Below are 72,089 nucleotides of genomic sequence, written 5' to 3' on the forward strand. Positions count from 1 at the left end.
TACATGTCTATTCTGGGCGTGTCAAGGCAGCCGCGGTGGCATCACATGGATCCTCGTGAATTAATGTTCACATTTGGACCTGAATATGATCAAATATGTATTTTCAGTCACCGCCAATAAGGAGCCTGTGTAGGCTACCTCCCTGCTACCATGCCCGTGTTTGTGTATGTGTGGTCTTCTCCGAGATGGATGCTGACTTCAAACCGAACTTTCCCTCAAGGCGGAGGGCCAGCAGCAGCAAAATGCTGCTGTCGGGTAAATACATGTATCTGCAAAAAAACAAGTTCCTCTGGAATGACGAATGGAGGGCTCATTTTCTCATTGACAACCATGTATTTCTGAAATCGCGTGTTGGCGGTTGACCAGGTTTCAAGGGCCCGAGGGTCATGAAATTCACTCAACTCATAAATGATCATGTCAGCGTTCAAACAGAGGAAGAAAAGGGAAGACGAGGAAAATTGCAGTTACATGGTTTCCATCTGACTGCAGCTGCTAAATCCACGGCAGCATTGTGGCCCATCTCTAGGGCCCGCAGAGGCAGAAAGACAGTTCCTATTACTGTCAGTCCAATTACCAGCCACAGAACAGCCACCGCTGTCAACACCAGACAGGTCATGGTATGTATCGGCATCTTTTCTCTCATGTACAGCCATATTTTTTAGTTAGGGGAACTTGCATATTATGCGGCACAGCTTTGAGTTCTAAGAAAACTGGTTATCAACATTAATCTGCTCTTAAAAATTAGCCATTATGCAGGGTCAAGAGTTGAATATGACTGTAACATCATTCAGGAATTTATTGGAATCAACTGATCTTTTCTTTTTTTCTTTTTAACACTGCTGCTAAGGGTTTTTCTCACAATACCAATGGATGTAATTTTATGATGTTGTCAAGTAATGTGGGATCATAGGTTTTGTGTTCTTCACTTTTAAACAGCCACCATAGTTGATGACTCATGTTCATGGATGAGGTAACATTGAGGTGTTATTCACCTTACAGTTAGCCATGTCTGGTAGGAGCCCATAAGAACCTGACTTGGGAACCAGAGGGTAGCCAGTTCAAGTCCTGCTCAGATCACAATACGGAAAATGGACTGGCAACACAGAGAGGTCAGTGTTTCCTCTAGGATTTTTTTCAGCAGCGGGGGCAGGCGTTCCGTTTCTCTTCTTAGAGAAATATTTCAATAAACTCATCTGAAAAATGCAGTCAGTTGTTACATAATGGCGTGTAGATATTAACGTTAGCCTAATACTATCAATTAGTTTACTCATGTTAGCAGTTGGCTCCGGGCCAAATTAACTTAAACTACCGATAAGTTACGTAACGTTAGCTGGTCATCAACATATTGTGAACATCTGTTTAACTTGTAAAATCTATGTCGAGTTATCTCAAGCTAATAACTTACGTCTACCTCTTCTCCGGCCGGTAATTCGCTGCTTTATTGTTTATTTGTAATTCAGGAATTCGCTCCTCTGACTCTGCCCTGTCACCTAGGTGCTTGACGTGCTTGACGACCGCGCCCCCCAAACAACGCTAGCATCATGCAAATGAGCACACGCAAGTATATTTCCATACTGAGCAAGATAGTTATCTGCAGTTTACCTTAGTGCTCACAAGTACCCGACAGGAGAGATGCGGCGGTGGTGTATTTGCGTCAACAGTAAAAAAAAAAAAAAAAAAGAAAAAAAAAAAGAAATTTGAAGGAGTGGCTAGCGGTAGCTAGCGGGCCGCCACTCCTAAATGAATGTAGAGGAAAACCGGAGGTGCTGTCTCCTGGGCACTGCCAGAGTGCACTTGAGCAAGGCAGTCACTTCACTTTAGCACCTCTCCTTTGTAAATGCATGTGTGTAATCAGGCCTACCTGTATGTAACAATGAACAATTAAGTGAAAAAGGGGGGATTAATAAAGTACAGCCTCTTTTTCTTTCCACACTCTGATATATCTGCAGCATCCCGTGGAGCAAATAGCTAACAATGGCTGGTAGAAAATGCACCGTTACCTTGAATAAATCAAATTCTCTGCGGTTGCACATTGTTGGAAACATTTGAGATCATATAAGTAACATCCCAACAAAATATATAACATATATCTGCCATTTTTAGCCATTTTAATGCAGAAATGTTACAGCTTTAATGTAAATATGCAAGTTTTTTTAATTCAAGTTAATTAAAATGTACATTTCTAGTATTTACCCTTGAAACACTTAAGAATGTATAAACGTTGGTTCCTCTAACATGAAGTCTTAAAATGATGAGTTGAATGAATGTACTTTACAGAGTTCCCAGCATGCATTGTGTGAGAGCTAAAACTCTCCTGAGACCGCTATTTGCTGTTTGAAGCAAACATATATGATGAAAACTTGCCCCCAGAAAACTTAAATAAGTCTAAATTTAAGCAAGCATGACTTAGTTTAGGTCACGGTTGCTTAAACAATAATGAAAACACTGCAAACCATGATGACAGTTAGTATTTAATGCAGTCTACCCTTTCATTTAATTCTTTCTTTCCTTTTTAATTCTTTCTACTCCCTTTATACTGAAAGTATAACAAATTCACTGGGAGCAGTTTCCCATGTTGCTTAAGTGCCACTGCTGGAAAAAAAAAAAATAGTCCCAACAGGAGCAACTGCAGCTGTAAATTCTTTATGAAATAAAGAACTGACTTTTCAAACTGAGAGATCAAATTTGTTTGCAGTCTTTGTCAGAGTGAAGAGTTGTTGCTTCAACTTAATATCTTAAGGCTTATTGAACATGTTTTCTCAAGTACAACTGAATTAATATCAGCTTGATTTGAAAGTTGTTGTTTTTTAATCATTACAAAAACATTCAACTTGTCTTTTCAAATTCAGTCAGCTTACAATTTTAAGGCAGCCTGGACACAGACTTTCAACTTAAAAAAATGTTTTTGTTTTTTTTAAACAGTGTTGACTATAAAGTGATCAAAGAGCTTGCTTAGCCTACTATGAGATGAGAATGACATCTACAACCATGTGTATATGAATAATAGCTAGTTTTAAGGACACATACTGAAAACGAGTAAAGATTTTTCAAGGAAATGACAACAAAACACAGAACTGGCTGCAATATTTCCCCCATGGTTTTCTGTGTCCTTGTGGCAATCCACCACACATATACACATATACACCCAGAAGTGGGGAATGTGATGAGAAGTGGTCTAAATATTGAAACACTCTCCATTACAGAAGACAGTGTTCTGTGTTGAGCGTGTCTGCTGAGCTGCCTCTAGTGTTGCACCACACGGAGACAGAAAAGGCCCAGCCCCATCTGGTCTTGGTTCAGTCTGGTTTACTGCAAAGTGGTGCCAATACAAATAGCTGTGCTTGATGTTTGTTTGCATAAATTGTTTTGAAAGGCTTCACCAAGAGTTTTTTGGGTGGATTACGGTGGGGAAGTTAGGGAGCCAACCGTGGTGGAATAATCCTCGCTGAGCTGACAGTTAGATTTGCTCTTCTTTAAAAATAAAAAAAAGATTGTTTTGGATTTTTCTTCTCGGTTCCTGGCAGTGAGTTTGGACTGTGAACTTTTCAGTGGGTTGTGCGTGTGTAAAAGTGTGTGTGTACGTGTGTGTGCGTGTGCATATAATGTGGGCGCATGATGATGGAGAATGCTGAGCTGCTCTCTCTTCTCTCGTAGCATAGCAGTGTCAATTTCAATAACATCAGTGTAGCGCTTAACACATGCTAAAAGTTCAGTTGAAAGTTCAGAGGCCCAATGTGATGTAGGGAAAATGTCTGTCTTCCTAAAGCCCTCGCATTTCCACTTTGATTCTTCTCACATAGGTCAAGGCTAAGGAAGGAAAAAGCAAAGTTGTGTAGTGAGGTGAATTAGGATTGTGTTACACCTATGAAGAAAAGTAAGTGAAAATTTATCTTCCATTACAAGAGGCACATTTTGTTGTTTTTATTGGACATCCTGGTAAAAAAAAAATGACATGGTGACCAATTGGTAGTCATCATCATTTAGCTCTGGTTTTGCTACAGGTATAAGATAATTGACCTGATTGATTTCATGTCCAGGTAAGTGTGCTAGCTCAGCACTAACTGCTACCAGACATGTTTTTGTGTAAGCTGCATGGATACCCAGGCCCCCGAGTCTCAGCCAGTGCCCCCGATAGGATGGAAATCGCAGTTCTACCAATGACAGTTCAATCGTTCGGACCCTCTGTTCCTCATTTGCTGCTTAGCCAGTGGAGGTCCCTCCATGGTCGACTCCCAACTAGATCCAGATGCAGCTAAAAATATTTTTTGCTGCAACATTTGTCTTTGTCTTCAGCTCCTCTGCAGCCACATTGTGTCAGGCTGAGGAGCTAATGATTGTACTTTTTCTTGTCCGTGGACAAAAAACTGACATTTCTGCGCTATCCTAACCATTTATGGGTTTGGTCTCAACACACACTACACTGAGGTTTGAAAAGCTCAGCATCCAGAGTGATACAATATGACAAGATTTACTTCTCTTATCTCAAGACTGTTATCTAAACAATGACTACAAATGCAATAACTAAATTCTCTTTTTTCACTCATATTCTGCCGTCGAAAAAGAATATTTATTGTGTGTTTCAATCTTGATGGCACAATCTATAATATATTTACAGTAATGAATCAGAAAATGACCATGATATCTCATCAGAGATTAAGGAAACATGCTATGCTACAGCTGCAGTGTCCTCCTTTGACATTTCTATTTTGGACTATGACTTGTGTTATACTTTGCCCGTTTCACATCAGTTAGAATTTAAATTAATAGCAAATTTTTACCAAGTAACCAAGTGTTTAAACAGTTAAACTGAGCAATATGTTAATGGACTTTGATAGACAGTAAGGCAGGGAGTCACTGAACTCCAATTCCAGAGAGTGCATTTGGAGAACAGTGGGCTTTTGTTTTCATGATAACATGATCAACTTACAGTGTAGGACTTGTTAATTATCAAATTACAACGTTGCACTCGTCTTGAGCTCCTGCAGTGTTCCTGCAGCCTGCCTGAGTTTCCTTGAGTCTGGGGAGGAGGTGGCAGGGGGAAACAACTTGCTTCAACCATAGACTGTATAATAGATAGGATTTCAAACTATTTAATACACCATCTATGGCTTCTACTCACTATTTTAACTGCTCACTTTTGGATGCACAATTGAAACACACACTGATAAAATCCAGAGGCAACCAGCATGATGTTTTTTTGCTTCCTAAAATGTCTGCCTCATCAGTTGGATTTCCACTCGGATATGGTTATTTCATTCCGTTTCATCCCCCCTTTTCCAAATTCAAGCTCTATCAGCAAGCCTGAGTTTTTTCCATATTTTTCCTTAGCTCAATGTGGATCCACCTTAAGAGCAAAAAAAAAAAAAAGAGAGAGAGAGAGAGGGAGAGAGAGAGAGAGAGAGAGAGAATGGGGCTCCCTCGATCCATATAACTTAAAAGCAGATGTTACATGGTTGCCAACATCAAAAGGTCCTGTTAACTGTAGAGAAGGTGAAATCATATACCTTTGATTAGCCTTTTCACTGGTTAATGTAAACAAGCTCAGTACATGGTTGCTGAGTGAACCCTGACCTTGGCCTCATGGCCAATACATCATCAGATTACAGAAAAAAACATACACTTTTGTTTCAACTTTGCCTTGTTAAGGCTAATTTCTGATTTGCAGATTGTCAAGCTTACTTTGGAGAGAGCAAGAGGACTGGATCACATCTCCTTAAGGCCCCCTGCTCTGCTGGGGTAACACGGACGCCTCTAAATAAGAGGGCAGTATCCTTGAAACACTATAACTTGGCACGTTTGAGGATCCTCTTTCCATGCTCGACTCAAGATGTTTTCCATTTGAGGTTGAGATATCTAGAATGTAGACGTGCCTTCTATTTATCTCAAGGATATTCATTCTGAGAACGATAAGGAGTAAAATATGAGGAGAAAAGTGGTGCAAAGGAGGGAGGGTGGGGGGCTAACAGCATTCCTTTTAAATATATGGTGAATGAGGGTCCTTCAACAAGTGTTGTGTTTACTTTGGTTGTGGGAAAACAAATCGACACAGGCGGCGTCTGAGGGGGCTGTAAAACAGCTCTTTAGTACGGAGCACGGCTTAAATTCCATCGGCAAGCACAGCAGTGTCACCCCAAGGTGTTGAGAGTAAATATACGGTGTTACCTTTAGGCTAAATGGGGGACAAAAACACACAGAGATTGAAGTGCACTTCACTGACAAAGTAGAGTGAGTGTTTTACCTAGGAGCAGCAAAGATAAGAACAAATAATAACACTCATAATTTCTGTTTATTTTAGTGTTTTCTATAATAAAGTGCACACATTAGGTATGTAACAAAAGGAAACACCTCAGTGTGCTTGCACCTCAGCAGAGAATAAAAAGGACACCTGTACACCTACTGATTGCTACAAACTAATATTAAAAGTACTGCCCTTCATCTGACTTAACAAATACAGTATTTTATCAGTATTTTGCTTGAAGCCAGCTTCAAAGAACTTGAAAATTCACCTGCATGTAAAACACCATGCCAGTTTATTGTAGTTCATATTAAGTTTGCCATTATTCTAATCATTACATTCAAAGTGGCATTAAATTTATATTTAGTGATGACTGCTACATAGTTTTCCACTTGTGGTCTCCTGTTGCTGCACAGAAGTGAATTATTGGAGATCTGGATTAAGATTATTAAAGGAGCACTATGTAAGACCCTAGTGTACAAAAATAAGTGCTGCAGTTTAAAAATGAGTGCAAGTTGGAGCCATAAATGGTAAATAGATTGAAGCCCTGTTTAAAGCAACTAAAAAAAAAACTTCTTCTACCATAATAACCACAAAACACAAAGTCACAAATTAAATTATCTATATAAAGTATCCCACATGTTTTTTCATACTACTCACTATAAACACAGGTTTGTTGCATCTGATTTCAAGGAGAATCGACCCTGTGGCAGGCATTAAGAATAACTATACAGAAATACTCTTCTTGGGGATAGTCTAATTAAGTAGGTCATACTTAATGAGACTTTCTTTTCCAGACTCTGTTAACATATTGCTAAATTTAACTATTAGATCATACACACTGACACTAGCTTGTGATGCATGCTTACAGATAGCGGCCAATAGTTTCATTCAGTAGATTAGCTAACTCAGCAATTATATGTTGATACAACTTAGAAACGTTTAAAAAGGGTAGCCTGCGAGTAGCATTGTCACTTGGGTGCTATGATGTTGTAGTGATGGAACATTTTATGTTTTAAAGGGCTCAGTGTCAAAGAGATTCATAATCTGAAAGAGGTCAGATTTTGTGCCCTGACAAAAAAGAAATGATATCATGAGCAAAGTACATACACTTCTTTTTACAGTTACAGAGGCGGAAAGTAGCTTTTAGTATGATGATTCATCCTGTCTGCACATCACCTTGTGTTCCTTCTGATCAAACTATGAGCTTTCCTACCAGGCTCAAATTGATGTTGTTGTTAGCCCCATTCACTTTGTCTCTGTCTTCTAAGTTTGTACTGTACGTCTGTGTTTTTGTGTGTGTGTGTGTGTGTGTGTGTGTACACTGCAGACTTTGTGGATGTAGTGAGTGCTTGACCTTTGCCAGTAGGAGACCAGATGCAGTGGAAGAGTCATACCACTGTGCGGTCCTCTAATCTGCTCACTTAGCCCTGGCTTTGGGGCTCACTTCGCTCCGCTTCATCTGAAGCTCCCTCATCACAGACTGCTGGCAGTATTCTCACAGACTGGAGCTCAACTGCTCTGCTCTGCCTCTGTCCCTCCATTCCTCATTCTCCATCTTTCTATCACTCTACACTTTTTTCTTTTTTTTTCTGCTCTGCTCTTTTGGCCCTCAGTTTCACCTTTCATCTTGTCTAAGTTTAATCTTGGGAAGCACTATAGCATCCTACTATTATACTCTAGATGAAGTGCATATCCGTGGGATGAGCCTGACTGCATTTACATCCAGCGCTCCCTCTTCCTGTCTCCCTCAGCTCTCTGTGCTCAGCCTGTCTTGATCTTTGCATACTTACAATCTGTAGAAACACTACAGCAGTTTAAAGAAAGTGTATATTTTGTGATGGGCGCCTTTCCTGACTCTCATAAAGGTAACTGGTGGACTACAATATATTCTCTTTCCTGTGTCAGCACTGTTGTAATCCATATGGCACAAAGATCCCCAGAGGTCTGACATACAGTGATTTCTGTGATTTCAGAGTTCCTGGTAAAATGTATACATACTGTGGTGTGGCTGTTGTCACAAGCTAGCTCAAGGATGGACAAAGTTGGGGTGACAACACATGGGTTTTGATTAAATATATATTTTTTATACTGAACTTAAGAAGACACACTAAATACAACAAAAACCCTACTTCAACCTACTTTGTCCCGCTGGACAAAGTCGGGGATTTATAAGAGAAAAAAATAATAATAATAATAAATAAATACAAGAAATGCGAGTGAGATGGGAGGGTGTTGTTACATCTCAATGGCACAACACTGACTTGTACAATTTTCTAATTTTTATGCTTAGTTGAATTGATTGTGATGTGCTGAGGTATAATGGGTGGTGTAAGAGTAAAGAAGAGGAAGATTTACTCTTAACGTTTCTTTTAATTACAGTAATATCAAGAGTATTTCATTCCTTTGTGAATAGTTCCTCATATCCAGAAAATCAACATCTATGGATATAACAAGTAACATCTACCATTTATATAAACTAATTTGCTATGCACTTTCCTTTTCATTTATTTAGTATTTTTAGAAGCAAGGAATGACACTATTTTGACCTATTTTTTATCACATTTGATTAGGCTTTGATCACATTTTCATAAGGAACATTTTATTACAAGAGATGTTCCTCCATGTACTAACATCTTGCAAGCACAGAATGTTATAATTAATACATTAGTATGGTAGCAAACAAAATCATATATTGTGCACATAATGTATTTAAAAAACACTAAAACAAGTCACATGCAAATTTAAACTTGCCAAGTGTAATTCAGTATAATTTGATTCACTTGATGTCCCAAAATATTTCACCAGAATATTATTTTTTTGAAGCCTTCTTTTTTTAAAATTGAACAGTAGCTTATATTCAGTACACTTTAGTCAGATAGAATAAACAAGTGTTGTCTACAGGCTTGGCAGTGAGATGGCTGGGCAGGTCATCAGGGACAGTGGTAGGACTGAGCACTGAGGCTGAAGTCTTGTAGCCCCCAGTCCTCCCCGAGGGTGTGGGGGTCCTTGCCAGGGGCTTATCGCTTCACACACATTGTCATTTCCTACAGTCTTTCCCCTATTCATCTCATCCTCTTCCTTCCACCTCCCTGCAACCCTTCCTCTCCTCTCTCTCCGTAGCACCTCCTCAAGCTGTCGGCACGCTGGTTCGGAAGGTTTCCTTCAGGAAGGAGAGGTCCATGTTCTGACCACAGGCTGATATAGGGAGCCTGATAACCTCCAAGCCGAGTGCTACACTGCCAGCTGACATGAAGCAGATGTCCTCCTGACCCCTTTCTCTTTGGGAACAGGACACCCAAACCCAAATACTGGGGGGCTTGAGTGCCAGCAAAGCCCCTGTGTTACTGAGAAGGTGTGATGTGAGGCTTCAGACTTTATGAGCTGCAGAAATTGTTACATACATACACACAACACTAGGTTACAATAACAGTGTCCAATAAAATCCCTGCGGCAAAATGTCAGAGACATCAGACTTTAGATAGGGTTCCAAAATTTTATAGAATTTTTTAATGCAATATAGATGTGAGGTGCTCTGCTAGCACTCAGTCAAACTCAGACCCTTTAGTTAAGTAAAAGTAGTTATACCACAACATAAAAATCTCTGTTACAAGCAAAAATCCTGAAGTGAAAATGTTGCTTGACTGAAAGTATGTCAGAATATTCAGGAAAATGTTCTTAAAGTATTAAATATGAAAGTTCTCAATGCAGAAAATATCCCCTGTGACTGTTATACTATTATATGTTAGATTAATGTAAAAGCAGGATTTTATTGTATTTGGTTGGTTAGTTGGCTGAGGTGGAGCTTATTTTAAATTTTTATTTTTGTCTTTTTTTTTTTTTTAGTTTTTTTTATGGGATTGCAAATAATGATTGTTATTATTAATAATTTAAAAATTATTTGAGCTGCATTGGAAGAACTGTTGGGTAATTTTATTTAGAAGAAAACTGCATTATAAACTTGTTGTAATACATAATACAGTACAAGTAAGTAACTAAATACTTCAGTAAAGAACAAGTACCTTAAAATTGTACTTAAGTACAATGTTGACTAAATGTACTGTACAGCCCCTGATCATTTTAGAGCTTTAACAAAATCAGCAAACAAACAAACAAGTAAAATATAAGACACTGGATGAGAAACCTTACTTCAGTCTACACATGCAGACACTGACAGTATCCCTATTAATGACCAATGAAAACCATACATCTCCAGATTTTCAGTATGCAGTATTCCTGTAAAGGTTGAGAAAATTTACTAAAGAAAATTAAAACCTATTGAATCATGTGAAAAAGAAATGCATTGTGACCAAGCTGACACCAGATCTGTTTTTCTGAGCTCATGACAAGCCGGTGTTTTTGATATACACAGTTCTCTCAGGACACAGTAAGACAACAGTCTTTAGTAAGTACAGTCATGAGGATGTTGTCTGACCGAGGTTCTTATCAGTAATGATAAACCCAGACAAATTCAGCAGCACTGACATTTAATGTCACATGCAGTTTTAGTATTGCAGAGAGCATAGGAAGTTATGTAATGTATGTCCTTAAGCCTAGGTTATCTCACACACACATGGACAGACACAGACACACAGACACACACACACACACACACCGGTCAGCCTCTTGGGGAGAAAGGTGGAGTTGAGCGTGCACAGAGACCTTACAGCCCTGTGACCTCATTACTATTCAGAAGCAGCGGTGAGAAGACGAGTGCTGCTGCGTTCCCAGTACAGCTCACCCCCAGTACGACTAGATGATGTGCACGGATGGGTGGGGGGGTGGGGGGGGGTGTTGTAAGGTGGGCAGCAGCTTCCCCTGAACTCCCCCCTACACACACACACACACCAACACTGCTACGCATACACACACAGACTCACTTCCTCCTGGGAGATAGGCGGCCTCTGCTTTCTGTCAGGGTGTCCTCAGCCGCAGACCCCTGGGGCCTCTTGCTTGGTGGGAATCTGGTCTTCTCACTCCACAGATGCCCCCCTCCCTACAGATGAGAAGGAAAACAAGACCTGAGGAAGACACCGCCGCTCATCCTCTCGGTCTCCCATATTTTCTTTGCTGTGTCTCTCTCCTACACCCACATTCTCTTCTCTTCTTCTCTTTCTTCTGCTCAGGCGGTCGATAGCGTTAATTGGCTCACTCACTCACCGGTGCATTGATTGCGGTCACTAATAAAAGGGCTATTGATTGGCACTTTGTTTAACACTGGCCCATGCAGTGAGAGCTGCCCTCTAATACTATGACAGCAACCTTTTCCTGTTTGCCAGTCTCTTAATGTCATAAATTATGTCAGTCGATTAAGCAGATATTTCTCCTCTTACGTTTGGCCCCATCAGTGTAAGGACATTTTTAGATTGTGGCTCCTGAAGAGAGAAGTGAAGTGTGGCACCTGAGAGATGAGAGCAACAACCAGGCATCCTGGGTATGAGGCTTGTTTGCTGTCAAACCCACAGTCAAATGAAAAGATTGAATAATTGATAAACTTTACATATCCAGTACGAAGATATATTCAGTTATTAAAAAGTTGGATTTGTAGCACCTTGTGCGTTTATTTAACTCAGACAGTGAATATTATGGAGCTATTTCATATATATTTATTTTTATATATTAGGTGATTGTCCAACAATGAGCTATGGTATCATCTGTGTGACATTAGTTTTCATAATGACTGGGTTGATCAAACAGGGTTTTACAGCTGAGCTGTAAAATAAATGCAACACTTACTCAAGCAGAGTTGGTTGGCCAAGAAATATTGTTGTTTGTTATTATAGCTGCTTCTAAAACTACAGTAGACCATTTTCATGACAGCCATTTTGACATGACATGGTAGGATAAACACAGGTGTTACAAATGATACTAATCAACCATCAATCAGTGACCTGCTGTTGTTTATGTTGGCTCACTGGAAAGGCTCTGCTACACTAAATGGAACAGGACCTTAATTAGTATCATTGCTAACACCTGTGTTTTCCCTACTATTTCATTTTAATATGGCAGCCATGAAAAAAGGTCTATGCACAATAGAAAATAGAACTAAAGGAGCAGTACATTTTCACATGTACACTGTTACATCACACAGATACCTCAACTGGCACAGAGTGGGCCCTTGGGAGACCACATGTTCTCAATATTTATTGTGTGTGTAATGTTTTACACTTTTGTACAAGACTGTACCATTGATTTGGATAATTAAAGGCACAAATGGCACAAATGGTCATATACTGTACCTGTATAGTAACGGTAACAAGCTAGTCTGTATATTTGAAATTCAGCTCTGTTTTACATAACAGGATCTAATTTTATTTCAGAATCAGAATCAGTTTTATAGCCGAGTGGGTTTTCACTTGAAAGGAATTTGCTGTGGTTTGTTGGTGCTTAACATGGTATGAAAAATATACATGAAGATTAAGGCAAGTACTATGAGTCAAACAGCATAAATCTAAACCAAAAAAAATGACAGTAACACATGAAAAACAAAAAATGTATTACAAAGACGGTTGAAACCATGTGACTGTTATTTAAAACTGTGGTAGGCAACAACTTTGAATTGAAGACCAATAACTCCACAATAACCTTTCGGCATATTGTAAATCAGATAGTCTGAGAGAGAACTAGACCTCTGCACCTCCAGTTGGCTCTGTTAGGCTTTAGTAAGTCTGGCCCGTGACTGTAGACTTAAACCAATCACAGGTCATCTCTGAGACTAGGTGTTTCTATTGGCTGTGCACTGTGAAGGAGCTGTACAGGTTTATGCAGCAATGTGCAAAATGTTGGACAAAGGATGTGCAAATTCACAGTATAGATTATATAATATTTGCAATATGTAACACAGAGTCAGGTGTCTGGACTTGTTGTTAATGTAAGGTATAGAGGTGGGGTCCTGGACCTTGTTGGCTAGTTTGTTTCATGTGGTAAATAAATAAGATATAACAGTGATTCCCAACACTGAGTAAGTAGAAAAATCAACATGTTGTATTTTGAATTTTAAATTGTGAGGCTTATGTTTTAGTATATATTTTGGCACAGTAATTTATAAACTGCCAGCCACTTTAAGATGACTGCACAGTTTCACATCAACCTGAGTCAGTAGTAGCTGTAACACCTGAAGACCATGTGTGTCAAACCTAGTCAGCATGTGAGCAGAGAGGTCAAAATTGACAGCTAAAAACAATTTTGGGATTGTAGCAGATGCAATGATTGGTGAAGATACAATGCTGTCAATGTTTTAAAGAACAGACAAACTGCTTTCCACTTCCTTAGTCATTCCATGTATCTCTCATGTGTGCTTTATTTCTTTCTCACTCAGCCACCAAGGAACTGAAGCAACACATCATTTAGATCCAAATCGTATCATTCTCAGCACATTAATTCTCTGAAATGTTACATAAGGCGGGAACATTTTACAACATTTGCTGATAATTGGCTACCTCAATTAGAACAGTACAAGGTGATTTTCGCTTCACATTTCAGGTAGACATGTCTCTTCCCCTGCGAGGAACACACAGGTTGACAGGAAACAGCCTGTGCAATATTCTCAACATGAGCTCAATATCTAGTTTTATTGCAATTAGCTGTGCTGCTATTCTTCAGCGAGCAGTCCAGGAGCTCCAGCGAGTCAAAGGCAGGTCTCCTGAGTAAGACGATGAAAACTGGAAATGGGGTGTAAGTACCTCCATGAGAGATTTAATTATCGCCATTAAATATTCAATGATCAATAGAATTTGTTTTAGCCGATCAATAGGTGGCCAAGCCTGAGAAGGACAATGTGCATAAGTTACTATTTGCATTTCAAAGCAGATGTCACGTGGCCCCATTGGAAATCCATACCATTTTGTTAGGCTGTATTTCATATTTAGCTGCTTTATCCCCTTATCACTGACTGCTATTGATTCCCTTCCCTTTATTTACTGCCTGCAAACTGCCTTAGGTTTAAAATGTCAAAATGTTTTTAGGGAATCCGATATACCTCCATCTGCCTTCCTCATCTCATATCTCGCTCTTTATTTCTCTCCCCCCTCTGTCTCTCTTTAATTCCCTTGTCTCTCTTTCCTCTTTCTCCCCCCCCCCTCCCTCGCTCTCACTACCCCTCTCAGTAGAGTTGGAAATTAAACCCTGTCATCTTCCCACCCACCGTACAGATCTCTGCTCACTCGGGTGTGAATCTGCACATTATTCAAATAAATATCTCAGAAGTGTCAGGGGAATACTCCGAGCCACTTCAAAGACGCCCACACCCCCACACCCCAAACCCTTCAATGTTGCTTGTTCTCGCCGGAGTCCTATTTTGTTTACCTGAACCCGCTCTAATGGCTTGTTTTTTTGCAGCACCCATCACACGTTCAAGAGCAACATTTAGCCAAGTTCAAGTGCACGCGTGCTCAGGTCTCACCCAGGCTTTGATTGTTTTCCAACACTGAATGTGATGTTTAGTTTTGGCCGAAAAACATTGTTTTCCTCTGTTTTCCTTGCTGTCTTTCATCTGTCTCTTAACCCTATGTTTCATTCCCCTTCACTAGCGTTGTTCCCTCTGTCTTATCCCTGACTGTTGTTTCTCTGCCTCCTTTCTCCTCCACTTTTAGTAATACACTTAATGGGTTTCCCTGGGTGGGATATTGTGTACAGAGGCCTAGCATACAGAAGAAAACACTGCTGACTGAAGGCCAAACACAACCCAAAACTACATGATATACTTGGTCTACAAGTACACTTAAATTATACGCTTATTTCAGTTATGCAGTTTTATGTTTATTATGCAATTATATAAAGGACAGATGCAGTAGCATTCCCATGATGGCTCTTGCCTGTGTGTACACTAAAATGGAACATAAAAATAAAATTTGAATATATTACAACACTTAAAAAATATTCCTAAAGGTAAATATACTGTATGTAACAATGTTGTGTACAATTATGGAGCTGTAAATTGAAATTTTGTACATCAGAAGAAAAATATCATCAACAACACATATACAGAAACACACATATACTATATATCATGTAAGTGAGACTGGGGACGGCTGCAACAATTTTTTGCATTTCTCCCAATTAGTCAGAGATCATTTGGACTCAACCAACCAAATCTTTATATATTGTAGTTACCCATGTCTGCCAAGAAAAACATGATCACATATGACATAATGTATGATTGAATTGAACAAATCAGAAGTCTGGACCCAAACCTTGCGACAGTTACAACAGAATCAGGGGACAGTTGTGAAATATTAAGAATACATGAAATTTCACAAGTTAAATTTTGTTCTTTGTCTCAGAAAGCATGGTATTCTGAAAGAAATGCACTGTTTTAAAATAATACCATGATATTATTATACATGCTAAACATGTCACAAAGAAGTCAACAATACAAGAGTTCAAACCAAGCAATTGATTAATTAATTGAAAAGGTCCAGACAGTATAACAAAAATACAACTCATGTAAAAAATACAATACATTCAGACGTCCAAACTGCAATAAATGCAGTAGCACATATTGATTGTGGAGAGAGTGTCTAACTGATCATGTGCAGTGTAAGAATCTCTCATGACTAGCATGATGCTCTAGGCATTGAGCTAAACAGGAGCTGCAAATATAGCCATATAGGACTTTCTGAAATGTATATAGACAGATGGGTTATACTGGTTTGTGCATTCTCTGTTGGTGTGTACAGAACAGCCTCTCTGTGTGGGAGCAGGTCTATCTATCAGAGCATCCCTCAGCCAGGAGACCACAGAGGTCAGGGAGTTAACCTTCAGAGGGCCGAGGGCTGCATGAAGCATCATCAGTGCCATCAGGATACATGGCCTCAGCACTGCCGCGCAGCTGGGGGAAGGAAAATCTGGATGCGCTGAATGGGTGTGGGTGTGTGTGCATTTATTTGCTTGCACATCTGTAGGTCCCTGCGTGCGTCTGTGTCGGTAGTGTAGATATGAGGGTCGTGAATGATGGTTAAAATGTTGGGAGCAATAACCTCAAAGGCACAAGGAGACACAAGCTCTCTAGAGTATAGATAAATAATAATGGAAATAAATCAGATTAATTATTCTTCTTAATCTTCTTCTACTTTATCATTATTATTATTATTATTATTATTATTATTATTATTATTATAGTAGTATTGATTGATATGATAGATGCATGTAGGCTGCAGTGTTTTTTCTTCTTAGCAATGTGTTTTTTTGTTATCCTTTACTCGCAATTCTGAAATTTATGTGCTATCATTCTGAGCTGGTATGTTTTTGTCTGCTGTGATGTAGTGACCACTGGTCCGTCCGCCAGTAGGTGTCAGTGATGCGGCGTAACGTCTGTTGCTGCCTGCTTTTAATTAGTGAAGTTTCACACACGAGGGAGGAGACATGTCCTACGATGGCGTGCGCAAAGTTTGTTGTTGCTGTTGAAGTTTTTGTGTAAAAGGAGGCCTGTGGGACTAACAGTAAGACACAGTTTTACCATTATAATTTCATCGTTTCAGCTGGCATTTTCATGGTGACATTGTTTACGTAGCTAGCCTACGTCACCGACAAAAGTGGCTAACGCTACCTCATCTAATTACTTGCTAGCCAAACAGGTGTTTTTAGCCGGCAAGCTAGCCTGCACGTTTGTTAGCACTAATACTAACTGGAAATATTGGCCATGTAATATAACTAACTAACTAACCAAATTTTTTTGATGAATGGGTGAACAAGCTAGCTTATTGAATGTCCCAAACAATGTCAAGTTAATTAAAGAATTTAGTGCCTGCATGCTGCCATAAAAAGACAATTTCCTCACTAACCGTAACGATATGAATTAAATAAAGGGTAAACGCAGGTGTTACTAATGACATTACTTAAGATCTCCTTACATTTAGGTTGTAACAGCAGCTTGACTGATTGGAACCAGTGTATACCCTGCTTTTCCTTCTTGATATGGCTATCTATCTATCTATCTATCTATCTATCTATCTATCTATCTATCTATCTATCTATAAGGACTGAACAATTATTTTAAATTGCCATTGCAGAATCTACAAATTTTTGACAAAGGTAAAATGCATGACAACAAAAGCATTATAATGTAGGACTGTACTGCTGCAGAGATTCCCTGGCATGCAAATTGTGTTCTCCAGATGGTACAGACTCCAACAAATGTCAATCATCATGATTTAAATGTTTTGTTCAGTGACAATTGTCATGCAAAATGATAATTCCACTAATAAAATTAATATTACAATTGCATAAAATCTCTATCTATCCATCTATCTATCTATCATTTAAATTTCCATGATCTGCACTCTTGCTCGTCCACAATGCACAATCTCTGTGTGATTATACATGGTGAGAGACATCACTCACGATTGGGCTGGGACACTTCAGCTTGTATGTTTAAATTGCTCCCAGTAGTATCCTTAATCTGGGTGGAAATCAATATGGCTTTTACTGTCACATTGGAGGGGCGGGGACCATGTATTGATGTTCAGATGTCATTTCAGGGGGATTTGATGTTTCTGTCCTCTCTTCAGTGAGGAGATGGCATGATAGATCAACTGATGGTGTCTGCTTGCTTTCTCCAGGGTTTTACTGGAGCCTGCTGTTGTTTTGGAGGGAAATAGCAGATGTAAAGTTGAGTCCGAACGTGCTGGGATTACCAAGAAAAATGAGAAGGAAAGGTTTAGGAAAAGATGTTATTGATTATTTTCTTTGTCAGGAAAGCTGGTTGAATTAGAGCCTGATATCTTAATGGGGTTATCATCGTAAGCTCCAAACCCAGGATGAGGGCTCTGAGCAGACATTATCACAAACAGATGACAGCACAGACACACACACACACACACACACACACACACACACACACACACACACACACACACACACACACTTAATTTTATCTCACTATTCAGTATACATATTGGAAAGTCAGACTTTGTTTTGGTCTTATTCTGTTGTAGTAATAATGTTTCATATATTTATTCACTGTTTTCTAAAGTTATGGGGGTGATGGGATGGCAATGACAGGTTGAAATAGATTAGGGGTGTAGTTGTACAGTAGGTAGGGATTGACATAGATTGGTGATGTTATAAATACACAGAGAGGAATAGGTAAGGTAATAATGTTGATGTTTAGACCACAGTGCATAAGATGGATTTGGGGTAAAGGGGGGATGCATAAACCAGCAGTAACAATATAAAAAAAAAATTTGAGCGACTAGTGGTAGAATCTTATTCATTTTAAAGACCCATTTTGTCCCACTAAATTGAGTTTACAAAGTTTGTGAAATTCTGTTTTTCCATGTTTAGGATTGGAAGATTGGTAAAAGATGAAGGAGCCACAATGCACTGGTTGGATGAGGAGGTGACGGGTGCTGACTTCAGTTTGGGTGGACTCAAACTTGAAACATGGTAAGATAAGCAACATCTCTTACTGTCTCATTCCTATCCTTCCTGCTGGGCTCCCATTAGTGCTGACTGATAAATTGTATTTTCAGTGTCAACATGATGTGAACATGCATGATAAACACATCACAAAAGAAAAAAATAATAATTTACATATGGTGCACATTCACAATCAGCATGTGAACATTTGACCTATCAGATGGTGCTGTCCATGCTTTTGCACCATTTGGCCAATCAGATGAAGGCCTGGCTAGCTGTCAGCTACAATCAGATAAATTGGTGTCAATTTTGTGGTGATTGTGCAGTTAGCCAGCAAGATGGAGAGAAGGAGAGAAGAGTGAGGAAAATGTGGCTGACAAAGACCTTGTTGTGAAAATGAGCAGTATTTCTGCTATTTGTAATTTTTTTGGGTTAAGGAGAGATAGTGTGTTACAAACACAAGTACTGTGTAAAACTTGCCAAACAATTGTGGCAGCTTTCAGAGAAAACAAGCTAATATACACACTTCAATATTTGTTTATTTATTGGAAGTCATATCTTCATCACAATATTAAACAGTGTTATCACACATCACAGATTTTTCTCATATCCTGCAGGCCTAATCCCCATCACAGATTCTGTTCATGGCTGCTTGTGGTGCGCATGGCACACTAATAAACACACACAAGTACACAACTGATATCATTCTACTTGTGCACTGTTGGTTGATTTATCTTACCTAGCAACAGGTGACAGGAAGACTATCTTCGCCTATTGAATTGTATGCAACATTACAATTTAACATAGTACTAAAACACTTTTCACAATTTGCAGTTGTCTCCCTTGAATCTTTTCTATTGTGCATGCATGGTTTTGGATGGTTTGTTAAGTTCTTATGCCTGTTCCATTAACCTAGATACAGAGTTTACTCTATGTTGCTGTGATTATCTGCCTCACCTTTCTTTCCAGCTCTCTTTTACCTTGATATTTATAGATTTAGCTTTTCTCCTAACTGTCAGTCCCCATCCCTCTCTGTCCCACTGTTTCTCTCTGAGGAGTCTTGCCTCCTCCCTGACAGCCCGTGAGCCCTAGAGTCACATTTCAGGCCTGGCTGCTACTTAAAGGCCCATAATCTGCTCGGCGAATGGCTACAGTGTGGCGGCCTGAGCGGAAGCAAATTATTCGCTTTAAGGACTCCTGCTGCTGTGGGACCCGGGGCTAGTGGCTGGTGCCGTTAACGTTAACACACACACAGTGTGCAAGCCATCATTATTTATTTAACCCGTTAAGTGTTTAAAGTGGAAGGGGTCCGCTGGGACACAGCTTGGTTGATGAAATTATTCCACATATATACAGTATATGGTTAAATCCTACAGGGAGAGGTGCAAGGGAACATAGAAAGATGAAGCCTTCCCTAGATTTTTAGATGTAAGATCTAATCACATGGTAACAGACTGAGGGTGGTAGTATGTTTGGCTGACATGGCAGTATTACACACCTCACAATGTTGTCAGGAATTCACTGCGATGTATCTAATGCGTGAGTGTTTGCTGGGCTGTGTGTATGAGAAATAGGGAGACAGTGTATGCCTGTGTGTATCAGACAAGAATAATATGCATAAGTGTTTGTTTTTGTGTCTGACACGTTGTTACCAATTGGCAGTTCCAAATCATGCTACTACTCCTAACCTGAGTTGTTTAGCAAGCCCCAGCTGAAGATAAATATCGATATCCTCCTTGCATTCACAATGTCCCCGGCAACCCTGATTCACCTTGAGGCATGCGTGTGTGGTTTTTTTTTTGTGCCGCTGTGTTTCTGTGTCCATGTGCATCTGTTTGATCACTGTAATAGACAGAGGGGATAGCATATTTGTTTTTTGTATGTGTGTGTGGAATAAGGAGCCCCAACATTAATAAGTAATCACTGGATGTTGGCCCTCCCATAACATGTTGGGCCAGCAGCACTTGCCCCCAGTAATGACACCATTACAGGACTGAAGTAGCCAGTTCTGAGTTTACCTCTGGGAATCTCTTCTCTGTCTCTGGGGCTGGGATGTGGTATGTTGCACCTGGATTTGGAGGGCAACAACACAAATGCTGCTTTTTTGTGCACCTGTGCTCGCTATAATAACCATTAGAGATACACAAACAAACACACACATACACGATATGTTGTGGTCATTCGGTACGATGCATGAATACACACATACTTATATGTGTGGTTCAAAATATAATTTGCTAATACCAGAGCTGGAAAAAAAGAACGTCATAGTACAAAAGAATGTAGAACCATATGCATTTTTTATGCTAAATCATTGTATGTATCAAGACGACTGTTTTTGAGAAGCAATACTGTATCACAAAACATAATATTACCATACTCAAGTGTATTGATATTTTCTTGCGCTCCTATATTTTCTAGGTTCTTCAGCCATCTATTACAGCAAACTGAAAATCTTTGGGTTGTGGACAAAACAAGATATTTGAGGTAGTCACCTTGGGCACCCATGGAGATGAGCATTTTTTCTGACATTTTATGGACCAAAAAACTAATCGAATACTCAAGAAAATGGTTGATAGATTAATCATTAATGAAAATAAGTGTTAGTTACAGCCGCAGTTAATACAAATCCAACTGTTAAATCTAATCCATGCGCTTTTATTTGAATGCCTTTTAGAGGAATGTTAAGTGAATTTGTAATTTGTTAAAATAAAGACAAGACACAGGGAGGAAAAAGAGAGAAACCAAACTACTATTTATTAGATAATATAAACTATGGTGATAGCAAGTAGAGACAGAGAGAGAGATGGAGAGAGTAAGGGGGACTGAACAGATTGAATGGCTAATGAAATGGGTACCTCCAGGCCTGAATAAATTCTCTGGTCTGGCGATCCCCCAGGATGCTGGCCTCCCAGGGAGATTAATGACCACTGGGCCATGGTATAATGAAGTAGTTTGCCTTGGCAATGTGCTTGTGAATTCATCACAGTGTCCACAAGTGGGCTGGCCGAGCACAACATCTTTATAAATCCCCCTCACTCTTCTCTCCCGCTGCTGCTGATTTATGGTTCCGCCACCCCCAAATGGTTTGGCCCCTCTCACCAGACCCCGCCCTGGCTGACCATCACTATCCTACCGAAATCCAGGTCACTGCACTGATGGGGAAGAAATGGGAGGCTAATCAGATAATGGGAGGTGAAAATGGGCGAGAGTGAGTCAGAATCTTCAATCTCTCTACTGCCGTTCGGCCTGTCCCTGTTTCTTTGTGTCTGTCTCACTTGCATGCACATTGTCGTGTAAAAGGTGATTCATTCTACACTCATATAGTCTACTATATTTGGTATTTATCTGATACAGCAGTACAGTATGTGTAAACTGAGGACTGGCCATGACCTGAGAGGTAATTAGGTCAATACTGATTTATCCATTTACATCATTAATGATACACATTAATGAAAGCATATCATTTTTGAAAATTATACATGAAATGTCGTTTTTCCTTCAGTGATAAGGTTTGATTTTGTTATATATAAAGAAATATGGGCCACTATGGTATGAAAGGGGGGGACAACATTAATAATAGTAATAATAATTAGAAGAATAAGAATAACTATTTTTATAGCACTTCTCTAATCAAGTGCTTAACAAAACCCATGAAAATAAACAAAAAATAAATTCATACAAATAGAGAGTAAAAAGGTTAGTTATACAAATATAGTTACGGTATAAGTTACAGTAAAATAAATATAAAATATTTAAAAAAAAACATGCACATTACAATCATGCATTTGTAAAGACTTTCTCTGAAAAATATGCTTTAAGCAATGATTTAAAGAAAGGTAGTGAGCTAACTTAATGTGTTTGGACAGAGGATACCATAGCCCAGGGGCCCTAATGGCAAAAGCTTGGTCACCGTTTATCACCAGTCTTGACCTAGGTACAACCAATGAGAGTATCGTGGAAGACCTCAGGTCACAACATGGACCAAAGGGAGAAAAAAGCTCTGTAATACAACAGAGTGCCATAGCATGAAGGGCCTTAAAAGTTATTAGAAGGCTCTTACAATCAATCCTAAATCTAACTGGCAGCCGGTGAAGGGAGGCAAGAGATGGGGTGATATGAGACCTGGTTTTGGTTAAAAATATGAGTAGCTGAATTTTGCATTAGTTGAAGCTGAGATACTGCTGAACACTGCAGAGGATCCAGGTTCAGTTTGTGGAGGTGATGCTTTATGGCTTGACTGTGTGCCCATGAACAGTATTTGCAAGTGGCTGTGGGATCATGTCCAAGTTACTGCATCAGAGACTCCACCTGGTTCAATGAGGCACCTGTGCAGAAAGGGTTAGGATCTGCAGGAAGGATGCAGTTTGAACCTCCACATGAGTTATGCCTGCCATGGCCAAAAAATAAAAAATAATAAAATTTGCAAGCGTGTCTTTGGTATGCATATTTAAAAATTATACTTTTATTGCGAACAGCAATGGTCCATCAGTACCAGATGATTCAGTATACAATGAATATATGGACATCCAATTTAATGATCATATTCACCACAGTCAGACAGGGTAGAATAGGTGGGAGAGACTGGATAAAGCAGTATCCTCATGCTGCTCAGTCAAAGCAAATTCAAATAAAGTACTCAAATGAATTAGATTTAGCTTGTCTGAACAAACCAGACAAGTTCACCAAATTCAGAAAACTTTTTTTGTTTTTTAAACTGGATTAAATGCTTCCAGTTATCATTTGGTTAGTAAAAAAATACATATCACTTATGTGTTGTACCTATTTGAAAGGAATTCCACATATGGGAATATCTTGAAATTCCATTCAGATTGTAACTGCAGGTACGTGCAGGTAATTGTAATTTGTATAGTGAACTGCAACAACTGGCATAATCCTTCTTGTCTTAACAAGAGAAACCTCACAATAATCCTCATATTAAAACTTAATATTACCCAACTCCCATTTCAGCATGTGACGGATACTGACTACACCTAATTGTTGATAATTGTTGCATATCTCCAGTGAATAATCCTAAATGCATTCCCACCAAAAGCCAGGCATTTGTTATAGGCCTGTGCCCCCTGCTGCTGAGACATTGCCAGCCTGTTAATGGCTGAGGACTGATGATCCCAAGTGTTACACAACTCTGACAGGCTCATAAAGCCTGTCTGCTTGATAACTGGAGCTCCATATGGAATAGTGGCAAGGAAATTAAAGGAGAACAATAAAGCATATTGAGGGATATTTAGATTAAAATGCATTTAATTGGGTTCTTGCCTAACGCAGTTGAGATGTGTTCTCACATAGCCGTCCGTTCTGTGGGTGCCCTTTTACTAAAGCTAAATGATGCTGCTGTCATGGTGTTTGTTGCCTAACCTGGTAAAGATTATTAATGAGTGCAATAAATCCAAATTGCATAATAGGAAGTTATGAAAAAAGGAATGTCAGAGTTAAGTTTAATGAGTATTTAGTTTGTTTACCAAGAGCAATCGTCACCCTGTGCCATGTGTACTTAGTAATTGTCAAAGGCTTTACTTCCCCATTCTTTCTCAAGACGGCTTATCTTAATCTACAGTGTCTTATTTTTCTTGGAAAGGGATGGATGAGTCGAGTAATTGTACAGTTGACATCGGCTTAGACAACATCATCCCCTTAGTCCCCAGCTAATCCTACAGAGTGATAACAATAATGGGAAAAAAGAATGGAGATATTTTTTTTTTTTTACAAAAGAAGATATGGAGTTTAATTTGTAATTAGCTGCAGAGGTCAAAGACTTGATCCTCCATCTGAAGGTTATCCTCCCTTATTTTTCTTTTTTTCCCTCCTTCTTTTTCCCTTTCCCTCTCGGTAGTCAACCTCTGAATCAGATTATGACCTTGTTGTGAAGAAGTCAAGTGTTAATTGTCTGCTTGTGTGTGTTTGTGTGTGCGCTTAAAGGAACATCAGTGAATAAAAATGGGGATATTTCCCTCATGATTGCTTGACAGTTTGAAAAAGAGAGGTGTGTATTTGTGAGCACCCATGTTTGTGTGTGTGTGCTCGCTTACGAGTGGAAGTGTAATTTATTTTGGGTGGGGAGGGGGTGTGACCCTGGATCCCCATCCACCCCCACCCCATCTGCCCCGCGTCAGACAGCTCTGTGTAGCCCCTTGGGGGCCCTGAAGTAACGGAGTTGCCCTCTGCCCATATGTGTTTGTGTAAGTCTATGTGTGGAAAATCAGACCTTTTTGCTTGCGTGTGTATATGTGTGTGTTAACGTGGGCGTGTGTGCACCTCTGCTAGTATTGATCCCCCCCTCCTTTCTTATAATGAAGTGGAACTACAGCTCCATTACGAGCTGCTCTGCCATTGGCTGGAGGTAATATGAAATTAGCTAGCGTGCCGTGAGCCTGTCAGTATTGATTTCACTACCCAGATTACTTGTTACAAAAGAATAGAGCTGTCTGTGGCATAATTGAACAAGTTAACTCCTTGTCTCATAAAATGTAGGCCTGTATTGATTGTTACAGGGGAGGGCTCGGTGATATGCAGAGAGAAAGTAACTTGTATGGGTGTTAACTGTGGAGAGGTGCTGATGCTTTCTTTTCTTCCCTGCCAGTGTCACCCTGACACGTGGATCAAGGCGTTTTCTTGCTGAATTGCAGGATGGCGGACGGCAAATGAGTTGTGTTCCATCAGCTTCGCATTACAACACACATTTCTCCTTTTTCCTCCCTCTGTCATTTTTCATTTCATTTGCCTCAAGATTTGCCTCAGTCCCATTTTCAATTTATTACCATATGTAAAAGGTGTCAGAGCTTGACATTGTCAGAGCAGATTTACTTTGGTTTATCGTGAGTGACCTGTTTGTAAGTAGAGCAGCCATTGCTTGAGTTGTAATGAGGAATGATGATGATGGTCGCAGAAGCCTCTCTATCTCACTCTTTTGCTCCGCTGATGAACTGGAGCACGCTGGCCCTGTCTAATCACACTTGGCAGATTTGTGCCATGGAAAGTAAGGTGTTTAACAAGCGTCCTGGTCCATTAATTAAGGGTCTCCTTAAGAAAAAAGGGGAGAAAGTGTATTCAATAATTTACATGAGCTAAAGGCAACTGGAACAGCCCTTGCCCACAGAGAGAGAGGCTAAAGATACAGTGGTTTCTGGGCTGTATACATAGGTGAAGACAAATGGATTCACAAACACCTATATGCACACACAGATACACACTCATCCCCAGCTGCCGTGTAATGAGCCTTTAGCCTGTTAACCCTAGCCAGCTAATTCTGAAGCAAGGTGTTTCATGATGCGTCTGTTGAGGGCATATTCTACATACTTATCTCGGGTAATTAGAAAATGGGGCTCAGTCAACAATAAAAATGGTTTGTTCCGACAAATTTCCCATGATTGTTCATTGAAGAGCTCAGGAAACTGACGGCTTTTTGGTCCAGGTATGGGGCAAAGGAGGGGGTGATAAATTGTTTGATGTGCGAATGATGCTGTTGTCCCTAAAACAGACATGGAAGGTACAGCGTTTCCCCCCTCTGACAGGGTGAGGGATTAATGAAATGCTCTTCCACGCGCCGATTTCCTGCACTCCACTGCTGAGTGATAAGTGGCTAACCAACGAAGCCTGTAATTACAATCTTACAGAAACCGGCCTGATCTGTATATAAATCTCACCATCCAATTACAAGATGTAATAATTCTGCACTCAGGCTGGTAATGAGGTCTAATACTGGTGCATGTGATAATCCCCTCTGGATGCGGGCTTGATCAGATGTTGGCTTTGTAATTAGACTGGCAGAAAATCATTATTTCGTGTTCGGAAAAAAATGAGGTTGGTGGGAAGTTAATTTTCTCCCCATTCTCTGAAGCGTAGACAAGAATTTAATGATTTAATCATGATTGTTAGCTATTTTGCAATCAATTTGTAATGATTGTGTCGCAACAGAGGCTTTCAGGGAGAAGGGCCTGTAAAGATTGAAGGTGTCATTGATATGGCATGGCTCTGTCAGTAGATCTATACAGTGTAACGCTGATACTGTAGAGGAGTGGGTAGATACTTCTGTGGATGCATTTGAATGAATGTGTACATGTAGTTTTGTTTTTGTTTTTGTGTGTTTGTAGGTTTGTATGCATGCATATGAGAATTAAACACAGACAATCTGATAACAGCTATCCTAAATTATTTAACAAGCCTGAGCTGAAGATTAGTGCCCTCATTTCTTTGTGTCAACTGCAAAAATAAGCATTGTCCTCTTCATTGTCTCAGTACTGTTTAGCCATTAAAATAAAGGATTTCTTTGTAAATATCTTGGTTGACAGAGTTAATGTTCACACTTCAACAAAAAAGTTTTTAGGTTCAGCGGTCAAAACCTGAGGGATCTTTGGTACACAATTAAACAAGAAAGTATGTGAGTGAATGAACAATCAAATTGGAGAGCTGAGAGAGGAGGAGAATTGGTGGCTTAATAAAATGCAGAGGGATTGTGTAAAGAAAGTACTATACCAAAAATGCAACTGATGTATAGTGATTAAAAAAAGTTTCCTGATTTTTAAAGTTCCAGTGTGCAATAAACATAAAGATAATTACTTATGTTATTATAAATGTTGTATGTTATTTATTATTATCAATGAACCTAAACTTATTATCTTTATGTTTGCATTATCTTAGAAATAGCCACTTATAATTACATAGGGAGCGGGTCCCCTTTTATGGAGGTTGCGATCTTGCACTGCCATGTTTTTTATGGCTGCGCAGAATGAACGCGTTACATAAACTCTGCAGCGTAAAATAAAAATAAAAAATAAAATAATAAAATAATATTCTAACTAAATGTATCATGACACTGTCTTCAACAGGGCCAACACTCAGTATAGCTACTGATTTGGAATGAATTAGACAGGAAGTCACTGTGTTTCATCCAACAGCAAAGAACTGAATCAGTGTGCTTCTCAGGATGAAAGTGAGCTGGAGCACAATGATAACCTCCATAACCTCACAACCTTTAGTGTTCAAACAGACAAATGTCTCGACAGCTTCTTCTGTCTTTATCCAAGTCAGCTCTGATGAGGACAGAATAAGTTGTCAAAATGTTTGTGTTTGTTCACTAAAAGCTGCAAGTTATGATTGTACACCAACATTTCTCCTTCTATTCATAACACAAAGCAAAGTGTTCTTTTTTATATTCATCTTTTCATTCCAAATTGTGGGGTACAGCTGTCCCCTGTAAGGATAATACACATTAATGTAACCTGAAGTAGAAATGAAAATTTACAGACATTGCAGGGAAGTATTGTCATGATTATTATAGAACTGTAAACATGTTTATATGTAGATCACCGCAAAAAATAAATTGTTTTCATCTGATGGTCAGCTTTTTTTTTTAATATTTATTGCCCACATTTCAGTCATATAAATAATAGTCTTAGAATATCATTATATAAACTACAAATATCATTTAATAAGTAGCTGAATCAGGGTGATCACAGAATGATAAACTCACAGCTTTTAGTCTTCAGTTCAGACAGACAAACGTCTCATCAGCTTCTTCTGTCTTTATCAAAGTAACATTGATGAAGACAGAATAAACTGCAGGAATATTTGTCTGAACACTAAAAACTGCAAGTTTATGATTGTAAGACAGCATTTCTTCTTGTATTGTAAGGTACAGCTGACCCCTGTAATGATAATATACATTGGTGAAACCTGAAGTGGTAATGAAAATGTACCAACACTGCAGGAAAGAACTTAATATAAAAATACATATTTATATGTTTATAATTGCAATAAATACAGCAGGTATATCTAATTGTCATATTTTATTAATTGCACTTATAATTCAGTGTAACATTAAATAACAAATAATGGTCTGAATAAATAAACTATATATGTAGTATTAGCAGAAAAATATAAAAATACAGAACGTACTTTGCAATACAAAAATAAATAATCCATGTAATCTAGAACAAATAAAACTTTTGGTTGATTCCCTGGTGATATACGCACAGGTTAGTGAGTACTTGTGGTTCTGTACTGACACTCCAGAGGGCCTGGAAGGAAACTCAGATTCTGAGTATGAAACCCGTCTGATGTCCAGTGAGATCAGAGAACTTGTCCCTGATGCTCCGAACGCAGCAGCTGGGGATGACAAGTCAGTTTCCCTGCACTAAAGAGCCATGTTACCAAAAAATAAAATGCTTACAGGCTGTGTAATGGTACTCCCTGTTGTCATCCCAAGGCCCCCTCAGAATGTTCCTACAGTTACCACAAGTACACCGTGATATCCTGGTACTCCAGTAAAAGGTGGGCCACCATGCCCGAGCTGATGCATCATCAGTGCACCAAACAGTCCTGGCTTCATCTCCAGGAGCTGTGTGGTGAGCTGCCTGTATTCCTCCAGGGTCATCTCTTCAACAAGTCTCTGAAGAAATAATACACAGGAAAAATACATTCAAGGTTAATGAGATGTTTGATATTACTTTGGTAATATGTTAATATCATTGCAGTTTATGATGTACAGGCTGTTGGCAAGAGTAAGATGTGCTGCATGATGCTGTTCCTCTGCAGTATTTATTATCATTCAGTATTGTCCAGGTAATGATGACCAGCGTTACTCTGAGATTACACGTTATTCTGAGATTACTCATCAAACGACACATTATAGTAACACTGCTACATGTGGAGCACAGAGCTGTAAACAGAACTTTGTGTTGGATTGGTATTATTCATATTGCTCAGACTAGGAATATAACAAAGTAATTTTCTAAATACATACCATTGTTACTTCTCTGTGGCTCCTTTGAAAAGCTTCAAATCGCTCTAGCGAAACTTCTGCTCTGGTCGCCCCCCGATCCTCTCCCTCACCTGGCTCTGACTGCACCGTAACATTGGCCTCTCTGCTTCCTCTTTCCTGCACTCTTCCTCACCATCTTCCTCTCCCTCTAGCCCCTGACCCGTAACCGAAACTTTGACTCTGTAAACAGGGAAATCACGTGACGGCCTCCTTATGCTTGAAAAGGGAGCGGTGGTGTGGGGGGAGGGATTCACTTGTTTGCAATCTGCATTCTGACCGCTAGATGTCACTGAAAATTACACGCTTCTCCTTTAAGGTTTGAAAAAATTAAGTTGTTATTGTTTACAATTACTAAGTCCGTATAATGTGCAGTATGCAATAGAGAGGCCACTAGAAACCTCTGAAGTACCTGTTTGTATGAGGGCGGAGCCGAGGCCCCACAAACATAGAACAGACAGCAGAGCAAAGAACCAAAAACTGAGAGAACAAAACAGACTTTACGTTATATTTTAGTTGAGTCAACGACGACTCTGATCGTTATCCACATGGGCAACAAAATCCTCCATAAGACTGTTAAAGCAAGTTATCAAACACCTGTTGAACAAGCAGAGCTGCTCTGCTTTGACCATAGAACTCACTGCCATCTCGTAACCCACAGCCAATATATTTTACACAGATTATGAAACTCGTTATGCTAGTATTGAATTATTGTGAACAAGCTGAAAACAAAATTCCCAAATTACTTATGTATTTGAAAAAAGAGTTGAATTTTTGTAGACTTTTAGACTGAGACCGACCAACCCTTCCTGTTGACCAGAAGTAACTGAGTCAGTGAGTCTCACATCAGCAGCAGAGGGAGGATGAATGATGCCACAGGGTGGTCAGCCAGTTTATTGTAAAAGCCTTGCAGCCTGTTTAAACTGTGGAGGTCAGTAGCACGTAACCATTAAATAGCCCAAGAGTATGCCAGGTTATGCTAATGTTATTTTTAGCCTATACATGGTTGTTATAAAGATTAGGTCATTAAACAATAAGTAGTGATTAAACAATAAACTCTAAAGTCAATTAAACCATAAAGTCTATTAAAAACAAATTTACAATAAATTAATATATTTTTAATTATACAGGTGGTAAAGGCTCTCTAAATATTGGTGTTGTATTAGAAAAGTAAACTTGTCATCATCTAAAAATCTATTTTCCAAATGATGTCTAATTTTTACATTTGATTTGTAAAATTAAAATCATCTGTTATTATAACAGCCACAGCACACAGATAATATAGGCTAGTGGTTCCCAACCTTTTTTGTTGGAGCCCTCCCTACTTGTATCTATGAAAAACTCAGCTCACACACAAGGGCACATACACCAAAAGAATAAGTGTTTCACTCCAAAGCTTTACTGTCCAAAATAAACATAAATTAGTAGTGCTTCCATTCTTAGAACCTCTACCTGGCAAATGTCTCGTTTCTAGTATAAACTTAACATTTTTATTTTAACAACAGAAATGTTAAAAGAATAATAATGATTCATTATAAAAGAGCTTCAGAGGTGTGGCCTACTAAATACACTACTATTTTTTTAAATTATTTTTTGTGCTTTCGCTTTTATTTTGATAAGGACAGCCGAAGACATGACAGGAAAGGGGGTAGAGAGAGAGAGGGGATGACACACAGCGAATGGGCCACAGGCAGGAATTGAACCAGCGGCTGCTGCAGAGAACCAGCAGCCTCAGTTCATGGAGCCCACGCTCTACCAACTGAGCTACAGGGGCGCACATAGACTGCTATTTTAAATTGAGGACAAAGAAAAGTATCTTTTAAATAGTTTTGTATAAATTGTGATTGTAGCTAACATATGCAAATCTAATTTTGACAATCTCAGACTAGACGAAGCCTAGGGGACCTCCTGTGATTTTTGGAACAAACTTTTGGGATGTAAAAACAGGGACATTGTCTAGAAAAGGTTGCAAAACTTTGTGTTGAATGCTTAGAATATGTTGTGAGTGAATTATTTTTGTTTGTTTTCAGTGCACATCCCTAGACAAGTCTATTCTGAGAAAACACAAAGGATTATAGCCCCCGACCTTTTAAACGCAATCTTTTTTTTAATTAACTTGCCCAAGTAACACTGTCTCTTATTTATTGAGAGCTTGACCAGTTCTATTTGATTACCCTATCTTCCCAGATTTTGTAGGTTTGTGTCAGTGTTGAAGATAGTTGTAGCATAACAACATACAGGATAGAGTGTGAGTGTCAGCAGACTAATTGTAAAACTATAGTGCCACATCTCAGTTCACATTTCATTCAAGGCTTGAAAACAGTTCTCCGGAGGGTAACACTGTATTAACAGCTTCTCCTGCAGTAGCTCTTTGCAGTGTTTGATTGGAATACCTCCTGTTTGATCATCTGAAGCTACTTAGTTTACTGAAGCATCCACCATGCAGTAGATTTAGGCGTTCCTGTGGGTTTGCACTTGGCTCATCTCTCTCTTAATCTCCTGGTGATTGCCGCTGAATACTTTATTGATAGTGAATTGACTCCACTCTTCTGAGCCGATTTCTATAATTGATACTGTTTGAAGCTACTCCCAGAGGATGGAGCATTCAAAGGCAGGCTGCTTTTTTGATCAATTATATTAAAGCGCAAACTTTAAAAAATCTGGATTGAGTCAATACTGCTTTAGCCTACTTTAATTCAGCAATGTTATGCTGCTCTCTATAAAAAAAACTGTCACAATAACTCAAATTGAGGATATTCAATACCATATAATTGGAAGTGTGACTGTTTAGTTTGAGGTGCTTCATGCTTGAGTATAAGAACAGTACTCAAGGGATACTTACTGTATAATGAGTTGTTTGGGACTTTCCAAATTGAACAAAGGGAATGAATGTAGTTGGCTGTTGTCAGTGATTTAAAACTATTAGGAATGACAGTGTCCTGTTTTGCTGTTTTGATAAAAAAAAAAAATCTAAATATCAAGGTACTATCTCTTGAAATATATATCAATGTTGCTCTCCTTTTTCCAAGCGCGGATACTTTTTAGGCAGCTTTTTGTGGCTAGCCTTCATCCTGGGTGCCCAGTCTCATGCCTCCAATTTCCACTCCTGCCCAGCTGAAGGCTCCTCAGAGACGCTTGGCTGGAGCTCTGGGCCGCTGGGCCTTTGGACCTCTGAGTCCTGCACTTCTGTGCATTGGATAGAGAAAGAGGGAGCTGCTTTACCCAGCCCTGCCCACTCTTGGCCCCAGTCCGCCTCACCATACGCTCCCACCTGCTCGATACCTCAGAAGAGCTTTCAAGTGCTCTTTGAAAGGGAAAAAAGCAGAAAGGGAAGAAATCAGAGACTGTACTCTTCCAGGCGCTCAATAGCATGGCACTAGCCTCTCTCCGCTCCCATGACACCACTCTCCCGCCCTCTTCTCTGTTCTTGGTTGTTTCACTCAATTTATTTTTCTGTTTTTTTTCTTCTTCTCCTTCTCTCTTCTCTCTTTCACAGCCTTCACCCTGACTGCCTTCTGCTCCCACACTCTTGGCATTTTCTTAGTGTTAGAGCTGCATCAGCCATAAACCAGACTAGTTTTGCAGCCTGTAGACCGAAAGAGGGAAAAAATTTAAGAGAATACAAATATGGGTCCTATGTTAGGTTAACACACAAATTCAAAGCGTAGGTGTCCAAGGTGTCCAAATCCACCTTTGCTGTCTTATGCCAGGAGCGCAGGGGTATTCTGCCCTGTCCCACCCCTTGTGTCAGCAGCGAAGAGTGGGATACACCTGTCAGCTTTGCACAAGTGCCTTGATTAATTCATGCATGTGTTTTACGCTGAACATGCAATAAATCAATCAGAAAGTCAACTCTCATCACTTTTAAGAAGCAAGATTTTCAAGTGAGGTGACAGATCTCATGGTTCAGGAAGTGAAAGTGCAAAGAGTGTGCAACATATGGAGATGGCTCCAAAGAAAGATTCATGTGTAAATGGTTTGCAACTAATCCTGCAAAAACTAATGTAAAGCATGAATTGTAAATGTCAAGCAGATATATAACTAGTTATATTATAATTTTACAATTCATTATTATTAGGGGTGGGTGATATAGCCTCAAAATGATATCACGATATTGCAATGAAATTTGCAATAAGATATTTATGACGATATAGAAAAAAAATTCTCATCAGCGTTTTATTGGTGCTTGCAGACAGCAGCATTTATTAGTGCAAACAAAATGAAGGGCATTTTCCATCCTTCCTTTCCAATGAGCTACTGTCATCAATGACAGTAGCTCATCAGGAACCTGCACAATATTGTCACCTAATAAAATTGACCTCAGCATTTAACAGCAGCAATCCAAACAAACTTTGAGTCAAAATGTCAACACTCACTGTGTAAAAATGTTGTCAGAACTTAAGTAAAATTTGCCTTGCATTTTTTTTTTTTTGGATTACCATCAAATGAGGTAGAATATCAGTGCTGAAACAGTTGTATTGCCTCTAATTTCTTGTGTAAACAGAAAATGGATGTACCATTTAATTAGGTACGTTAGAATGTCAGTGCTGGAGCTGTTCAAGTAAACACTTGAAGGCCAAAACACACTAAAAGCTTCAATTCAATGGAAGCTTCTTTAGCACACTGCAAGATTCAGATTTAAAATTCCAAAACCTGAAAAACTGAACACCAACGCACACCAAGGAGATGAAGAGATGAAGAGGGAGAGACAGCATCTGGACAGTTCATCATGATTTACAATAATGCAGCGAAGTGACATTTCATGGAAGAAACGAACTTCTGTCTGTTACTGAGACTGATATTTTAGTCACAGAACTGTACAGTAACATTAGGACTTAAGAGTCAAAAAAGTTTTTATGTCAGTCAGCACTTCACACACACGCTCCCCTTCCCTCCCTCCTTTGCAGCCTCTCTCTCCTCCATCGCAGGTCTGATCAAACAGCATGAAGTAATTAAGTGTTTAAAAGTACACAAATCAGGCTTTAAGTAAAAAAAATATAAAAGTGTACAGTAATATTATGATTCATGATCACAAAAAGTTTTTATATAGCAAGTTGGCTCATCTGTCCATATTCACATGCTCTCTCCCTCTACCTCCCTCGCTGTCTGCTGTCCTTTTTTTTTTTTTTAACCTGGTTTCAGGTGCAGCTGCAACTCCACCAGCACTCGGTCCTCAAGTCCATGCCTGCAGAAAAAAGCTCTGGTCCTTATTTTACACTCAAAAATTGAAAGTAGTGTTCGGAGTGTGTGTCAAGGCAGTTTGAGGTGCTTTCAGTGTGTGTTCTGCCATGTAGGAAAATGGGTATACTTCAAAATTTGAGCGTCAGACGCCTTTAGTACGATTTGGCCTTAGACATGTTAAGGCTTCTGTTGTTTTGCGTGCTAGGGAATGTATCACTATATCACTGATATCGCAAGATGACACTTTTTTTATCATGTAAAAGTTTATACTGGTGTCGTGAATGGTATGATATGACACAGCCATAATTATTATCATAATCATTATTATGCAGCTCCACTGAAGGAGGAGCTGCTGGACAGGAGCTGGGGAGAGAGAAGTGAGCCATACCAAACTGGTTGTGAAGCTGCAACTCTGGCTGAACACCCATTTGAGCCTGGTTGAGGTGCAGCTTTGCGGCCGCCCATTTCCATCTCCTTTTTCTCCTCATCTCTGTCTCCCATCTTTGCTTCTCCGTTCTGTTGACACCACTGTGAGTTGAGGAAACAGTATCAGAAAGTGTTTGCACAAAATTATGCATGGGTTATCCAATGGGTATATCCAACCGGCATCAGACAAAAGTACACATACCTTTTTCTCCTCAGGTCGAGCCGGGGACACAAACACTACAGTTGCTCCAGCTGTCTGACTGATCTGTGATGATCTTACAGCTGTGATCCCATCTCATATGCACTTTGCAGCCTTATTGAGATTTATTAGGCTTCATAACTATGCTAGTAATTCTTTCTTAGTAAGAATAATTTAAGACACACACACACACACACACACACACACACACACACACACACACACACACACACACACATTGATTAACATAAATGAAAGGTGTTTTGTGTGGAGATGTGTATGCACCTCAGCCAAAGATAAGACACACAAACATGCACAATATTTATTTCAATATTTACATTTTATCTCTGATAGAGAATATGTTCTACTAATCCACACTCTTGTGTGTGGAAAAAAACTCAGTGTAACATTTTGTAAATGTGTGCACACTGACTGATATCTTAGCAGATGGACCTGCTGTGCCACAGATTTTGTGCTTTGACCAGGTTTTAGCCAGTCTCAGGCGCAAGTGGTTTCGACTCCAATGCGCTGTGCAAAAGACAGCAAATGCGCCAGGCCACGTCTTCATTTTTCCTTCATTTTTAGACATCCTGCACAGACAGGTGCAAGTTCACTTGCTATTTTGTGGATGAGACAAAGAACTGCTGTAAGATAGCAATGCCACCTGTGCCTCTGGTGCACTCACTTTGTGCTGTGTGTAAGGTAGGCCCCTCTGTGCAACTAATTTCCCTGATGATTATCTGGAAATCTTAATTTATACTAGTTGACTTTTATAAAAGTAAGAAAACACAGATAAAACAGTCAAAATTGAGCACAATTTATTAATCAGTAAGGTTAAACAATATTGCATGTATTAAACAGCCATTTGAAGACATTAATGACATTATCACTAACCGAATCGTATTTTAAATGCTGCTGTAATTTGTGGCACTTTCCAAGGTATATTATGAACATTGTGCCTTATTCAACAAAACATGACAACAACTCACTAAATGTATTATCTTTTAAGAGTGAGCAGGTTCACGGTGTGTGCAGGTAAATGATGTCATGGCATTGTAACATAGCCACACAGTCTGGCTAATATTAGCAGTGCTAGCACTAGCAGCTTGCTCTCCTTGTTGGTAAAAGTCCGTGCTTGTGATGAATGTGATTACGCATTGCTGTGGTGGATATATGCCAGTTTATTTTTACACAGCCTTCATAAAATTTTGTTTTCATTTTCTAGATAAAAAAAAAAAACTGACAAACCGTGTTAGTTTTACAGGGAGTCATCTGTCCTGCTTTGCTGATTACAACAACATCTAGGTGATCCAGGAATTAGCGCAGGGAGAGAGGGACTGCTGTCTGCCAGACTGCAGCTCCACTAGTGGTGGGAGGCTGCATAACATCTTAGAGACAACAGTTACCCTGTGTTAAGCAAAATAATGAGTTTAAATAGCTGGTATTTCTGGTGCTGACTAGCAGGGGTAGCAATGTTTAATCATTTAGTCAAGTAACTGTGCAATCCATAGTACAGTTGTATTTTGTATTTGGCTCATGAGAACAGGCTGAATGAGGAATGAATACATCATAATTATATTATATAGATATAAATGTATCTTACTGTTTTCATTTTGGCAGTTGATGAAGAATTATAGCTGCCACAAAAACCTGCTCAGCTGCACCCCAAGAAGTAAATCTTCCTTTGTCCACTGCCCACTGGCCAACAAACCAAAGAATCCAGTGTTGAAGTTAAATAAAATATTGCAGTCAGGCTATAAAGATAATTAGTCTTGTCTCGTCTCCTCTCTCCCTTGCAATTAAATGTGACCCTTTATGTTTTATGGATGCCAGCATAAACCCCTTCACTCCTAAAATACCTTGTAGATATGAGAGGGGAAGTGTATTGTAAACTAATTGCTCCATATTGGACAGAAGCCACCAGAGATGATACTGTAATATTGGATGTGTGTAATAACCACACACACAAACATGCACATTACTGTTAGAGTATCTGTGAATGTACATTGTCAAAACTAATTCCTGTCCCTCTAACATCTTCACTGTTATAGAGCAGAGACAGTGCTTGGGAAAGCTGTGATTTGAAGACATAAGCCCCAGGCTTCTCATTTCACTCTGCTTCTGAACTCCCCTTATACTCCCTGATACCGAGACACATTATAAAGTCCCTCCCTGTAGCTCTCCTCTTATCTTTGCCTGCTATAAAACTATCTCGGAGAAATAGGACAGGGTTAAGGTTTGAAGTAATCTGTTTCTTTTCATTCTTCCATGAAACATATGCCTACTTTGTAACAAGGGGAAAACTAATTATAGACTTGTACAGGAAAGATAATAGTTGTAGTGATTGCTTTGTACCCAGTGCTGGGGTTGTGCGTTGACAGTGTATGTGTACAGTAATGATGGCTTTATCTAGCCCCAATACTCCTATACAAACCTACAAAGCCCTGTAATTATGTTCGATGCCCACAGAATGGCAGACACACACTGGGGCACTGGCCATTGTGAGGGAAAGAAGTACCAAACGTCTGTTCACTCTATGATAGGGTTTCAGCGCATAGGTAACTGCGTGAGCAGTGGCATGTTTGACTGGCAACAGGCATGCATGCAGTACAAACAAAGTCAACACAAATAAATACACGGAAAGGTTTGTTTGCCAATGCTTGTAGGTCAGATCGGCAGTGCCGCAGTTTCCACTCCGCAGTCTTTGCAGACTGTTTACACACAGGTTGATGGCTCAGATGCCTGTCATTATGTGTAAAGGTTGAGTTTATATGTTGAACAATGAAAATACACCCACGGTGATTACAGCACGTGATCATAACACTGGGGGCAGAGTTTGCTACACTTTGTTTGTTTTAAAACATGAGTACATTATGTGTGTAGCATCATAACAATATCTGTCAAATCTTACAGACTTGTTCTATAGCTTCTTCTACAGCAGCTCCTCAGCCACAGTGCTATTGTTCAAATCAACAATAATTTCATCTTCTGACTATTTTCCAGTATGTAAAGGGAATATGAGTCACATGTCCTTGTTTTGAGTGCATGTTTTTCGTGAGTTTTGTCCATTAGTTTAGCCAAACACCACCCTCCTTAGTTACTTTTGCTATGCCTGCCAAACTTTCCATTCTCGCACTGCATTTATACAGTTTGTGGTGATACGACATTGGGAGTAATTGTTGATTCCTTAGATAAGTAAACAAAAGCAGATTCTCATTTCTAGCTGACAGGCGTGTATTTTGTTGGCTAAGATAATGACTCATAATGACATTTTAATGTTTCCATCTGTCACGCTTTAAAACAAAGAACTCTGTGAACGTGTAAAGTTAAGTGTATGTGAAGTTACCTAGAAGCTGTGTACATGATTTAACAGTAATGCTAAAAGACTGAGGCTAAAGCTAGCTTTCATCTCAGCAAACATTGTTCGGATGGTGAAATATGACAGGTATATCTACATGACAGTTAACATAAATTCACTCGTTAATGTGGGAAAAGGAAGTGCAGGGATGAGATTAGTGCAGTGGACGTTGAGATGGGTCACCCAGCTGGACCAGCTGGACTGCGATGATGGAAGAGAGCTGGGTTAAGAACTTAGCTAATGCATCTTAGACCTGAGCGAACCAGAGAGATGCATCATCGTCAACCCACTTTGATTCTGCATCAGTCCACATCCTGCCACTCAAATCCCCCAAATAACAAATGCAGATGCATGGTATCTAACACGTTTGGCTGCAGGTAAATTTACTTTTGCAGCTTATGTTAGAGCAGACGGAGTTAGAGTTCCCCACACATATGCTCTTGTGTTTCATGTTTTTGAGAGACTACAAAAAAGACGCCACCATCCAGACTCATGAATCGCTGAGTGTCACTTTTCTCATAGCCAGCTCCACACCGCAAGCCCTAGTTGCGGTTACAGTTATAGTTATGTGTGGTATTAATTGCTTGTTGGTTTCATATATGTTTTGTTAGGAGTTTTGTTACTCTGGGGCCAGTCTCATAAGAATTTTGCGTCAAAAATGTATTCCTTTTTCCATGTTCATACAGTAATATATCATTTGTCTTCATTTTGCTGTCCTTAATTTGTTCATATACTTTTTGGTCATTTGTCTTCTGGTATTGCTGCTCTAATTCTCTCAGTCTTGCAGAATGGTGCTGATATGCTTCTCCTCTAAGATTTTCTCTTCTAACCAAGCAACCACTTTTAAGGCATCCCAAATAATATGCGGATCAACTTCTGTATTGCTGTTTTTTAAAACAAGGTATTATGATCTGCTATATCCACCCCTGCAATCTTACATTCAGTCACTCTATCACCCATATTTATGTAAAAAAAAAAAAAAAAATCTATTCTTGAGTGTACGTTGTGTGCTACCAAATACTGCGTGAAATCATTTCTGGAGGTTTGAGACTCTTCCATATGTCTATCATTCCCATCTCTTATAATGATAGATTTACAAATTTTGATATCTGTTGACTGTGGTTCATAATTATGGATCATAATGTTTTCTGTTCCTGTAGTTCATTGTTACTTTCTGTGAGTTTGTGGTCAATGGGCCCTATCTTACACCCGGTGCAAAGCTGTTGGCGCAAGTGATTTTGCTATTTTACAAGTGCCATTTTTGTCATGTCTGTAAGATAGCAAATGTACTTGCGCCTGGTCTGTGCGGCTGTGGGGTCAAAACATGAAGGCAAAATGAAGACATGGCCCAGCGCGTTTGCTATCTTGTGCTTGGCACATTGGAGTAAAAACCGCTTGCAAAGTCTGTGGTCTTTCAGCACAAGAGAGCACCTGGCGGATTTGGCCAAAACGTACACAGATTTTCACAATCACAAAACTCCCTCATTTATGGTCATTCTCTTCCTCACACCGGAGTGTGGATTAGTAAAGTGTTATTTGAACATATTTTCTATCAGCAATAAAGTCTAAATATTTAAATAAAAAGCGTGTGTGCGTCTCATGCTTGTCTGAGGTGCAAAAACAAGGATTAATCAGTTATGATCTATAACATACAAATGTACAAGACACTCTATTTGACCACATGAGACCAGCCCGACCCGGAGAGAAAAAGTGTGTGTGTGTGCTTCTGTCAGTGCTGGTTGGATATATCAGTGTGTAATTTTGCGCACTTCAAACTTCAGAAGCTCCTTCTGATTGTTTCATAGCAGGTCAGAGGAGCGAAGATGGGAGGAGGAGATGAGGATTAGGTGGGACAGATAGCCGCCTAACTGCTCCTCCACCTGGCTCAGGTGGGCCAGCAGAGCCGGGGAGCTTCGTTGCCGCTAGACTGGATTGGTTGGCCTTCCCTCTCTACTGCGCCATCTCTCTCTGCCGTTCCTCAGCCAGCAGAGCTGCATAATGATGATGATGATGATGATGATGATGATGATGATGATGATGATAATTTATTATTATTTATTATATTTCAAGGTGCTTCGGTGTAAAACATAACCAGTTACATATCTGCATGACATTTGTGGTTCATTTATTGTATTGGTTTTTGCAGGCATTAATGTAAAATAAACTATTTACACATGAAGCTGCTTTGGAGATGTCCTGCCATCTCCATATGCTGCCCACTTCTGCACTTTGACTTCTCAAACCAGGAGATCTGTCTCCTCGCTTTGAACATCACTTTTCTTTGTTTCCTCCTGGTAAATCCGCTGCCATGCTGCCACCACTTGCGCTGCTGGCACACCTGCCTCTTAAAGGTGATGAGAGCTGACTTTCTGATTGGTTTATTGCACGTTTGGCCTAAACTCGTCTGTAAATTAATGAGGGGACTTGGACACACCTGGAAACACCTGGTGTATGGACAAGGAAGAGCAAAATACGTCTCCCGCCCCTGGCACAGGGCGGCAAAGGTGGATTTGGACACACCTTGAATACATTAAATCCATTGTGCCTCACGTTTCCACTTGCGCTTTAGATCAGTGTAAGATAGGGCCCAAGGTCAGAGATCATGGTCAGAGTCCTCTTCCACTGTAGTCTGTTGTTGAGTTTTATTTGAGTTTTTATTTAATTTGACTTCACATTTAATCTTATTCTACTCTGAATTGAATTATTTTTATATATAAGTGTGTTTGTAGTAGAAGGAACTGCAACTCGTTTTTGTTTGCATGTGCACAAATACTATTTGGCTTCACATTTGATGAACAGTTCATGCTTGCATTGTTGTACTCTGCACTTACAGAGCAGATTTTCTCTTTCTTTGAACCCTGAGGTCAGTGAGAGATAAAGAGGCCTCTCTCTGTCTCTCTCAACCTCACTCATTTCTCTTTTTCTCTGTCTCTATTTCCCACATGTAGTGAGTCAGGCAGTGCAGCGTCATCCAGCCGTGAAGCCATTTGAGCGGTGAGGAGGAGGAGTGGGCCAGCTTAAGGTCAGTCTGAGGCACAGAGAGCCATGTATACGTACATACAGAGAGTCATGCCTCCATTAGCTGGGCCTCTGTTTACCATGGGGGTGACGCCAGGGATTTGGTGGCATATGCTGTAGCCCCTGGCAGCCTCGTGACAGAGCACTTACCGTACAGACGGCAAACCAGGGCCTGGTTAGGGGCCACCCAGAGGCTTTGTCCTGAGGCAATGCTACTGGGCCGGAATGGACAGTGGGGATGATTGGCTCTCTAGCTTTTCTGCTGTTCCTATACTAACCTAAAAGCATTTCTGATTTTCTGAGAAGCCTGTGGAATGGGCTTCATACAGCATCAGGGGAAGTCTTCATAAACACCATGAAGGACCTATTTCTTTTTAACTTAGCACCACAAACCCTGACCTGTTGGTGGTTTCTGTTTGTTGTAGGAAAACTTTTGAGCAAACAACGCCTATACTTCCCGTTGGCATTCAAAGCTGTTTGAAAAGAGAGTTTTATTGTTGGCCTGAGTAGCAGATGATGTAAGTTTTGAGTGTCAAAAGTAGCATAATTTTCTCTTATCTACCTCCAGTTTTGTCTTTCAATTATCTTGCACATTCTCTCTTTGCCCTCAGCGGTCTTATTTTGCAAGGAGCATTTAGTGGGGAATGTTTTATAAATCTGTGGAAACTCTGTATCCCATTGTGCATATGCATATTTAATGACTCAGATAAGCAATGTCATGGTTGTGTATTATTAATAAGATTGAGAAAACATGCAAACTGTAGTAATTTATATATTATATGTCTTTTTATATCAAAACAAAAGCAATACAGAAAAAGCCAAACAAAACAAAGAAATATTACACTTATACTACAGGAGTCATTTAGGAATCCAAATAACAGATAATCCCAGCTGTATAATTTTGATTATACGAGACTTTCCATGACTGCTGAGGTACACTTTCAGCCTAGCATCGGCAGACTAATTCACAGTTATGACACATGCAAGTTGTGGTGGAGCTTGTTCCGTTTCTAAGCAGAAAAAAATGGCGGCCTGGCCACAAGCTTTCTCAAAATACAGCTAAACTGTGTACTAAAATGTTTCTGGAAACAGACATTTTTCACAGCAGTCATTTTGACATTAAATAGCAGTGTAGACACAAGTGTTACCAGTGATACTAATTATGATTCTGTTCCATTCAAGTCAAACAGAGTCAGAGTGCTGCTATTGTGCATGTTGGCTCACTGCTGCGAAAATGTTCTAATGAAGATATTTGATCAGCAGTGTCTAGTTTGACGGTTTATCTGAATTTTGTGAGCTTGGTGCATTGCGCTCAAAACATGACACCTATGATTTTCAAAGCTGGACCTTTGACACGTCTGTCGGTCATTGTATCAGACCTGACTAATATTAAATAAATGGTTGTGATTGGCCCAACAACAGCCCGGACAGGTGGAAATCTGTCTGAATGAAAGTGTGACCAGATGTAGGCTGTCTGTAGATTCATCTGGGTTACAGGTTACTACTATATAACAAGAATGGAACATTGTATATTACAAACTGTATGTTTTACTCTATTCACTGTATGTATCAACACAACTGTACTTACCTTCAACATTTAGCCTGCAGCACTGTGTATACAACAGAGTTACAGCTCTACAGCACAACAGTACTTCCTCTCCTGTGCTGTTTCTCGGCTATGTTCGTTCCAAAGAGAATGAACAAAATCTGTTTTGGGCTGCCTTGCTGTTAAACTTGGATCTTCCTTTGCTCTTGTTAGTGACTTTGAGTGGCCAATATTCTGCAGTATGGAAGATGGATAATAAGTGTGTCTGCTTTTTACCTGGGCAGTTTCAAGACAACTTGGTGTGGAGCTGTCTTCATTAGGACCCCGTTAGACCTTGTTTCACCTGACTGACTGACAGACTGGCTGTGATGAGGCTCCATTAGACTGCTGCACAACTCTCTGCGGACTGCACATTTACCGAAGGGCCCTCTCTCTCTCTCTTCCTCTGCCTCTCTTTCTGACTCTCCCTCTTGCTCTCTCTCGTTCTGTCTGACCAGGCTAACCCCAGGAGCCCCCTTAACCCACGGTGGTTGAGAGCCCAGTCAATCAGACGCAATGATGTTAAACTCCTCTCCAATGAATACCCTTCACCAGTCATCAGAGAGATTGTCTGTGTCTGGTGGCTGATTAGAGTTCATCTCAAGTAGGTTCATCTCAATTTACAGTCTGTCTGAAGAGGAGTTCGCTTTTCTATTGCTCTGTCCTCAACATGATTACTTTACCTTGGAGCAGAGACACCTGTTATGAGATAATAGCATAGCTTGCCAACTTTTATACTGTTCCTTTCCTTATAGATTTCTTCCAAACAATGAAACCCTGTGTATAGAAGGATATAAAAGTAATCAAGAGTGTTCTGACAAATGTGCCACATATAATATTTGACTAAGATGTCAAGAGATGCCCATATTGAATGGACACTGATTGTTATCAGCCAATATTCCTAAAAAATATGTAATCAGGAGATTGAGATAAATGCTGTCTTGCTGCCAACCACAAAAACTTGTCTTGACTTGTCTTACCTTTACATGAACATAGAATGAATCTAGAACACTCTATCTAAAATTGTTAAAGCTGATGACACTAGCGGTTTTAAAATGGCAAAACATCCACATAATCCAGTCTCATTTACCTAATCATGTGCTCAATACTTACAAAAAAACTTTGCTACTGAAATAATTTGTGACAAAATGCGCTGATAACCAGTACCTATACACTCTCGTATATGCAGCTGAGAGCAACAACTGTCCAGTGACATCTTCATGCTAAGTTGCTAACAAGTTTGTGTTGCTGGAAAGTTAATAAACAGCCACCTCATCATTCTCCCTTTTCAGTATTACTATAATACAGTCTTTCTCCTGCCGTGTTACTCCTGCTTATCACATCTATTTGTTATGTTAGCACAGTAGCCAACCAAATACAGATTGTCGGTATTAGCAGATGTATGAACCCTTGTCTTGATCCACTTCTGCTTGCCCTGTTAAATTTACTGCATTATGCTGTTCAAACAAACTCCCTTCCTGTATTTGATTAAAATTAAAAGCCTTTTTAAATTAAAGACTTTTTTGTGTATCAGCAAAGTCTTTATTATGAAACATGCAGGAAAGTGTTGTGAAAACAAACAACTGTGATCGTCATTGTCACACACGTGTTCTGCACAATGGTCACGTCATGCGCACAGAAGATAAACTGACTGTGATATCACACCCACCACAGCGCTGATCACAGCTACACACACTCAGACACATGCTTGCATGAAGTTGGTGTCAGTGACAGATTCCAAGAAGACAGACAGTCTACAATGAGACAGAGCAGCTGGCAATGTTGCAAAACAGCTGTCTTTGTCTTTGCAGCTCTTCAAGCTAATGTTAGCCAGCAGCAGTACAGCTGTTCACAGAGAGAAAGTTAAAATCCCACCTCCTGTTCTGGCTGAAGAAAAAACAACCTGTGTTGAAGTGTCTCCTAAAACATTTTCTCATCCAGACTTGCAGAACTTCTGCGTCTATGTTTCTCATGGCAAAGTTTTATTTCAGCAAACTGTTGCACTGCGTCTGTCTCCGGTTTGTTTACATCTGAGATGTTTGTTTCCACATGAGACCACATGAAACCACGTCCTGTGTTCCTCCTATTCAGAATCTTAATATAAAACTATAATAAGGCCTGGTTGTAACCTGAAGGACTTTGGAAAAAGTGTAAAATAGTATTTAATTAATATTTCAGTGTTTTGTGATGAACATCCATTTTTTTTAATAAGAAAAGTTGCAAAAAATGTTTGGGAATGCTGTCAATTATAGTTCTTGTTAGTCTTTCCAAGAACTGTAATAAAATATTGAATATATTTGATTAAGCCTGTGTATAACAACAATGAACAGCATATTTCTGCTCATAGAGACACATTTATTAAGTGAGGTCCCTGTTCAGGTTGTGCCAGGACAGGTAGACAGTATTTGAATTACTGTTTTTGGAATCCCTCCTGTGACACACTTTCAAGGAGAGATGAAAATGGCATATATGGCATCGATCTCCATAATGCATTGCTCTCTATTGCCTGAGGAAGGTGGGTGGGGAAGGCAAGTTTGAGGGTAGTCTCTGGAGTATCTTGGTGTAAAGAGGTTAGCGGGCAAAGGATTTGATCATGTTTGGCCATTTGGTTTAGCGTTGAAGGATGTTGCTTGCAGCTGTGTCAGCCACTGAGTGCCCATCAAGCCAGACAAGTCAATAAGCCCACATCACATCTCATTGGTTGCCCAGAGTGATGTGCCATCAGAGAGACCCAAACCACGTTCTCTCCCTCCCCCTCCCACTGTCGTCACCTGTCAAGTGATATATAGGCAGCAGGGAATCAGCATCTCCTTATAGCACTCAACAGTCCAGCCAGCAGCACTCGCATCGACAGCTTTCAAAACTCTTCCACTCTAAAGTGTATTATCACTCACTCTGATGTGATTGTGGGCCTCTCCTGAGCAGTTTGTTGTGGTGTCTCTGCCAGATAGCTGCTACACCAGGTTCTCCTGTAGTCAGTTGTGACTTGCCAACAGGATGAGGGTAGCTTTCGACTGACAGCAGCTAAAAACATTTCACAGCAAACAAACCACACTTCACTCACCCTTGGATTCACTTAGTTTCTTGAGTTAACCTATGTCTACTGTAGTGCATAGGATTGGGTATCATTTGTTTTTTTTATCAAATACTGGTGCTAAAATGATGCTTATAAAATGGTACCAGGACCCAAACAGGGGCTAAATTAATACTAAAAACAAGACCTTTTTTATTCAATTATATAACAATTCATTTACCTAAAATACATAGCAAAATCTTGTCTCATTAACATTTCAGTATTTTATTCAATCATAATCCTGAGAAATAGACACACAATAATGAATAATGGTGATAGTGACATATTTTAAAGTTAATCTAATTTCCAACCTGTTTCATAGACTCCATGTCAAATGCCTGATCAGAAAATACTGGACCCTAAATCAAAAGGAGCTATGTTGTAGGGCTGGGCGGTATGACAACATTTTTATATCACGTTTTTTTTAAAAAATCATATCAGTTTGACAGTATTTGACAATATTTTTTTTTTCATGCAACAGTGTTCTTACCCACATTTTCTTCTAATGAGAAAAGAATTACTAGAGTTGATTGGCTTTAAATAGCTCATTTTACTGTCATAAGGACTGTATTTATATATTTTTCTTCATGTCCAGACACAGGTAAAAGCATGACCTCTTCAAAGTATGGTTACCATCACATGGCGGGGACGACTATTCAATTAAACGTCCCCACACACACTAGTCGGCACCAGAAATACTAGTAGTTAAAATTTTTTTTAAAATATTTATCAATCTTTAATTCATGCACGATGCCAGTTATCTGTTGCCTCTAAGATTTTATGCAGCCACACACCACTAGTCAGGGCTGTGGCTCTGTCAGACTGAGTGAATGTAGACTGTGACAGAATAAGGTGATAAATATTCACTGGACTGGAGAAACTTGCCCACATTTGGCACATACACAGACATAAACCTGCAAGCGGAGCTGCTGCTGCTGCTGCTGCTGCTAACACTAACACTGCTAACGTTAGCCACACTGTGTGTCAGGCTGGCAGCTAACGTTAGCTCTGGGTCCTTTACCTGCAGACACTGACCCTCTTCGGTCTGAAAAGGTCAAGCATTTAGTGAGTTGTTGTCATGTTTTGTACATTAATGAGGCTTGTATTGCACAGCGCAAAGTAGCGCGCATCTCAGCGGCATTTAAAATACGATTTGGTGACAGTGTTTAACATTATAGATTAATAAATTCTGCAAAATTTTAACTGAGTGTTTTCTTAGTGTTAGACTAGTCTAAATTAAATTTTGTGTTTAATCGGCAGGGAATTTAGTCGCCAGGATCATCCCTAATGCACACACTCAAACATGCACACCTGTAGTGTTGGTGTGTAGCAGTGAAATGGGTCCCCGCTGAAACACTTTCCTGCGGCACATGTTCTGGACGTTGTTTGGGCTATTCACTGGTATAGCGGTATATGAAAAATTAATATCATAACGAAAATAAAGATCGGTTTTTGGTATGAACTGGTATACTGCGCAGGCCTACTATGTTGCATTTTAATTTAATAACTAATCACTGTCAACCCTTCACTGAACTGGACAATCAGTATTTTGACTTCAAACTTATATTGGTTTGTGACATGGAGTTATTTCATCACTGGAGTCATGTGCAGGTAGGATGATCACTGGCAGTATATTTTTGCATTGTGGGCCATTGTGGGCGTTAGTTTTAGCTATTTCTGTCTCAAACATGGCTGATAAAGTGAACAGAAAGTATAAAATAACACAGCATAATAACACCGTCAGATGACCCATAGTGTAAAGTTAACAGTAGTGGTGCAAACATCACTTTTAACATGGGTGTGATGAAGAAACTTTTAGAAAATCTATCTTAAGCGACTTTTACTATCAGAAACATGTTCCATGTGTTGACTATTCTCACATATTGTGTTTGGGTGCTGACAGAAAGTGTGGCGACGCTACTGCTGCAGCTGCAGGAGGAGGACAGGTCACTCTGTGCTTCACTTCCAGCACTTGTGTGGAGCAGCTGTCCCACTGTGATAAGTCACATTCAGTTTGAGGAGCTTCCACACTTTAGATGATTGCGGTGAGTTTTGCTCTCTGCAGCTTGTTGTCTGGGTGAATCCATGCTCTGACCAGGCACAGCAGTTCATAACGATGAATTGATGTATGATATGCAAATTGACATATTTTCATATTCAATGACGTAGATTACGACGATGAATCGTACTGGTCCTACTAAATTTGTCAAAATAGTTGCCATATTAATAACAGCTGAATCAATTTTGAGTTAGTATTCCTGGTATTCTACAAACTCCAACTTCAGACTTACACTTCAGTTCTTTTGCAGAAATATGATCATATTTGTTAACCTGAGGAAAAGCTACTGTCATCATCAGTGGTCTCCCTTTTACAGATATAAATGTAAAATCATAACATGTTACATCTATTTTTTTTACATCTGTATGTCCCATTACTGGGACCAGGGATGCCTAAAATGCTGGCTGATATGCTTGTCATGGGGTCAAACAAAAGCAGAGGGACACACTGTGCTCAACTGCTTAAATATTAGGAGTATGAATCTCTGGGTACTCCACGACCCGATTATGATTTAGAGGGCAACAATTGAATGACAAAATGATTCTTAATGCATATAGATGCATCAATATTTTAACCTTTAAAGCCATGGGGTGCCAGTTGGTTTGTATTTATCTTCAGCTGCTCACGTTCAGTCCTCCTCACCAAAACTCAAGAAGTAGACTAGGTTTTTTTTTTTTTTTTTACTGAATACAAAGGGGGTCACAAAGGGGGTCTCTTACTCCAGTTTCCCTGAAATACAATATGAAACATAACTGGCAATTAAATGGTCTGTAGCCTTCGCTATTTGTTAAAAAAAAGTTATCTGCATTAATTACGAATTAATCAATCTGAAAAACTCCTACAGTCCCCTGCCTGTATGATAATAACAAAATGAGTCTCCAGCAGTGGAGAGCAGCCCCTCTGCTGCACCGTAACTTCTGAGGAAAGACCTCTGTCCAAAATACAGGACAGGTACAGAGTTTTTACAGTGAAACAGACTGAATTGAGAGTTGTTTTCTTCACCACAGAGTTGGCTGAAGTTGTTAAATGCTGCGGTGTGTGTTCCTCAGCTGCCCTCATCTGTTACAGCTGATCGCTGCTCTGCTCCATGAACGACTTAACCTCTCTGGACGATGGTAAATAGTTTTCACAGTGCACTTCACCTTCGACTCACAAACACAATCATTTAGACACTAAATTAAAACATGATTGCAGCTGATGCCTTTTGAGGAGATCAAGTACATCTCCCTGCTAACTGCTAATAACTCAAGCATGTGTGTGCTGTAGACGGTCCGGGTGCTCTGCTGCCCTCGCAGCTGAGATCCGCCTTTTTTGCTCCGTTAACATCATGTTAATTGACATTTAGAAGATCACTTTTTGACTTTTATGAAATTATTCAGAATCTTCCATGTTTGCATCGCAACACATCTAAGTATTGAAGATTTCCCCCACCCCTGCTTAGTATGTCCCATGCATTACCAAGAGCTTCCCCCCCTTACATGCAGTTGTTTCTAAACATTTGTTACATGTCTCGCTTGCTGTTGGGATCCTTTCAAGAGAAATATAGTCACACTTAAGGCTGTTTAGCTTGGCATTTTAATGGAAGGCTAACATCACCTGTTGCAAGAGTGTGTTGCTATAATGTTAACTATAATGGCACAATGCCTCTGTTGTCTTTAACATCTGCACCAGAGGGCAACAATGTCAGTAGACAACTTAAGTGGCACCAAAATCCAAGTTTCGATACCCAGCCTCAGTAGAGAATGGACAAGAAGGATGCACACGTGGAGGTTTTCGCTCAGAAACAGCAACCGCTTAATTTGGGTTGTCTGGTGAGAGCTTGGAGGAACGTAATTTATGAGAAAAGGGTAAACTGATATTATTAGCCTGCTAATAAGTTAAGCTGAATGTTTTTTGGAATATAGTGTGCACTGATATTCTTGCACATTTCATTATGTGTATGTTAAAGAACCAAGAAAGCAACCAACTCCGTTCATTTACAAAGGCTGTACTGGTGGGTAGTTCAGACACTTGGCAGTACTTTTGAAGCTCGAGGTCAGTAAAGTAGAAAGTGAAAGCTGCATCCATGCTGTCTGTATCTCTCTGGAATGACTTCTTAACATTTCCTTCTCAGATCAGAGAACATTAAATATATGCTGAAGAAAAGAAATATGAGCCCACTCTTTTTCTTCTCCTCAGTTGCACCCCGTCTCTCTCTGTATCCTCCCTCAGCTCTCATCTCTAATTTTCCCTACCACTTTATTGCTCTTTTCCCCTCCTACACTCCGCTTGCCACATACTGTATGTGAGATAAAAGGTGAATTCTAGAAAACCCTCCCTCTCCCTCTCGGACTGCTCCCTTCTTTATACTCCTCTTGGTGCTTGGAGTGTGGAAGAAGACATAGGGAAGAAGAGAGGCAGAGAAGAGAAGAACAAACAGGCAGCTGTGATAGTGAAAGCAGACGGTCAGACTCTGGCACCAGTACAGGCTTTATGCTTTGTTGTGTAGTTTGGGCGCTTTGGGAACGAGCTCGCAAGATACCGTTGGATACTCTCATAACAGGCTTATACAGTACAAGACTCTGTTTTATGTGGAAATAAAAGCAGTGACTGTAAAATCACATTTTAAGACATCACAACATAAAGAGTGAATTATAGGGCCGATGAACGGTCAGACAAATAACAACTGTTCTCTCTTGGTCTCTCTTTTTTTCTCGCGCCTATTTACAGTATTATATATTGTTATTGTTATGTTAGCTCAACAGGGATTGTTTTTATTGTCTTTGACTAACTAGACACAATATGGAACATGGCAAATATGGAGAGAAAACTGACTGACTGAACTGACCATAAATCATCCATGATTAGTACCCATGACATATTAAAGACTAATAAATTCTGATGTAATCCAATGTATGTACGTAAGCCTCAGACTCCCTCCCAGTAACAACAGTGTACTGGTGCTGAGATTTCATGATTTCAGTGCAGCTGATATTATTTCCTTTACTTATGCAAGGTAACTATATAGTCTTTATTTCAAACCTGGATTTCTAAATGATCACTTGCCTTCACTTGGGACAACAATGTGAAGTCAAAATGTTCCTTGCTCTATCCTCATTGGAGATCCACAAGTGGATACATTACAAGTTACTGCAGAGAATTTGACATCAGGAGATGTCAGAACGAGAAAATCACCTATAGGGCTTTTTCATTGGCAACGGTTTTTGCTGCGACAAGTCAAACCATGCATTGATGATTTGCATTTCCATTACTACTTTTAATGCGCCTAGCTGTGCAAAGTCACACCCAAGATGGACCATCTTTGGAGTGGGGCTGAAGCATGCAGGCTGCAGTGATGTCTTGCCAATTGTGGCCAAACCGTGACAAAACAACCGTTTGTTGAGACAGTCTAGTTATATTTGTGCAGGAGAGCAGAGAGAGAGAAGCATTTAAACCTCTGTGTGTTTAGCTTTCAGTACTTTTGTTCCTTCTAACCGAATCTTTGTGGTTTGAAGTTTAGTTTCTCTCCTGTGTAGCTCTTTGTACGTTTAGATATCTGCTTTATTTTATTGTTTCATATTTGAAACATTATAAGAATCTTCAGATCTTCATCTTCAGTTTGAGATGCACCTTAAAGTGAGTAGCCCTGCTGTGATGGAGATGTTAATCCTGCCGTGCTGGGCTGATGTGCTGAGTCAAACACAGTCAAGCCAAGTCAGCACATGAATGGAAAAGGGGCACTAATGGGTTATTTTATGAAACTTTAGCTTATCTATGATATTTTTTGCATAGTTTTACAGCTAAATTTATTGGGTGTTTGTTGGGTGCTTTGACTCTTAGAATACTTGCAGTTGGTTAGTCTTCGTGTTTGCAATTTTGCTATTTCCACGTACTTCTGCATCAGCTAAAACCATATACTGGACTGGGCTCAAGACTGCCTAGCTGGATCCTGCTACACACATGTTTGAGGTTTAGTTGGCCTCACTCCCAAAGGCTCAGTCTGGTACATCTTTCTATGGGGGAATCATGTCGGGGTTAGGGCTTTTAAGCCATCTGATCAGGTGTGATGTGTTAAGATGTTGCAGCTTAGATCTGGTGTGACCTAGGACCATGACATTTTTTTTTCTGCTGTGAGCTTTTCATCTCTTTACTACAACAAACAGAGTTTGATGTATAGAAAATTTACTGTGGCCTCTTAAATCTCAGTTCAGTTGAACAGTCTTTTGTTAGACGACAGTTTTCCAGATGTTTTCCCATTGCAGTTGGTCTATGCAGCATTACTAGGCAAAACATGATCATTGTGTCCTTCCTACAAAGGGTCAGTATTCAGTCCTTTCAAATTAAAATATATAAAAAGAAACTCTTAGTTAGAAATACTTATATTATGTTCACATTTTTTCTTTTTATATTTTTAAACCCTAAAATCAACTATTATTACAGTCTGAAAGCCTCCTCTTGTGATTAATCAGATTAATTTGACTGGTTACTGATTTACTGAAAGTAGCAGTCAGATACACTAGTTCACGTGCACATCTGCTGAGTTGGAGAGCAAGTTACAAGAAAACACATGGACTAAACTATTTTTAACAATTGCGAAGCCTGTAAAGTTGACAACCATTGTCCAAAAATGTACTGGATGTGTAACTAGACCAGTTTAGCTCTGTGTAGGGGTGGCTTTATTTAAGGACTATGATGTGAACATCACAGGCACAAATTGTGTTGCTATGTAATTCTGGTTTGTGACAGTCCCAGGGCACTGTGTCCCAGAGACACAGGAGCATGTGCACAGGGGAATAAGACCTCTTAGACAGACCCCATCTTGTGGTGAAAGACTCAATAGCATTTACTTCCACACTCTTGGGCCTTCCACCTCTCACAAACAGCACCTACGGCTTCTATCAGCCCACTGTTTTCCCATCAGATGTGATCAGTGTATACATGGTATTGTCACTGTCACGCACACTTCCTTTTGTCCTCCTGCATTAGACATTTGTCTGTACATTCCCTTTGTAAAGTCAGATCTCAACAGTGTTTGCTGACCATTAGTTACACTGCAACAGGTATCCAAAGTGACTCAAATATAAAACATACTGAAACATATGAACACAGGAAGTGTACCTTCTCAAAATTTTACTCTTGATTAAAACAAATAAACATACAAACAACCCTAAATCAATCACCTAAGAAGATCTTAGATTACAGGTAGATTAATGAAAAAAATGCATGTGTATCCACAGATAATCACTAGATTATAATAATTAGCATATAATTAGACTGTGTTCTATATTATTTGATTTCATTATTATATCGCAACTGTAAAAAAGCACACAAAAAACACAACAAAAACAAAAATGGCTTGAGCAATCAACTTAATGTTTGCTTAAAATTTTCATGGCAAGTAGCACTGTGGATGTGTTAAGAGGCAGTCAGTTTTGTCCCTCCCATAACTGCCTAAGGATGGTGGTGTTGATCATTAGGTCATTTCATCTGGTCATAAAAACTGTTGCCAAATATTGACTGAATATTTAGGGTTCCCATAGGAAGATGTCTAATGATTTTGGTAACTAGAATTTCTGTTGACCAACACTTAGGTCCATGATGTCTGAAAAATTAATAGTTAGTTTTCCATGAAATATGTTGTGGGTATTTGTGGTCCACAGAGGATGAATCCTAATATTTTTGCTGTCCCTCTGGTTTTGCTTTTACTGTCTCCATCAATCCAACATTTTAATTGAGAAACTGATAAAATCTAATGCTAATCTAACTGCCATGAAACTGGGCACATTCATCGTCCACATAGCCCGATTACTTTACAACCAGGCCAACATTTTTATTTGGATTGCTTAATTCAATAAATAGATTATGAAATGTGTACACTAATGCCCCAAATGAGAGAAACTGTTAACTTTCTGCTAGTACGTCAACTATATATTTTAACCCCACCAGGAATAAACTTTAACAGCATAGCTAAATTGACATTGTGGTTGTTCAAATAAACTCAGATATAATTTAGTTATTTTAAACCTTTTTATTGAGTTGGTTCAGCACTTGTTGAACTGGTGCATTATTATTTGAATGAGGCTCTTCTTCTATGGATATGCCAGGACGATGCTGTCTTCCATTAACAGTAACTGTGCTCCACCTGATCTTATGAGGAAACTCAGTGTCCAGTTAGATATCTGGGCACTGATGGTCACAGTCTGTATTGTGATCCTCCATGTCAGGGGTTAAAAGGCACAATCAGACGCTTGCAATGGGAGATCCAAGCAAGTGTCCTGGCGGCCTTTTAGTACCTGTACCTCCTCTGGGATCTCTTGCCACATTAGTATTCAGGTCCTCTATCTCAGCCCCTTCTCATTCCATCCTCCCCTGGATTTATTTTCATACTATAGGGGTATGATAGCCACTTAATAATTCATATTTAGAGTGTATACCCATGCACTGAGAAATTCTGATTCATCCTCTTGAGTAGCTGCCCACCCTCTTGCATCATTTAAGCCTCCAAGTTCTAGCTGTGGCTTATTTGCTCAGTCTGCGCAATGCTCTTTGGAGAAGAGCTGTGAAAATTTTTAGCGTAAAAGGGAAGTTTGTGTGGGTGGACAAAATCGTCTGTTTTCTTTTAGTCAGCATGCTTCTTTTAAGAGCAACAAGAGTCAGAGAAAGCCCAGTCTGAGGTCAACTAACAACAGTTCCAAGACACTAGCTCTGAACCAGCCTGGTGGTGCAGAATGGCATGTGTTCCCTGTAAATGGTCGCCAGTCACATTGTAGCACCAATGTAGAGACAACAAACTGGATCAATATGGCAAAAAATCATTATAATTATATAATAGTAATATAATAATATTATATAATAATATACAATATTAATATTAATATAATATAAAACTTCTGGCTAAAGATGAACATTAATATTATGAAACGCATTATTCAGTTTAAGAAAATTCACCTTTCTATTACTTTATAGAAAACATTCATTCATTTATTCACTAACAAACAGCCTAAACTGTACACACACAGCACTGCTACGTTCTTAGCTGAGTAGAAGTCAGCAGACTAGCTTAGCGCTTAAATGACAATAGCAACAACCTTAAATGTCAGTTCACCTGTGACCCTTTTCCATATACAGAGCTGGCCTGGCTCGATTTGGTTTGACTCGGCCCATCAGCCAAGCATGGCAGGGGTTTGGATTTCCAATACCACAGGGCTGCCCACTTTAAGGTGTGTCTTGTACCTGAAGACGAGCTTGAGGAGGCTCGAGTCGAGCAGCTTTATAGCAGTGGATAAACCATTCATACACATCTCAGTGATAAACATACTGTGTCCTTGAATTCCTCACAGCAGAAGTCCTCTCTTGTTTTGTTAGTTACACGTTTTCATAATGAGGCAGCACAAACAGGAAATGTTTTCATGCGGGGGTTTAATCAACAGAACTTCAACACAACTGAAAGCGAATATGAAACGGTAAAATAATGCAAATACCTGATAGTTCAAACAGCGATACAGGAGAGAATTTACATTTCAGTACATAAAGATTCTGTTAGAAGCTACAAAAGTACTGAGAGCTGAATATAAAGAGCCCGTAAGAAACATCCTCCTCTGTACTATCCTGAACACTCATGAGCTGAGTGCCACAACACTCGCTTGTTTGAGGGGTAGAAAAGTAGGCTCATCAAGAGTTGCCTGCAGCCAGCGAAATGTCACTGTAGCCCAATTGGAGCTGAATCAGGCTCATTTTGGCCCCACTCCAGAGTGGGTCCATCTTGGGCATGGCTTGGTGCAGCACGGTGGGCTGAAAGTGATAATGGAAATGCAATTTGGTGTGGCACGGTTTGGCTCAGCAAGGCCAAACGTGCCAGTGGAAAAGGCCCGCTAAAATGAACCTGAGCCAAAGTTGTAGTTTGGGTCTAACCATCTTTATTAGTAAGCAAAACACAGGAAATTGGCTTGGTTCTGGGCGAGTTGTAGGACTTCACTACCAACAAACAGCCTAAACTGTTACACACGCTGCACTGCTACTTTTACAGTTACAGCGTCACACAGACATGCTCTCTCTTTGTCTCTCTGCACAGTCGCTAATGCACACGATCTATGCACCAAGTTATTTCTTACAAGAGTGTGCTACTTGTATAATATGTTTTAGTTTTAATCAATGATGCTTAAGCCTGGTGGGCCGCCTGGCTTCCAATACACTGGTGAAACCCTGAATGGCAAGAACTTAAACAAATCTGTGAAAGCATTCCCCTTCGGTATATTAAGTTCTTTAAATGAACTAAATTATCAGTGAAACATTACATTCAACCAGTATATGCTGGTCTAACTATTGATCCCTGTGAATGGTCATTTGTATTATCTAATCTATTTAGATTCAGTTGTTGGCAGTGTGTTGTTTTTAAAGGAATAATGGGAAAATAATATATGAACTTATTGGGACAATAAAATAAAAATAAAAAAATAAAAAAGTCTCAAAAACCCATATTGGCAGGACAGTTTACTATTAGGGGGCAGTCCTATCGTAGATTGGAAGACAGTGTCACTCGGTTGCTCACAGTGTTATGTGATGTCCAGCTCAAAACACTTTGATGGTTTCAGTCTTGTGTGAACATAAGATTTTTGAGAAACAGTGTGCTCTGTCTTGTACTTGTCATCATCTTGCTTTCCCAGTATGTTTTCTGTGCATGAGAATGTGCATGTGTGCTTTGTTAGACATTGTATTTAGTGTGTGTCTTTGTCATCAAGTTGACCAGCAGGCCTTTTTTACGAGTTGCAATTACATGCCTGTTGAAGCATTGCATGAATAATCAAAATGTTGGCTTACAGAATAGCGGCACTGTATATACTGCAGGCTTACAGTAATTCTTTCGTCTCAGAGAGAGAGCCAGAAAGGGAGAGCTGTTTAGGCTTTGCTCTTTACACTATGTTCTTTTTCAAGTCCCACTTGTCAGAGAGAAAAAAGATAAATATAGTTTATGACAAACCAAAATAAATGGGTGGGTTCAGAAATGCGCAGAACAACAAGCCGCAGAGGAAGATGTGGCTGACACAGGCCACATACAAACAGCCTGCCTCTGCCACGGAAATAGATGCTTACATGGGGAAAGAAAATAGTTGTGACACTGTCACAATAATTAGAGCTGGGAATGTTGTTAAGAGTGGTTGAGTCCTCTCATACAAACCTACCTGATGTTGATTGTAGACTTAACTGGGGCTGTCTGCAGTTTTGACCGTTGAATTCAATCATTTAGCTTAATAGATTGATCATAACCTTTTGGGATCATGAGGAAGTCTAAATATATTGTTGCTGGCAAAGACACAACAGGGACAAATTTACTGGAAAAGTTTTAGTGCAGCACTTTGATGCACCTCTAAGACAAAGGGTCATATACTTTTCTGCCATGCATATATCTGTATGTTTTCCAAATTCAGAAATCTACCCGTTGTATATGAAGACAATACTAAAATAATCTTAGAAACGTAAATATAAGAAATATAATCAATGTTTTTTAAAGTTGTATTTGCCTCAACCATTTTTCATCATATCTGATATAGGAACATTTTATATCCATTTATTTATATTGTATAAATACTTTTGGACACTAGAAAGGTGAGTGGATTTGACTAAAACGAGTATAGTTCATGAATATGCAGTTATAACAGCATGCTATGCGGCATACAATGTGCAATGGAGCCTGGCCACAAATGCACATATGCTCACAGTATTGAGACTTCAAAAGATTTTTAAGCCGTACTCATCTTACAGCACGGAACATATGCTCACTTGCTGAGTTGTAGGTCTTACAGTAACGATCTACCAAACATATTTAGACATTGCAGTATTAGTGACAGTCACAGTACCCCGCCACCTAACCCATCATCTTCTTAAGTGACTTCCAAGAAATGACCAAGAAAAAGTGGCAGATGAAGTGCTAGAGCCCACAAAATTGGTGCCAGGCCTGATGTTGTTTTATAGTACTCCTGCATGCCAACACTGGTGGTTACAGAGCTACAATTAGTAACCGTAGTTGATACACTGCTGCAATTTGTGATACCAAGTAGGGGATGTTCAAGCACACAAAATATTCTACATTTCATACTTGCAATTTCCACTAGGAGGTGGACGTGAACAGGCCATTCCTATTCAACAGATTATCTTAAGAGAACATTAATTAAAATGTTAACATGGTTTGAGAGGTATACTTGTCAATTACCAAATCATAGACAAAACAGCATCTTTATTGTACTTAAAATGTAGGCATGTTTTAGGTAATCAATCATCATGGGAAAAAATCCCATTTGGCAGGAAACAGTGCATTGTGGGTTTCACTGTGCTGAACATATGTATTTATGGGTATGTGCTGGCACTTGCTTTACCCTGAGTGTATATGGGAGAACAGAGCTGTCAGCAGACTAGAACAGTGACATTTTGAATACATAATTTTTATAGCTGAAACTGAAAAGTAAGGCCAGGATTGAAAATACCCACAGTAAGAGGCAGAGCATGTTTGTAAACTTGGAAACTCAGTTTTCTACAGAACGGTAAGAATGGACACATCCACTGTTGAAACAAATCTCACATTTTACAAGCTTCCTCCATCCGCAGTAATGTGACTCTTCAGTGTCTGCTGAAAGAGGGGGAGCAGGAAGAGGAGAGGATGGGAGGTCTCCCAGGAGAGCGCTGCCCGGAGGAGGCACGATTAGGAGGTGAAGCAGTCAAACGCTCACACCAAATGTGCTGGCACGTCATGATAACCCCAGGCTGTTCTAGGGTAAGAGGACTGACAGGCAGACTCTCCTTATGGCTGACTTCAGCTGGATTGTTTATCATCTCCTATAGCCAGGCTTGTGACGAGCCCTCTACCCTCCTCCTGCTCATTTGGAGCCTGCACACATGCACAAGCCTGAGCACTGACACGCAGCCATGTGGTAAAACTCTCAATTGTAGCCACTGAAAAACTCTGCTTTTTACAGCATGTTTGCTGAGTGACTTCTACTTGGCTTCATCCCTGATATGAAAATGTTTGGAAAGATCCAGTTTTTCACTTTTTTTTGTTCAAATAGTTGGTAACTAGAGAGAATGGGGACTATAACTCTTAATTCTTACAGTATTCTTGATATACCAATAAAGAAAATGGAAACATTGACTCATCCAGGGTGTCACATTTCCCTCTGTCAGTACACTATGCATATACCAATGTGCATATTAAGGTGGTCAACTGGAAAAGAAAGACAACTGAAACGTAATTCCTTCAAATGTATTCGACGCAAATTAGGACTAGTCTGTTTTTCATAGTGCCTCTCCTGCATGTTTAAGAGATAAGCTAGCAGGTGACTTCAAAGTTGTTGCTCTAGCAATGTTACGAGAAGGTAGTTGAATTTTTAAAAGGTAGCACAGACTTACCATTGAAGTGATAATATTTAACATTTCTGCATTAAAATGTCTAAAAAATGTGAGATGTTACACATTTTGTTGTGTTGTGTACTTGCATTAGTCCAAATGTTTTGAACAATGTTTAAATCCAGAGATATCCATATTTTATTCAAGGTAACAGTGTGTTTCCTATGAGCCACTTGTTGCTATAATTGTCGGATATATCAGAGTGAGGAAGGAAGCCGGCAAATGTGAATAAACAAAGTGAATTTGAATACATTAGGCTACATTATCTCATTTATGAATATGATTTGTGCCTTAGTCATGTCTGATAAATTCCTATCTACAATGGTTGTTTAACAAAGAAGACATCAACCCATGATTTCATGATCCCATGCTACATCAAAACATGTTGTTTAGTATTGTCTTAATATGAAAGAGACCCCAAGCAGCACAACTTGCAATTTTTCATGGAGTGCAATTTTCTTGAGTCCAAAATCCTGCCATGCATTGTTTCTTAGATTGTTTGGTTCTGTGACTGTCACAAAATAATTCAGCAAGAGATTGGTAAATACTCTATTCTAATTCTAATTTATTATTTTTTTAATTGTTAAATTTTTTGAACAGCAATTATTTAGTAATGAAAAAGAATCTATACCCATCCCTACTTTAAGACATCAGGGCAGGCATTAGATCAGAGCTACAGCGTATGTTACTAACTCCCCTGCTAAAGTATATGGCATGCTACTGTGAAGTTTGCATTCTGGTTCTAGAGTTTGTATATTGTTTGAATTCTGATTATTAGAGATTGAATATTAATTTTTTTCCACATTTGAATGGTAGTTTGAATTTGTATGAAAATGTAACTGCCTTATTGAAAATATGAACAGGTAAAAAAATACTATCCATGTATATTCACACACATTTTTTTAAATTAATCCAGACCATGTTTTTCTGCTGACCCACTATCAGACTGTAGCTCTCCAAGTGTACATCTCACCACCAAATGTGTAATCAAAACAGAGCCATCTCACTTTGCTCATTTGTCTTTGCTGCAAATAAGCACATGCATGCACACACACACACACACACACACACACACACACACACACACACACACACACACACACACACACACACACACGCGTATACACATAGTCATGCTCAATGTGTTGTGAATAGACTCCTAGGAAATGGAAGAAGCACCTGGTTGCCTGCGGTGGTTATCCTTCATTTCATTCAGCAGCTTGTGTCAGCTGACAAGATGGCCGTCACTATGAAAACACCTTGGGTGTTAGTGCTTCTGAATGGCTCCTTTGTTTTTGCATTCTTCTGTTGTGTGAACACTGTTATGGTTTCCTTGGCTGATAATTACTGAAGCAATGTGGGCTTTTTTGCCGGCTCACACAAATGCCTGCCGGGCCTGTAACCTCCGTGTGCGTGTGTCTGCGTGTGTGTGAGTGCATGTTTGTGTAGACCTTGACTTTAATAGTACCTGACACCTACTTTAGTACCTTTCAAGCACAAAGAGGCTATAATCTGCCAAAGTTTTTGACTCGGGAGAGGAGGAACAATCGTCTTGGCACAAATGGATAGGAGAAGGGTTTTGTTTTCCCAGAGATAATTTGAAGCAGGTCAAAAATGAGAGCATCATAATATGATTGCCAGGTGAATTGAACGAGGCCCATGGGCCAGGGGCCCTCTTTGTTTTTCCAGCAGCGGTGGCTGGGAGCGTTTGATGGCTCCTAATTGAACACATATTTATTGTGCTAGGTTCAGCTGGAGTGTGACGGGTATGATGATGCCTCAATTAGAACCATTAACAGGATGATTGTGCTTGCCTTTCTGGGAAGTTTTTTAGTGAATGAGGAGAGGTTTTTTCCCTTGCCACTGTGATCCTGCTTTCAAAACACAAGTGCCCAGCGGCCATCTGGGAAAATCGCCTCGTGCTTTGACGAAAAGGATGATGGCAGCTTGATTCATCAGTTGTCGTAGAGGCACAATGCAATAACAATCCTTTTAGCCTATGAAAGAAAAATGCCAGGATGTGTGAAACAGCCAGAAGGGTGAGGAATCTGCGCTTTGAGATATCTGTTGAAGAGCCAGTCACTGAACACAAAGTTATCTTCACTCCTGTCTTCAGGGCAAAATGTGAGCAGTCATGGGAGACATGCTAGAGTGTCAGAGCCAGTGGAGAACTTATAGCTTGTTTAAGGCTTAGGAGAGTGTTGTGACCGTAGAGGCCTGTGTAGCAGCTGATAGGTTTGAGTGTGTCTAACCCTGTGATCTGTGTGCTAACATTGGCCTACTGGGGTAAGATCAGTTCCTCAACTCTCTGCCTTTGTCCCCTGTGAAGGGAGGCTTACCCAAGGACCCCCTGTTTACTCTGGTCTGCACAATGGTGAAGTCTAAACTCCCTTTGTAGGGTGGATTTAGGCTAGATTTACTTCAATTTGATCTGGGAGGGCCCCTTTTCATCAGCCTGGAGGTCTAATGCCCTTAACTGGCTTAACCTGGCTCCCCCTGTGAGCCTAGGACCCTCATGCCCACAATCTCTCGCCTCTTTGCCACTCCTACTTATCCCCCGCTCTCTGCCTCGCCCTCAAGTCCCCTGAGAATCCTTAGCATCACTGGGGTTTGACTGTGGCAAAGCATGCTGGGGCATGGTTGGTGACACCTGAATCTCATGTTTAACATGTCATAAACATGGTACAAATAAGCATAAGACATCAGCATGAAACACGTCCTGTGTCTTAACAATGTGTGAGAAACCAGCATTCTGGGAATGAACAGGTAGATTGTACGGACTTCTCCTTTTAGCACTTGCATAATGTAGCCTCGCTGAATAGATGCTCTTTTCTTTGGTATTCTTGAAACTGTTTAGAGTTTAATATCCACTATAGTAGCTTTGCTCATGAATAAATATGAGATGTCAGTATATTCTTTTAACCCCACAGGTCTCCCAGATAGGAGAGTGCTCTCTCTGCAAGTGGAGGCTACTCTTTCAGAAAACACATTTTCAAGATACAGTTAGAAAGTGATAAAAGTGTGTATTTTAGCATGCCTTTTATCACAGCTGTCAAGCATCATCATGTACTCTGTATGGGGCTAAAGCTCATCTGTGGCATTTGCCCTTAAAGCACTGATATTCTTTTTCCTTACAACCTTATCATCTCAGCTTGTAGTAATCCGGGTGGACTGTCCTTTTGGAACATGTAGAACTTCCTGTTGGCTCGAACCGGGCTTCCTGGTTGACAAATCAAATGGTGAACATGAGGAAAAGCACAGCGCCATGATATTGTCATTTCCCAGATATGCCGCCCGTCTTTATTCCTCATCTTTTGACACAGCCTGGGGTAGGCTAACCACAAAATGGTCTCCCGTTGTTGCTATGTGCAATTTAAACCCTGCCTCCCAAATTCTGTATTCATGAGACGAAAAAATATTCTTTTCAAAAAGTTGTTTTGAATTGCAAATTTTCCCAAATCAGCACCTCGCAGAACACAGTGGAGGAGAGTAAATGCAGGGACAGTATGGCGCTTATCCCTACCCCTGTAAGCTTCCCCACACTGGCTGCCAGACTGTACTCTGACATATGTGCCCAAATTGTCATGGCATAATTATGTAACCTAGACCATCCAGATTATTCAAATGCTGCCTGAAAGTGTCATCTTCAGTGCCGGTGAGGCTCTTGAGACCTGTCACCCACTGAATTTGAAATGGTTAAATTTTGAGGATGGGTCTCTCTCTCGCACGTTCCACCCGCTCTCGTCTCCCTCTCCCCTCCAGCTTGGCCTAATCCAGAGGCACAGCGTCACTGCAGCATCAGTGTTACCTTTGATGGGGCCGGATTAAAGCAAATCTACATTCCTTTGGTGGATTTCAAACGCTGCCTGAACAATGATGCCAGCCAGAGGCGAGTTAATGAGGCCTGCAGTGGACTGGCAACGAGTGACTTTAAAATCAACCTGATTAGGGGCAGAGATATTATCTGTGCACCTCCCTCCTCCTTTGGCTCCTTCGCTCTCACTCTGTGTGTCTGTCTCTCTCTCTCTCCATCTCGCAACTCCACTTTTTGCCTCTTTCCTCATTTCAATTTGCCAAGTCTCCTCATTTTTTGCTCTCTCTTCTCCAATTCTACTCCTCTTTCTCTCCTCACTCCCCTTTACTCCTGCTCCCTTGTGAGTGAGGCCTGACTTAATTAGTGGGCTGGAGTGTGAATGTGCCTTTCACAGGGTGTTAATGAAAAGCTTTGCGCTTTCCCTTTCAGTGTATTAGTGACTGACTGCAACACACACACACCCCCCCTCTTTGCCTGCCTCCTCTCCTCCTCCCTCTTCTCCTCCCTCCACTTCTCCTCAGCCCCTCTGACCGGTGGGAGGTGTTATTACAGGGGCTGTTGACTCTGCGGCTTTAGGTTTTTGGTCTCTGTTGTACTGAGCTGATAGCTTAATTAAACATGCAAATCGGATCTATCGAACACGTCTTAATAACCATTCTCTGTGTAAGTGTTATGTCGTGTCAGATGGTCTTTCTTTGTTTGAGCCTTTTTTTGAAATCTAATTATGCGATACCAGCTCATGTGAACACGCTGTTCCACCTCAAGGTGAATTAAATCTAACATATATCTGATTGATTTTCCCGAAACTGTATTTGTACAGTAGATCAGGTCATTGGTGAAAGGGCACGCATCAAAATCAATCAATATATTTTACTTATTACTCTGTTCAACATTCCACTGTTCCTCACTTCTGTTGCTGACGTAGGTGTCATTGCTTTAACCATGTTATGATTATTCAGAGGCTGTATGTTGTCCTGTGTCTGTCCTGTGTTCAGCAGATATTTACCTTGATTTGGATAGTGGTCCAGACTAGGGTTATTCTGATTTGTTTGTTTTTGTGGGGATCTGCCACAAAACCTGGACTTTTTGAGTGTGGATTGAAGTTTTACATTTTTTAATGCACAGGTATCTGATAGGCAAAGTTCAGGTATTGGAACTGTATCGGGAAGGAAAAAATGGTTTCACAGTTTACAGTTCACAGTTTCTAGTCCAGACAGCACTGTGTTTAGACTTGCAGCAAGTGTTGTAGAGTACACTTTAAGCCCCCAGATTTTCCAGAAACCAAAATATGAGAGCCCAAAGTCCACAACCACACAGTGCAACAATAGTAAAATAAGCTAACATATTCATCTGTCAGCACTTATATTCATGTATAAGCACCTTATGTCAGTGCTACTGTCACCACATGCTTGCGTAATGGCTGCTCTGCAGACATGATGAGAAGTATTTCACCAGAGGTTAAGCAAATACTCAAGATTGATTGATGGTTTTTGACTACTGATTCGGTTGCACTGCAAGTAATGATGAATTAGGGACAACTTTTTCCTCCTCTTGTCTGCACCCCCCAGGCAAACCATGGCTCAGTCATAGAGAATATGTAATCTTACATATAATACAACGGGTAGCTTCACCCAAGCAATCTGTTGCTGTACCAATGTTTTGTGTTGAAACTGTGATGTATTAGCAGTCTTTCTTGGCTCATACAAACACTTCTGCATATATTGAATGCACTGAAAAAATGTTTTCTCACACTCGGGGCTACTCCTTTTATGGGCTATATCACTGTGATGTTTAATGATGGCAGCAATATTTCAAATATAGCCATTTATTTATGTGATGAAATTTCAGTCATGTTTTATAGGTAAATTCACTTTTTGTAAGGCTTTAATACTTTTGAAATATTTCATGTTTTCAACATCATCTTAAGATAATTTAAAAATATAGTTTAGTCCTCTTTGTGTAATTTAGTAAATACAGTTGGCCACAGGCATAGTTAATAGAGAAGTACTCTTAATAAAGATATGTAAAATAAAGATTAAAAACCACATGAAATTGTTTGTGCATGGTGTTGATGATGCATTTAATAACTTATTATATTATTGTTTATTGAATGATTGAATTAATGTATTTTAAATATAGATGATAAACTTTTTCTTTTTAATTTCCCATCGCCACATACTTTACAACCAGATTAAACCTGTGTTCTCTCTCTCCCTGGGAGTCTGAAACATTATCAGTTAGAAATCATAATTTACTCATCTTTCTCTCCTACGTCAGTGGTTGGCTTGTGTTAATTATTTGAATCGGCATACAGTTTATGTCAGAGGAGGGCATATTTATCTGTTTCTACTGTCATCTGCCAGTCAGTCAGTGATGATGAAGCTGTCTCTCCCATAAAGTGTCTCATGGCAGCCCCCAGCCAGGGAGCAAGCTAATCCTGTGTTGCAGGGATGTATAATGATATCCCAGGGCGCTATAGGATGTTTCTCTCGGTATGGTGCCAGCTTCCTGGGCCCCTGGCGCTACTCTTTATGGGCCCTGGCCCAGCCCCAGCAACCCAATGCCAGCCATAGCCTTTAGGCGAGGGGCAGGTTTTGTAAGGCCTTGCCTTGTCATTTCCCACCAAGGAACATACAAAGCAATGACACAAAGAGCAATTTCTTGGCCATTGCTTGTCATCAAGCTAATTGAGAAAGGAGGGTATGTTTGGAGTCTGGGGATAGCAGACAAGTACATGTGGCAGAGGGGGGACTTTTTGATTGGCAGTGGCCATGTGGGAGAAATGAGTACTTGTGTGTGTGTGTGTGTGTGTGTGTGTGTGTGTGTGTTTGTGTGTGCGTTTGCGTGTGCGTGCATGTCCGTATGTGTATGCGTCTGGGTCTGTGTGCGGGATAATCCTGGAGAATCTCTCTCTTTGAAGGGGAACAGATGTAGATTTACATATGTGGAGGGTCCCCAGCCTGTGATGAGATTAGCTGGTTGGGATCTTTCTTCACAGCAACTGGAAGGTGCATATTTAATAAATGCCTGGAGCTAGGCTGGGGCGTGCGGGGCTTGGCCCTCAGAGAGCCACAGGACAAAGGCAAACGAGGCCCATGGCAGGCTGGCCCATATGGGAACAGGGTTGCTTACAGATTGCACTGGCCTTTCATTGGTTGTGAGACTAGGCTTTAAGGGTTTATATACAGAGAGAGGAGATCACTTGGCGGGCCACTTCTGCGTCCTCTCCACAACAAGAGGTAATAAAGGGATTTTGAGCTTGTCATGGCTCATCTGTGCGCTTGTTTGCTTGCTAGGGTGCTTGTGTGTCTGAGAGAGAGAGCTTTGCCTGTGAGAGAGGGTAAATGTGTGTGTATAGAGCATACATATGTGTAGAGCTGTCTCTGACAAAAGATTTTCTTAGTTGTTAGTTAAAGCCATTAGTTCACCAGTAGTCACACACTTATGACATTAATTAATTTATTTAAATATATATTTTTGGGGTATGAAGAAAGTTGCCCTGTAAAGGCTACTGACAATAGAAGTAATGATTCTGAATATGCTGAAACAACCAGTAAAGGGACTGAACATTACAACCTCGCACAATTCTTGGACAAAAAAAACAAATTATTGCAGGCATATCAACATGATAGATGATGTATACTGACAAGTTAACTTGCTACATTACAAACTTGCTTCACACCCCTTCTGTCCCCATCTGAACCCGCCACATCTTCATTGTCCATGCAGTCAGAGCCTTGGTCAGACCTATTGTAAATCATCTCAATACTGTATTCCCTGTTATCAAACTGGCCTCCATCTGTCTCGCATAAAACTATAAAACATAATATACAATTTAATATAGCAGAAACATAGCATAAACAACAAAATAAAGATGACTTAATATAAACCTAACATAACAGTGGCTGTGAGGAGAATGTCAAACATGATTTGCACTTGTTTACTCATAACTATTTATTTCAGGCAATAAAGCTTCTCAGTTGTTGGGTTTCTGTTGTTCGGTGCATTATCCCTCTCTTGCGTCAGGTAAGTTTGTCAAGTCTTGTTTACACAAAGAACAAGTAGAACAAGTGTCCCCATATTTCCCAAACTTCCCACTGGACTACTACGAGCCATTTGAACAAGAATAGAGCTGCATTTCAACAAACCACAATAGATGCATATAAACCACAACAGCTCGTGTACATCTGTTACAAATTCTGACCTATTAATGGAGAAGTCGTCATGCACTGATTTCAGTGTAATGTTTTGGCAAGTCACTGTTGTTTAAGAGTCTTCTTACGGAAAACCAAGTTAATAACTTTAAATCCTGAAACAAAGTCACAAGTGTAGTACTTTTCTTAACAAGTATCAAGACATCTGTGAAAACTTAACTTTATCTAGCCTCATTGTTATCTTTCCTCTTTTTTTCTCCTTGTGTTTCTCTATTGATTTTTTTCAATGAGAGCATGAAAAAAGATAAAACACAACCCAGAAATCCTCATTCTTGTTCTTAGACTATCCCAATGAGCTGTTCCCTATTCATTGGGGAAGCAGCTCATCTTTTTAAGGGATTGTGGAAGAAAGGAGTTTTGGAGGAGTCTATAATTTCCATCTTGCTTTCTGTTACTCTCTCTAGGTTTTCCCCTTCCAGTTTGTGGAGGGACTGTGTCCACTCAGCATGGTTTGATCATCTGTGTCTCGCAGGGAAAGGGGAAAGTGAGGTAGAGTAGAAGATGAGAGAAAAGAGAGATAGAGAAAGAAGCCGGACTCTCCCTGTGGTACAGTCTTCCCTGGCGCAGCCCGGCATAATTCAAAAATGTGTGTGAATGCGTAGCGCTTTACCTCTCAAAGGCAGTCACTGAGGGTAAAGTGTAAAGTGTTGCACCAGATCCCAGCTCTTAGGTCTCTGGCTTGTTTACCCAGAGATCTAGTGTCGAGTGGAGCTGGGAGACACGTTTTTCTCTCTTTTTTTTGTTCTTTTTCACTTCCACATCTGGAGATGCATTAGAAAGAACAAACAACATGCATACAGGGGGATTGGGTGGTGGGTAGGTGGGGGGGGGGGTAAATGGGACCTTAACACTATAGAGGAGGAGGAGGATGAGAGGATAATATGAGAGGAATTTAAAATATAGCAAAGCAATGTTTTGAGAGAATTTGGGGTTAAAGAATTGCAGAGAGAATAAGGAGGTGGGGGATTATGATGGAGGGAATGAAAAGGGAGGAGGAGAGAGACAGAGAGTGCACGGGAGGGCTTGATTGGAAGGGGGTATGGGTTTGTGTGGTGGGGTGGGGCTGGGGGGTTACCTACCCAGCGTTCTCAGTGGATGTGGCAGCCCTCTGTGGACCTCCTCACACAGACACCCCAGCTAATGAATCAGACCTGGTTTCTACCAGTCAGAAGAACTCCGTCTCTACGTCTCTGTGCTCGCCAGAACAAAGCACACCTCCATTAATATTTTAGCGTTCTTTTTATCTCAACGCTAACAGCGCTCAACACGATTTTTGTTAGGAAGACCGTGAAAGGGAAATATTGGGAAAGATGGAGAGGGGAAAAGTGAAAGAAGGGAGAGACAGACAAAAAGACAAGTCAGAAAGACCTTGTGTTCTCAGGATTTCAACTTGTCTTGTGTAATAGTCCCATTGGTAGAGGAGTTGCTTTCTCTGTGGCGCCCAGCAGGACATCAAAGAAAAAACCTGATATCCAAACTACTGTACACACAGTTGAAACATCTGGACGAGTTCGACACAGGCAAACCTGTCAGTTTGATTGCATTCTAGCTTGCTACAGCGCTTGTCTGATACCTAAACTACAATGCTTGTCAGTGCTGATATTTACATGGTTTTTCATACAGTATGTGGCTTCCTCTGTTGAAAAAGTCATTCTCAGCACTGTTCATGGCAGGAATTTCAGCTGTCTAAAACTTTGCTACAAATGTAGCCTTAGCAAAGGATACTGTTCTATATTTTGAGGAAGCTGATCTGAGATTTCCCGTCACTTACTCTGATCTCTCTTCTTACGCTTGTCTCCGATCTTTTCCCATTGTATACCTGGGGAAGAGCTGATACTATTGGGACACTATCTCGCTCTTGCTTTATCTTCCTCTCTCTTCACTCTTTCTCCGTCTCTTTGCTTGGAGGCAGAGGAGAGGGTCGCTGCAAGATTCCCATCTGGCCACTTCTTAGATTGTAACCACAGGAACATCTCATAATTTTCCCTTAATTGAATTATCACACTGCGCTCCTCTGGGATGGCACTCCACCCTAATAAAATGGAGCGAGGTAATCCATAAGAAACTATTGGGGAGGGCAGAGGAGACGCTTAGCCATGCCTATTACAGCCAGAGACATTTAACACACTTAATCTACTATTAAATGAAATCTATTATTTTTTAACATATCCCACGAGAACCTTCTAGCCAACCCATTTGTAATCAGCTCATAGGAAACATCAGCCAAAAAAAAAAAAAAATAAATAAAAGAACAAAGTCGTTACAATTCAACATGTATTCTTCACATTACAGTAATTACTGGGCAACAATGGACCCTGGCTCTCTGAGTTAGCTTGACAGAGAGAGATCCGCAAACACAATAGGAAGGCCTTCCTAGACACCCTGTCTCAGACACGTAGATTAATTGCTTCTTTGTACCCAGAAATGGAGGAGCAGCGCCTTTACCTGCATACTGCTTCCAGGGGCGGCTGGCCCAGGGGATATGTACAGGGAAGGAGGAGGACTGTGGTCGTGTGTGTGGGGGGGCTACATCAGGAGGGTTGCTGGCCTGTTTTGGGGTGTCGCATAGAGCCCGAGGTGGAATAGGTGGTGGGGTGATAGTGAGGGAGGGGTGAAGGGTGCCGTCAGGAGATCCCGGGGCAAGCGGCCGTGGGCATTCGGCTGTGAAAAGTCATTCAGAGGGAAAACGCCGGGCATCCTTTATTTATTTGTGTCTGAAATATTTATCTGTCACGCGGGCCGTTTTATAATGGGGCTGTCAGTCTCCTCTGCCCACTCAAGGGTGCGGACATGTTGCCCTGAGCACCTGCTGTGGATCTCCTGTGAATAATTGCTGGAATTTCACTTTTGGGAACGTTGCACTCTGACCCTGAAGCTTGTTGTTTTTCTGCATCAAGAGAAAGGTAGAATGTTTTAAAGTATTTACCTTGGCTTGGCTTTTTCATCCATCACACACACACACACACACACACACACACACTTCCGTATACTCTCTCACACAAACATTCAAGTTGGAAAATAAATAATTCATCCCTTTACTCCAAGATGAAAACCCAATCAAGCTGAAAATCCCTGTCTTGCTGCACCTCTGAGCTGCCAGTGCTGCTGGTTAATGTGATGCTCACTGTTCTAATGCGCCGTTGTGTCGACACTCAAAGCAGTGGCCTCTTCTAAAGGAACGTGTACTCCCCAACATTAATGGTAATTTTAATCTGGTGTAATCGCCTAAATGAAAGCCTACTTGTATGTTTCATGGTGAGCTGTTATGCTGAGTGAACGATGGGAGCCGCCATCTTTCGAATTGTTTCATCACGTTGTCTCTTCAGGGAGAGACGTGCGAGTTTGAAACCCTGTCAGGCGGATAAAGAGACTAAGCGCGCAACAACAACACAAATATGTTGTGTCGAGGGCGGAAGTCGGCTCTGATGAGGGGCGGGTCAGGTGGGAGCCCTTTGTGACACACTGCATCTCATCTGTTCACACTGAATGAGCTTAGCTAACCTAGGCTGGCTTTCTCAAGCTTTTTAGCACACATACTATATTGTACCATTATTGAACTGACTGCCTGGAACTTATTGTGGCTCGTTCGCAGTTAGCGGATTTTAACACGGCCTCTGTCACAGTACGTCAATGCTCATGGACCTGCAAGGACAAGATATTGTGTTCAATATGCACAGGTGTACACAGAGAGGTGCCAACTATCTACATACAGACATGTGCACACACAAAGGTATGTTGAAGATGCTTACACACAGGACATATGCACATGTCCCACATATAAACACTCACAATTAGGCAAGTGAATACGAAACACACATACACAGACACACATACACATACACACCAAAATGCAATGCCTGTAGTCTGAGCATGCATAATTAAGGTGTACCTTGTTTGGAGAGAGTGCATGTCGCCTCTCGATGTGCACACCACATCCCCAGAAAGAAGCTTTGAATAATGAAAAGTGTCACCTATGCAAAATGCAGGAGATGAGTATGCCTGCCTATGAATGTGCTTTGTGCATGTTTTTGTGTGTGCGTACTTGTGTATATGTATGGTTGTGTGGTTGTATCGCACATATCTGAAAACACGCACAGTTGTGTGTGTGTGTGTGTGTACACACGTTTATGTGTGTGCAGATCTACAGACAGACAGAGGTGTCTGTAAAGGTGTGTCTGTCTGTGATGATGGAGAGGGAGGGCTCTTTGTCATTTAACATAGTGCTACTAGGACACTGAACCATATGTGAGTGTGCGGAGCTGACAGCTGAGGCCCAGTCTTCCCTCGTCCACCCTCCCACATCCTCAACCCCAGCCCCCCTAACGTTCCTCCCTCTGCCCGCCTCTCCTCTCTGACTGACAGCTCTTGTTGTCCCGTGAAGCAGAGGCACAAACGCAGACATGGTCCAGGACGTCTGTTG

General features: G+C 40.2%; 1 long non-coding RNA gene across 1 annotated transcript; it reads left to right on the forward strand.

Moving 5' to 3' along the window:
• Positions 1–16,548: 16,548 nt before the first annotated feature.
• Positions 16,549–44,451, forward strand: LOC146333193 (uncharacterized). Its single transcript, XR_014771312.1, has 4 exons — positions 16,549–16,674; positions 18,518–18,619; positions 41,482–41,555; positions 43,382–44,451. It is a non-coding gene; the product is annotated as an uncharacterized LOC146333193 (long non-coding RNA).
• The last annotated feature ends 27,638 nt before the right edge of the window (positions 44,452–72,089 follow it).

The sequence above is a fragment of the Lutjanus erythropterus genome, chromosome 1, assembly GCF_056507025.1.
Source record: "Lutjanus erythropterus isolate fLutEry1 chromosome 1, fLutEry1.hap2, whole genome shotgun sequence".
Lineage (NCBI taxonomy): Eukaryota > Metazoa > Chordata > Actinopteri > Lutjaniformes > Lutjanidae > Lutjanus > Lutjanus erythropterus.